Genomic DNA, 60,948 nt, shown 5'->3' with positions numbered 1-60,948 from the left:
CAGTTTAAAGCCCTTTGGAGCTTTGGCTGAGTCTTTTTGAGGTTTTTTGCGGGGTGTAATGACCCAGAGGGGCCAGAGCAGCCCCAGCTCCTCAGGGGAAGGGTCTCCTACTGAACATTTGTTCATTTATCTTTAAAATCACCCTGGTGACTCCTTTGTTTGCATAGTGAGAGTCTCCTTCTTTGAGCATTCAAAACCTGCTGTGGAGAAAGTGATTACATTTCAAACCTTCTGTTCCTAAAAGCTCTAAATTGCATTTAAAGTCCTGCTCAGGCACCTGGCAAGGGATCAGATGGTTCTGGGGATGGACTTGAGCCATGTGAGGCTGCAAGGAACAACCCCAACAAGCTGTGCTGTGCTTGTGACAGGTCACACCACCCTGGCATGTTCTGGGGAGATAAAGGAAGAGGAAATACAAGCTCATGGAGTTCAAGAATGAGAAAATGTAGGCACCCAAAGGCCTGAAGGAAGGCAATTAGAAACAAAGCAGCTCTTCCCATTAAATATTTCCATTTGGATCAGCCAGTTCTTGCACCTTATCAGCCTTTCCTGGTTATGTTTCCAGAGATTTTGTTGGGATTTCAGAGCACACTCCCAATTATTAATGTGTGTTTCCCCACCCTCCCTTATTTTCCAGTCACAGCCCTGGGCCTGAAAAAGTTCTACTTGTCTGACAGGGGTGGCATGTTTGCATTTTTATTAAAAGAGCTTCATGTAATTCAATGGAATTCACTCTACACAAAAAGATAATTTTTTGCAATTATCAGAATCTCAAACATGGATATAAACCAGCTCTTGAAGTTCAACATTTTTGTTTAAAAAACACAGGAAAAACAAAGAAACACACCTGGCAGAACTGATGATGGAAATCTGAGCTCCAAAGAAACAGAGAATTCAATCATTACCTGAACAAACTGGCCCACAATTGTGATGGAGCAGGCCTGATCCCAAATTCCCCTACAAGCTTTCCATAGATTTTTAGGGGGAAATAGCAAGTGTTACAGAAATTAGTAGCTTTATTTAGATATATCCTGTGTTTCATGGCATTTCATTTTTTCATGGCTGCTTTGTAATTTTATCATCTGAGTATTTTCTTTTCCAATGACAAATTCCTTTGGTGTCTACATCCCATCACAGTTTTTAAAATCCCAGGACAGATAAGGGAAAAGCAACGCAGAGAAATAAAATTCTTCAAACTTAAGCAATTTGCAAATAAGTTCCTAATGCATTACATTAATGCATTTGTGCTTTTGACAAGAGATTTAAAAACTTTCCCCTGGAAAAGAAAGAGTTCAGCTGGAGACAACTAAAAACATGGAGTTTGAATCAAGTTCCTTTCCTGCCTTGAGCAAAAGAACCTGTTGAACCATGATAAATGGTTTGATTTCTAAACCAGCATTTTTAAACAGCACATCAGCCAAAGTGTCTCTGAACTCCCCAGCTGAGTGGGGTATGCACCAGGTGTGAGTGAAGCAACTGGATAAAATCAGCCCTTTAATGTGCACATTTCTGACTGACCTTCCAATATTCCAGCCTGAGCCCCTAACACAGAGTAAATCCATTAAAACCCTCTCATTTCATTTCCTCCCAGGGCATGAACAGACAGTGAACACACACGGGGTATCCTGGGAACCCAGCACTCCCCACTAGCTGACCAGTTTGGGGAGCACAGTACACAGAGGGATGCTGCCACTGGGCTCAGTGGCCAGACTGGCCCTCAGCTTGCTGGGGACTGCAGCCACAGGAGGCAGCTTGTTAGCAATTCCTTGGAAGGAACCTGAATAGCTGGAAATCCTCCTGCCGGAGCTTTTCTCCAAGGCGGCCGCTTTGGGCACCCGTTTGCAGATCCAGGGGTGCCGCAGGGCCTGGCTGGGAATCATGCGTGTGGAGGGATCCCAGCTGAGGCAGTCCTTGAGGAAACCAGTGAACAAGGGGTCATCACAGCCCTTCAGAGCTGTCACCCAGTCCTTGTTCCCCGGGGCACCCCTGACCTTGCCCCGGCGCGAGCGGCTCCCGCTCAGGGTCACCTTCCCGTCGGGCTGCGTCAGCACCGTGCAGTAACGGGGGTGACCCTTGGAGTTGATGAAGTTCTTGGCTCGTTTGGATTGATCCAAAAGCTTCTGAGGTGGCATTCCAAGAAGTTCCATGATACAGGCCAGCTGGTCTGCCTCGTCCTCTCCAGGGAAAAGAGGGTAGCCAGTCAAAAGTTCCACCAGAATGCAGCCAAAGCTCCACATGTCTATGGGCATCCCATAGCGGCTCCCCAGGATCACCTCTGGCGCCCGATAAAACCGGGACTGGATGTAGGTGTAGACTCTTTGGTGCTCAAAACAGCTGGACCCAAAATCTATAACCTTGATTCCACTCCTCCCTTGCTGTTTTAGGAGGATATTTTCTGGCTTCAAGTCACAGTGGATGATTCTGTTTCTATAAAGGGCATCCAAACACTGCAGGATGGAGTGAGCGAACTTTCGAACCAACTGGAGGCTAAACCCCTGAAATTTATTCCTTTTAATCAGCTCATACAGGTTCATGCTCAAGAGTTCAAAGGTCATGCAGATGTGGTTCCGAAAGGTGAAGCTCTCCAGCATGTGGATCACATTCATGCTGCCTGTTTTATCCTGCTTCTTCAGGTGCTCCAGGATCCTGATCTCCTCGGCAGCTTGCCGATGGAACCTCTTCTCATTGCGAACCATCTTTAAGGCCAGGTGTTGGTGGAGTTTGTGATCATAGACTTTAGCAACTTGTCCAAAACTGCCTTTTCCAATGATTTTGAGCACCTCATACCTGTAGGCCAGGTGGTCGTGGGGCACGTGGATGTAGCTGCCTTGATCGTCGTCGTAGCCGCCGTTGTTGGGGCCGCCGATCACCCCCTGCCTCTTTTTGGCAGACGGCCCCACAAAGTAAATCTCAGAGAAACTGAAGATCTCCTGCTGCTCATAAGGTGACAGCAGATGTTTGAATTGTTTGACAGCTTCCTCTGGAGCTTGGGAGATAGCTTTATGTGATTTCAAGGAGCTTCCATTGCCTCTGGCACCCAGGCTCTCTAGGCTTTTCTCTTTGGACAGAGAAGGGAGAGATCTTTCTGGAGTAAGGCCTGCAGAGTGAAGAGTGCTGCTCCTTCTGTTGCCAGAGTCCTCAAATAACTGCTCCACTTTGACCTGATTTGCAGCCAGAGGGTGATCCTTCATTATAAGTTTGTTGATAGAAACCTACAAGGGAAAAAGTAGTTTAGTTTATCTTTTAAAGCACAGATTAAAAATAAAATCACTACCAACAGAAAATCGGTAACACGGATGAGTTTGGCATTTATTAGGAACAAATATAAAATGCTGGGCTAAATTAAGTTACAAGCATAGTTATAGAAGGGTACACAAAGAGAAAGCAACTCCCTGAAACAGCACATGTGCTTTTAAATCCAGAAAGGGAAACCCTAGACAGCCAAAGACTCAAACAACCACAAAATACCCATCTCCAGCCTGTGCAGGGCCAGGGAACAGCTATGTTTAGCTTCAAACGTGGGTGCAGCAGCACAACCACCAACAGATGCAACTTGCACCTGTCTGGAGCAGGGAATGGAACGTGGATGTGCAGAGAAGTGGCAGGAGGATTGCACAGCCACGCTGCCAAAGGGACACAAAGCAACCCCAGCAGGTGACATATGGCTGCTGTGAGGCAGCTGCATGAGGAACAGCAGAAGGACAGGGCAAGGCAAGGTAAACCATCCTTTAGAATATAAAAATTAATTGTGGGGGGTTAATTTCAAGGGGAAAACATCATCATATCCACACCTCTCTTTGAAATCATGGTGGAATTGTAGAATATCCTGAGCTGGAAGGGACCCACAAAAATCATCAAGTCCAACAAAATCCCTCCCTGTCCCCACTGTTCTGGAGCTCTGGTAGCCTTAGGGCTGTGCCCATGCCCTGGGCAGCCTGTTCTGTGCCCCACCACTCTTTGGGGAAGAACTTTTATCCAACCAACAGATGCAACTTGCACCTGTCTGGAGCAGTGAATGGGACATGGATGTGCAGAGAAGTGGCAGGAGGATTGCACAGCCACGCTGCCAAAGGGACACAAAGCAACCCCAGCAGGTGACATATGGCTGCTGTGAGGCAGCTGCATGAGGAACAGCAGAAAGACAGGGCAGGGCAAGGTAAACCAACCTTTAGAATCTAAAAAATAATTGTGGGGGGTTAATTTCAAGGGGAAAACATCATCATATCCACACCTCTCTTTGAAATCATGGTGGAATTGTAGAATATCCTGAGCTGGAAGGGACCCACAAAAATCCCTCCCAGCCCCTGAGAGCGTTTCTCTGGAGCTCTGGCAGCCTTGGGGCTGTGCCCATGCCCTGGGCAGCCTGTTCTATGCCCCACCATCCTTTGGGGAGGAACTTTTATCCAACCTAAACCCCCCCTGACACAGCTCCAGCCGTTCTCTTGGGTCCTGGCACTGTCACAGAGGGAAGACAGAGCTGCACAACTCTCTTAACACCGACTTGAATAACCAGGAACAACTCCCACTCCAACTCAGCTGAGAGCAGTCTGCAAGCACTCCCTCTTAGCACCATGTGCTAAAATATTTACATCTGAAACAAACCCATAGAAGGTGAGAAGAACACTGTGAAATTTTCCAGGCTTGTCAATTTTACTATTTAGTAAATGCTGAACACCCCGGAGGTCAGTTCCCCACCAGCACTGCAGTTTTTCCTTTTCCTGCTTGCTGAGAGGCAGCACAGAGGTGTTGTCCCATCCCAGGCAGAACGGAAGAAGCCCTGACTGAAGCAGCAACATCTGTTTTCCATTTTGTCCTTTAATCTAAAAATAAAGATCTCAGACACATGCCAAACCAAATCCCTGAAAACCAAAATAACTACATAGGAATCAAACAAAAAAATATAAATAAACCTGCAGCCCCACGGCCATAAAACCAAATTCCTTTTTAGTTACATCCAGTCCAACATCTCAGCAGGGTCAGCAAATAAGGGAAGTGAATGTTCTCCCCAAAGCCAACTACACACAGCTCATAAAAGACTCTGTTTGTTGGTGCTGCCCTGAAATGTTAGTTCTTGCTCATAAGCACCAAAAAATGGGTATTTCCCTGCAGAAATCAGCTCTTATCAACATGGAGAGATCCTACCAAGCTCCACTCCTCCTATCAAGCCCAAAATGCAGTGTACTGGGAGGGACATGCCTAGCCAGAGGCTGCAATGAAAACAACAGAGCCCAGCCCTGCTAACTCGGGATAAACGCCTTTTTCTTGGAGCCTGCCTGAACCTCTGAGATAAGAATGACATTTTTTCAGAGCTGGCTCAAAGTCTCTTCAGTTAGCAGACCCAAACAGAAAGTTTACAAATAAACAGAAGATATAAACACAGAACTAGGGTCACACTTGTTTAAATATTCTCCACCCAAGAGTAGCAGCAGCTCTGCTTGTGTTGCTGTTCATAGCAAACATTTTGTACCTTTGAATCCCTAAATAAACCAGGAATCCATGATTCCATTTATCCTGGAACGATTTCTTAATGAAGGAATTATGGCTTTGGATTTCAAACCTGACTCAACGGTAGTAAGGTCTCAATTTTCATTCTTAGAGGACTCCCAAAATCAGTTGCCACATGATGGTGAGACACAAATATAGCTCCATCTTCACTTGAACTCAGGAGAGCTGCACTCAGATGACTCCTGGGTAACACCAGCTTTCTTTCAACAGCTTTATTTTACAAATCCCAGCCTCCACAAGTTTTTTGTTTAATTGCTGAAGTGCAGGCGAGAAATGAGGCTGACAACACCAGTGGCACCCTGTTGAAAACTCTCCCTGATAAAACTTCATTTTCACTGACAAGGAAACAGTTGCTGCAATTCCTACACAAACTGGTTTGCAGAGATGCTCTGAATTAAACAGACTGAATCCAGCCCATGTGTTCTCAAAGCAGAGAGATTTTGTGTTCTCTGCAGGCTCAGATGAAGGAATGGGGAGCTGCAGTCAGCACAACTCCTCAATTCTCATGTAACATTACATTATAATAAAACATCTTGCAAGAAAACTAAAATTGTCATTAATGGGTATTTTAAATATTTTTAAATACCCATTTAATGGGTATTTTCCCATTAAAACTCAGCCCCACCATTTTCAGCCTCAGCTCCTGCTTGCCTGATACAACTGAGGATGGATTTTATTGATACGTCACCACACAAACTGGGCATGCTATAAACCCTTAAGCTTGCCCTAAAAAGTTAACAGGCTTCAAGGAAAAAAACACAGATGAAGACAAATCAAACAAAATATTCATGGGTTTATATTTGTATTTCATTGGATAGTTCCACTCTACTGACTTGTACTCAGTTATGAACAAGTGAAGTCACACTACAGCTTGAAACACTGCAGCTGAAATGTTTCCATATCCCTGCACACAAAAAACCCCAACCCACCACTCTTCAAACCCTGCTGCTCCACAGAACTCCAAATACCTTCTGTTCCCCCTCAACATTTCCAAAAAGGGAAAAAAAAAACCAGACTCATGCCCCTGAGTTTGCACAGACCAAATTTGTTACAACAAAATCCCACAAGGTGATGATTTCCAAATGCATTCCCCACTCAGGGCAATGTCTATTTTCACTTTTTAGAAAGTGAGAGGTTTTTTTTTAAGCTTAAGCTCCTTCCCTTCTGCCAGAACTCAACAAGAGCCAGAACACATTTAAAACCCATCTAAAGGACAGATCAGTGTACAAAAGTACAGCTGAACACGAGCACTACTGAGCCAATTAAAGGGAAAAAAAATCTCCCAGCTCCATATCTGCTGAGGGAACAGAGCCCTGATGAAAGAGCCCGGCAACACCTTCACCTCATAAGGACTATTTTGGTAGCAAAAGAAGTGACAGATAATGCCCAAGTTTTCAGAGCAGAAAGGTACTTTTGTGAGGTGGTTGGCAGCCACACAGACTCACACTGCTCCTATGTTACTTACCCGTCAGAATTTTCATGAGGGAAAACTAAAATGGGAACGTGCAGGAGGAGGCAGAGCAAAGCATGTGTGGATTGACTTATCAGAGTACAAGGTGACACGGCACAACGCTTCAAGCCTTTGTAAAGTAACTTTTTTTTAATTAAAACACGAGCTGAGGGCAGTAAAATGGGGTTCCTGAGGCTGCCAGCAAGTTCTGCACTGAATACAGCACATCATTTTTGTGCTCAAAAAACCCAATAATTTTAAGAAGCCTCTACAAAGCTGCAAAATGCCAGTTTTAAAATCTATTCTCTGTAGGGAGGTATGAGACCCCCACACAGCTCTCACTCCCACACAGCACAACGTGAAGACACAGATGACTTAAAAATACTCACATGAGGTCTTGAAAGGGAAGGAATTCCCGAGGGGCTCCGTTCTTCATTTGTAGGCTCTGGGTATCTACACTCATCTATCCTCATATAGGAGTCGTATAATCCATCTCCAATCCTGGCTGGAACGGTCCCACACACAAACCAGTTATTCACCACAATTCACACCGACAGAGCCAAACGCTTAAATGCACATTTAGTCTGTAAAATCATCGATTCTCCTTCATTCATTAAATGATCTTTGGAATTTAACTGAATTTTCAAACCGCAGGAGTGCGATGCTTCTGGGAAATCTTAATTCGAGATACTTTTAATTTAGAGGTTCTTTTTTGTTAATCAACTTCTGCAGAGCAAAAAAATACATCCCTAAGAATCACTGACCACCATTCCCCCGCTTCCCCTTAATCAGGATAATCCCAAACGAGCAGAAAACGAGCAAATACTTAAACGCTTGATAGGACTATCCTTTAAAGCAGGTTATCCCTTAAAAATGAGATGTGAGAATTACAGCTGCAAAAGCGTGGGGAAGGAAAAAAAAAATAAGGCGGCGTCTCTCGCTGTCGACTGCTCAAAAACTTAAAATCGCGACGCCTATCGCGACAGACCCGACGGACGGCTGGGACCACGCGGGGGGCTCGGCGGCCACCGACCCAAACCGCATCCCGCCCTTTCCCCCAACCCCGCGGGACCCCCGGCCGCCCCCTCCTCCTCCTCACCCGCGGCGAGAGGCCCGTCCGGCTTCCTGCCGAGCAGCATCGTGTCGGGGGGGCCCCGGCGCGGGCCCCATTCCCGGCGGGTGCCGCTGCCCAGCGCGGCCGCTCGGCCCCGGCCCGGCCCGGCCGTTGCCCCGGGAACGGCCCCCGCCCGCCCGCCCGCGCCTGCGCAGCGCTGCCGGGGCGGGATCGCGCCCGGGGCTGCGGAGCTCCAGCGCTGGCTTCGGTTTTCCCCTCAGCTAAACCCGCCCCATGAGACCCCCGCTGGCGGGGCTGCGCCTTCTCCCCTGAGCTAAACCCGCCCTACGGGACCCCCACTCCCGGGGGCTGCGGAGCTCCGGCGCTCAGCTCGGTTCTCCCCTGAGCTAAACCCGCCTCGCAGGACACCCGGGGCTGCGGAGCTCCAGCGCTGGCTTCGGTTCTCCCCTCAGCTAAACCCGCCCCGTGAGACCCCCGCTGGCGGGGCTGCGCCTTCTCCCCTGAGCTAAACCCGCCCTACGGGACCCCAGCAACCGGGGCTGCGCCTTCTCCCCTGAGCTAAACCCGCCCTACGGGACCCCAGCAACCGGGGCTGCGCTTCTCCCCTGAGCTAAACCGCCCTACGGGACCCCCACTCCCGGGGGCTGCGGAGCTCCGGCGCTCAGCTCGGTTCTCCCCTGAGCTAAACCCGCCTCGCAGGACACCCGGGGCTGCGGCGCTCCAGCGCTCGCCTCTCTTCTCCCCTGAGCTAAACCCGCCCTACAGGATCCCGCACCCGGGGCTGCGGTGCTCCAGCGCTCCCTCGCTTGTCCCCTCAGCCGAACCCGCCCTACGGGACCGCCGCACACCGCGGAGTGCTCGGCCTGGGGGAGAGGAGGCCGCCGGGGCGGGATCGTGCCAGGGGCTGTGGAGCTCCCGCTCTGGCCCCGCTTCTCCCCTCAGCCAAACTCCGCACCGGGGCTGCGGAGCTCCAGCGCTCGCCTCCCTTCTCCCCTCAGCCGAACTCGCTCCGCGAGGCCCCCACAGGCCGCGGGGTGCTCGGCATGGAGGAAAGGAACCTCCTCACACCGAGGTGTAGAAGGAACGCTCAGTAGTAACGTGGCTGGGAAGAGATGGATGGAGGCAAAATGCTGAGTGCTGCAGGAAGGGGGCTCTGGGACAGCACAGGCTGCCCAACCCTGCCAGCCGCTTTGCAGGAATTGGTTTGGAGTAAAAAGTCCAGGACAACGCTCAGGTCCCCACGAGCAGCCATGGATTTCTCCTGGTACAGAGGGGGTTACAGAGCTGGAGGCGTCGGTGGTGTTTTGGAACATGACAGCTCTCTAATGAGATGTAGGAGGTGTATTTATTTCCACAAACTGCCCTTAAATTAATGAAAAAAATTTTAAAAATCAAGTGGAGTTTGACTTTCTGGTTCTGCACAACTCCTGCCAGGAGGGGACAGCTGGAGGGGATTTGGGATCTTATCCCAGGGAACAGGACAGGAGGAGAGGGAATGGCCTCAGGCTGGGCTGGGGAGGCTCAGGTTGGACATGAGCAGGAATTTCCTCATGGAAAGGGCTGGAAGGGGCTGCCCAGGGGGGTTTGGAGTGCCCATCCCTGGAGGTGTCCAAGGGAGGATAGATGTGGCACTCAGTGCTCTGGGCTGGGGACAACGTGGGCATCGGGCACTGATTTGACTCGATGATCTTAGAGGGATTTTCCAATCTTCGTAACTCCGTGATCCTGGGAAGGCTCCAATCACTACAACACTCCTGTAATACTCCTACCCATTCCATACTCTCGATTTCCAGCTAGAAATCGATCAGGAACACGCAAGCAAATGTATAAATCACAGTAAGAATGCCCAGCTGCCAGGGTACATTAACCAGAAGACAGCTCAGAAGTTTAAGCACAAAAGAACCCCCACATTTCTGAGAACCCCTCGTGTGGAGGAACCTGGGGGGGTGCCGTGGGGGGGACCCCAGATCCTGGCGGGGAGACCAAGACCCCCTCAGGGAGCCGGGGTGGGGAGACCGAGACCCCTCAAGGCACTGGGGCAGGGGGACCAGGACCCCATCAAGGACCCGGGGTGGGGAGACTGGGACCCCTCAAGGAGCCGGGATGGGGAGTCCGGGACTCCCTCAGGGAGCTGGGGCGGGGTGACAGGGACCATTCAGGGAACCGGCCTTGGGGGGAGCGAGACCCCCTTAAGGAGCTGGAGTGGGGAGACCAAGACCCCCTCAAGGAGCTGGGGCGGGAGTCTCCAACGCGGGCGAGGGGGACCGGGAACCCCTCAAGGAGTCGGGGCAGGGGAGACCGAGACCCCTCAAGGAGCTGGGACGGGGGGACCGGGACCCCCTCAAGGAGTCCGGGCAGGGGGACTGGCGCCCCTCAGGGAGCTGGGGCGGGGGTCCCCAACGCGGGCGAGGGGGCCCGGGAGCCCTGAAGGCGGCGGGACGGGGGGTCGCGGGGGCTCGGCGCGGCCGGGCGCCGTTTCCAGCCGGACGCTTTATGGGCGCGGACGGCGCTATGGCGGCCGCCGCGGGCTGAGGGGACGGCGCGGGCCCGCCATGTTCGCCAGGGCGTTCCGCGTGAGGGCCAACACCAGCATCAAGGGCTCGGACCGGTGAGTGCCGCGCCGGGACCCCGCAGGGATCCCCGCCGGGCCGGGGGGACGCGCGGGGCCCGGCCTCGGGGTCGCGGTGGCGGGCGGCGATGCCCCCGAGTAGCTGCTTTCACCCCTTGCTTGTGATACACTCCCGGCCTGAGCACGGAGTGTGCGTTTCGCTGGAAGATGTTGCCATAATTAAGCCAGGTTTAATTGAAATATTATGCCAAGGACTGGATGAAGCCTTCTGTGCTTATTTATAGCAGCGCTCAGTGTCTAATGGGGCTGTGAGATGAAGAGGGGGTTTGCATAAGGACGTGGAGTGACAGGATTAGAGGGAATGGCTTTAAACTGGAGGAGGTGGGTTTATATTGGATATTAGGAAGAAATTATTCCTTGTGAGGGTGGGGAGGTGCTGGCACAGGTGCCCAGAGCAGCTGTGGCTGCCCCTGGATCTCTGGCAGTGCCCAAGGCCAGGCTGGATGGGGCTGGGAGCCACCTGGGATAGTGGAAGGTGTCCCTGCCATGATAGGGGTGGGACTGGATGGGATTTAAAGTCTCTTTTAACCCAAACCATCTGTAATTCTTTAATTCTTTATGTTCCTGAGCAGCACTGCTGGGCTGACCTCCTGATTGTTCAGGTTCACTGAACACTGCTGTGAATGACCACAAACATCCCTGTGCTGGTCACTGGGGCTTAAACTTCAAATAAAACTGGGGGACAGGGAAATCTGGCTGTCCCCTGCTCCAGCTGTGGGTGACAGGCTGGGCAGAGCCAGTGTGAAATCACAGCACAAAACAGAGGCAGGGGCAGCAAACAGAAGCTGAAAGCAGATGTTTAAAGAAGATAAGAGCAGGGCAAGTGTATTCAGACTTTTCATGGTTTGTAAACCCAGACACAAATGCTCCAAATTATCTCCTGTGAAGAGGTGGGAATCTCAGGAACAGCCAACAAAACAGAACAGCAGATGTAGGAATTAGTCTGAGGGATGGCCTAGGCAGCTTTGTAACACATTTGGGATTTTGTCATTGCAGGAGGAAGCTACGAAGTGATGTGGCAGCAGCTTTTCCCAGCCTGAGCACTGAACAAGTGGCTGAGTTGGTTCCAAGCAAGGAAGAGCTCAATGTCATCAAAATATACTCTCACAAAGGGGAGGCCATCACTGTTTACATGAACCACAGGAACCCAATCCTGTTTGAAGTTGAGAAAGTTCTGTATCCAACAGGTAGGGGGAAGGGATTGGAGCAATCCTCCCTCTTTGCTTACCTTTCCAATTAATAATTAATTATTGTGGCATCGTTTGGATTTCACATTCCTTTATTATCCAATTAAGTGTTTTATTGTCTAATTAAATTTAATCTCCTTGATTATCCAATAAGAGTTTAGTCTTAAAGATGAAAAGAAACAGCATCTAGAAATGTTCTTAATTATGCATTTTTATATTTGCTTCTGTTTTGGGACAGTGTACACTCTGTGGGTCTACCCAGACCTTCTCCCTGCCTTTACAACATGGCCCCCAGTGCTACAGAAACTTGCAGGAGGTGCAGGTAAGAGCACCAGAACTTTGCCCCTTTGCACTGCAAAAAGGAATTGCCTTCAGGGCTTTTTAGGTGTTTTCCTTCACAGTGGCAAAAATGTACCTGAAACAAGTAGAAGGAATGAGTACTCAAAAAAAATTGTGGTAGTGGTGTCCTAAAAAGGAAATAAATTAGCTGTAAAAAGAGTTTGTGAACGAAGGAAAGTAGGTGAAGGTGTTTAAAGCAGTAACCTGCTCAGTGTGGGAGGCTGAGATTTGGAAATCCCTTCTCAGGGTGATGAGCAGCCCTGAACTGGGACACAGAGCTGCCTGTGCCATTGGTCTGTCCCTTTGAAAGCTCCTCTGCTGCCACCCTGCTTCCTGCCAGAGCCCGGGGGAACAAGCTCATCCTGTGGATAGGAAGGAAATTTATTTTGGAAGCTGCAATCACTGTCAGGCAGCCTGTGGATTGTGCAGGTGGGGTTGGAGCTGAATTCCTGGGTTACTGGCTCTACCAGCTCATTATGTATCAAGACTAACAGGAAAGGATTCTGTTCTCTGGAACCTGCTTTGGATGCAGTTCAGACTCAGGAAAATCAGCCCATTATAAACTTTAAATTGCTGAACTGCTCAAGCAGAAGAAGATTAAATTCGAGCTGCTGCAGCCTTGATATCTACCTGGAGGTGCTCACGAAGGAAGGGATGTCTTTTTCCATGACACAGCATCCAGTGTGGAACTCAGGTCTCGCTGCTTTGTTTGCTTTTGGGGAAAAGGAAGTGCTGTGATAGACATCTGAGAGAGCCTCGCTGCTGGCTTGTAATGCCCCAGATTCTGGGCAGAAAGACTCGCTAATGGGGCAGGACATTGATGAAAGAGCCCTGCGGGTCATTCATCGCCCCTGGCAACCAGGCTACCTCTGTGCAGGATCCAAAGATAAGGAGCTGGCCAGGGACAATGGCCACAAAGGCAGGGGAGAGGTAGAGCCGGTCCTCAGGAGGGAGAGGAAAGGCACCACTTCAGACTGGAGCACTGCAGGAGATTCGGTTCCCAAACGCAGCATGTTTTGGGATATCTCTTCCATAAATTCAAATACTTGCTGTCTGCCCTGGTAATTTGCATAATTAATGCTGCTTATGTGGTCACATTAAGGCCTTGATGTGGTTTCTGTCCCCAGCCATGTGGAGCTCTGGTGGCATTTGCAGAGTTCATTCTAGACCTGATAAAAATACTTGTGACAATGAGCAGAGGGAAAAATCTTGGCTTCTTCAGGCTCCACATTAAATCAGGGATGCTGAGAAAAATCTGAATGAGATGTCTGCAAAACCAATCCATGGAACAGCTCAGGAGTCTGCGGAGAGCGGCAGTGAGGGGAAGCAGCTGCTGTTGCCACCCTTTGGTGAGGACATCATGCCACAGCTGCAGCATGGAAAGCTCTGCTTTGTGATCATCCCATTATTCAGTCTCATCTGTGGGGTAATCTCTGTTCCCCCTCTCTGTTGATCTAATATGTGTTTTAGGGTTTGATGTGTTCTTTCAATGATTGCTTGGCTTGTGGAAGAGTGGGGAATACTAAAAATGTGTCGAACACTTCATTCATTTAAAAATGTGGCTAATTTTTGAGATATGTATGCGGGACCATTGTCAGTTTTTACTTCTTGGGGTACACCTAAGGAAGCAAAAGCTTGCAGGAAAGGATGACAGGCATGGCTGCCAGTTTCACCTGTGTGAAGGGAAGTAAAAACTGCACTAGAGAACGTGTCTACGGAAACATGAATACTCTAATGTGAGAAAGAAAATATGGATTAGTTATATATTGCAAAGTTGTAAAAAGACAGGAAAGCTAACGATGTAAAGTTTCATTACTAACATCTTTTAAAATTGAACTTTCTATTCATTAAATTAAATTAAAAGATTGAGAGAAAAGCTGAAAAACTCGAACCACAGTCAGAGTCTAGTGATGAGGTTGTCTTCTTTGAAGAGTTGATGATCTTCTTTGAAGAATTGATGTCTCAGTCTTGAATCTTTGTTGCATCCTTGGAATTTAGTTGTAGAAATGTTAAGTCTAGCACTTTTGGATTTCAGTTGCAACACCAGCACAGGTTTGCTGTATCTGTCTGTGTTGAGATGATCCTCCAAGCTGTGGGAAGCAGAAGGAAGCAGGGCTGTGATTTCTGTCCAAAACAGCAAAGAGGCTGTTTCTCATCTCCCCAGCTGGCTGCAGCTGATGTGGCACATTGAGGAGGGATGGGGCAGCAGTGACAGCTTTGAGGCAATTCTGTCTCCAGGGAAAAAGCTGCTGGGGTAACCTTCCCTTGGGAAGGGTAAATGGGTTATTCCTGATACTTCTTCTCGTTCCTTTCCCTTTCCATGCCATCAATGAAGAGCTTTGCTGGGAGCCGGTTAAAAACAGCCCTCGGGTCTGACAGGGCTGTGCAAGCTTCACTCTCTGCAGTTTTTTGGGATGTGCCCAGCAGCCTTATGGATCGGATCCCGCACTCCACGGGGAAAAGCGGTGCTTTGGGAGGAGAAACAGAATCCTGCTCTCCCTGGCGTGTGCTCAGCTCGTGGTTTTGCTGAGTAGCGGGAGGGAGGGGGGCGGAGGAGGCGGTGCCTGAGCGTTTCATTGAGAAATGGATGCGCTTCATTCTTCCCGCAGACCTGATGCTGCCAGGCGTTGTGGTGCCACCTTCCGGCCTCCCTCAAGTGACACGGGGCACGCTCTGTGCTGTCACCCTGCAGGGAAACAGGTACAGAGCATTCTCCAATCCACAGCCCGGTCCAGAAACTAAAAATGAAGTGAAGGTTTTGAGGAAATCACATCAGAAGTGTTGTCTTCGAGGAGCCTTAGCAGTGAAAGATACAGCAGGAAAAAAAAATCTTAATTTTATGAGTTAGGAAATGTTTGAGCTGAGGTGGGAAGCTTTGTAAATTGTTTATTTTGGACCAATGTTTTTAACAAAATACTGTATTCTGCACAATTGCCTTTGTGTCTGTGTGAAAATTCTGAGTGAGGGAGTGCTAAAATTGGTTTTCCCTCACTGCTGGTCTCTTCTGGCAGTGCATGTGCTTCTTGTAATTTATTAAAAGCAAGAATGTGTCACTGCACAACCTTCAGTTCATCCAGGCTCAGGATTCTTTGGAAAACCTTACATACCAGAAGGATACTAGAAAATATGAAGTTGCTTGAAAACTTGTAAAGAGCAGGGTGGTTGTAAAATAGATTCAGTCTGACACATTAGCACAGGGTGTTTGTGTTGTCCTGCTCCAACATTCCCTTTTTCCCCAGAGCTCCCGTGGCAGTTGGAGTTGCCACCATGTCCACAGAGGAGATGCTGGCTGCTGGCATGAAGGGGAAGGGCGTTGCTGTGCTGCACACCCACCTGGATCACCTCTGGTGGGTAACTGCCAGCACTGGGGACAATGGGCAACACGTTCATGTGTTTACTGAAAGCCAAATCTAAGGTTAATCTGTCAGGCCAATTTAGTGAATTATTTGGGTACAGCTTAGATAGGAACTTTATTTAGAGTTTATGGAGGAAGATGAGTTCAAAGTAAATTTTACAGTTCAGAGATTGCAGTAAAAGACCCATGCAGGTGCCACTTCCTTTATTCAGGGTGACATCTGTTCACTGTCCTGTGGTTGAAAGCAGCAAAAGGAAAGCTGTGTTCTGCTTTTTCTTCCTTTTGTAGGGAATATGGTGACAAATCTTCTCCTCCTACCTTAGCTCCCTTGGGAACAGATTGTGCTGCAGTGGAGAGTGCTGGAGACCAGGAGGAGCTGCAGGGGAAGGAGCCTGGCAGCAGCTGCTCCCCTGAGCCAGAGCAGCACGTGGACATCAGGGATTTGAGCCTGAGGGACAGAGACACTTGTGCAGAGCTGCTGGGGCAGGAGGAGCTCCATGAGAACAGAGCTGCAGAACCAGCTGAGGATGCCAGCACACAGGACCAGCAGGAGGCTGAGGACAGCAGGACCCCACAAGGTATTTTTGTATCCCACTGAAACCAAACCATGCTCTTTGGTTTGCTGAATCTCACAGACAACTCATGGTACCTGTTCTTTTTTCTCCCTGCAGAGCAAATGGATGCTTTGTTTAATCAGTGCTTTTTCCATGCCTTAAAATGCAGAGTAAAGAAGTCAGATCTCCCTCTGCTCACCAGCACATTTCTAGGCAGCCACATGGTCTCCTGCTGGTACGTGGGAAGGAGATGGAATTGGGATTTGCATGCTGGGATTTGGTCTTTAAAATGTGGAGATTGTGTGGGATATTTAGGAAGAAGGTTTTGAGTAAAAAATAAAATCCAGCTCTTAAATAAGGTTATGCTCAATTCTGCCATCAAATACTTTGATCAGATAGAATCCTTATATTAAATACTTGCATGTAAGGATTGCCATCAAGTACTTTGATGAAATACAATCCTTCTATTAAATATTTGAATGGAAGAATTGTCCAGACCTGGATTTGCTCTTGGGAGCCAACTTGACTTGGCTGGCATTGGTTTCACCATGCTTTAGTGACCTGAGTGGCTGCTTGCCTGCCCACAGGAACATCAGCACTAATTTCACTCATCACATTCTATTTATCAACTTCTTTGGACTAACTCTTTCTCTATGTTAATTATATTTACTGTGTTATTTATATTCTTAAATCTTGCTACTTCTAGCATAAGTAGCAAGATTTAAGAAGAAATGAAGGGTGACTTATAACTAAAGAACTTTTAAAAAATCCCTTTATAGCCCTGCTGGAAAACAACTGGACATAAAGAAATCAAGCTATAAGAAGGTGAGATTTTTTTTTTTTTGTTTGGGTGTTGTTTCTTTTTTTAAATTAATTTTAATAAGTAACAGAAGAAGAGAAAAAGTTTTAAACACAAGAGCAGGAGTTTAAAATGCTTGACTCCACATTTCTGATTGCAGTTCTCTAAATTCCTGCAATGCATGCAGCACCAGAGGATCTTACAGGTGAAGGAGCTGAGCAAAGGTGTGGAGAGCATCGTGGACGTGGACTGGAAACACCCAGAGTACGTAGAATAATATCACAGTCTTTAAAAGAATTTGGAATCTCTGAAAGAGGGAGTGGAATCTGCTGCCTCCAGCTCTGTTCCATCCCTTTCACTCACACCAAACAATTCTTGTGGCAGCATTAAAGCATTTGCAGTGCCTGAAGGGTTTTCCTCAGCCTCTGCTGCCCAAGACAGCAAAAGCGAAGAGAGAGAACAAGTGTACCATGCTCCTGAAATCATTCCACTCTATGGGGTGTCCACAAAAATGATCCCACTCTTTCAGGAATCTGGACACAGGTAAGCCCAAAAATAGAAAGAAAGTAAGAGAGCAACAAAATTGTAGTTGCTGTTTTTCTCTTACTGCCAGAACCCAACTCCCAAATACTTTGATTCAAAAATTCTCTTTGTCTTCAGAAAAGGCAGCATCCTGTCAAGCAGTGAGGTGAGAAACATCATCATTAGCTATGTGAAGAGTAATGAGTTGGTTGATGAAACAAACAAGAAGTGAGTACAGGTGGAAGTTTTCCTCCCTTGCTTCCATAGGAGAGGCTGAAATTAGAGGAAAAAAAAATGACCTGGTTTGTTCCTCTGTGTGCTTTTGTTTTGCAGCTTTGTAAAGGTGAATGCCATCCTGTGTGACTGCCTGTTGGATAAATCAGAACAGGATGAGATCTCACACCTCAAATGGGATGAACTCTTGAGCAGGTGATTGTTCCCTCAATATCCCTTCCCAGAACTGCACAGATTGATTGGCTGCAACTCAAACCCCGTGCTGGGAGCTGCCTGATTTGTAATTTCCTGGAGAATTTCCTGGAGATAAATAGGAACAAGATGAGATCTCACACCTTAAATGGGACAGCCTTTTGAGCAGGTGCTTGTTCTCAATCTCCCCAGAATGACACAGATTATTGCTCTGTGCAGGTGCCTGGAACGACTGCAGCCCTTGCACCAGGTGACATTTTCTGGCCAAGAACCCGTGGTGAGGAAAGGAAACATCGAGCCCATCGACATCAGCATAGCACAGAGATCATCGAACAAGAAGGTGAAAAAACACAATTAAATGAGGGGGTTGAGCAGATGAAATCCCAGATCCTGGGGCAGCTTTGGCAATCATTATTAACCCCTCAGCAGTGATAAGTCCAATTATCATTTAACCCTTCAGCAGTGATGTTTCCAATCCTTATTAACCACTCAGCAGTGATGTTTCCAATTATTATTTAATTCCTCATCAGTGATGATGCAAATATTATTTAACCCTTCAGCAGTGATGTTTCCAATCATTATTAACCCTCAGCACTGATATTTCTTCTCCTTATTAGTCCTTACTAGCTTCCAATAATTTTTAACCCTTCAGCAGTAATATTTCCAATCATTATTAACTCTTTAGCACTGATGTTTCCAATCTTCAGCAGTGATATTTCCAATTATTATTTAACCCTTCAGCAGTGATGTTTCCAATCATAATTAACCCTTCAGCAGTGATGAGTCCAATTATCATTTAACCCTTCAGCAGTGATGTGTTCAATCATTATTAACCCCTCAGCAGTGATATTTCTAGTCCTTACTAGTCCTTACTAGCTTCCAATCATTTTTAACCCTTCAGCAGTGATGCTTCCAATCATTTTAACCCTTCAGCAATGATGTTTCTAATTATTTTTTAACCCTAAGCAGTGATGTTTCAAATAATTTTTTAACCCTTCAGCAGTGATGTTTCCAATAATTATTTAACCCCTCAGCAGTGATGTTTCCAATCATTATTTTCCCTTCAGCAATGTTGTTTCTAATTATTATTTAATCCTTCAGCAGTGATGTTTCCAATCATTATTAACTCTTTAGCACTGATGTTTCCAAATCAGTGATATTTCCAATTTTTAACCCTTCAGCAGTGATGCTTCTAATTATTATTTAACCCTTCAGCAGTGATGTTTCCAATTCACCATTTAACCCTCCAGCAGTGATGTTTCCAATCATTATTAATCCTTCAGCAGTGATGTTTCCAATAACTTTTAACCCTTCAGCAATGATGTTTGCAATCATTATTAATGTTTCAGCATGAGGTTTCCAATTTTCATTTAACCCTTCAGCAATGATGTTTCCAATCATTATTTAACCCTTCAGCAGTGATTTTTCCAATATTTTTTTAACCCCTCAGCAGTGATGTTTCCAAGCATTATTATGTTTCCAATCACTATTAACCCCTCAACAGTTATATTTCCAATCATTATTAACCCTTCAGCAATGATGTTTGCAATTATTATTTAACCCCTCAGCAGAGATGTTTCCAATCATTATCTCTTGACCAATGATGTTTTTAATTATTATTTAACCCTTCAGCAGTGATGTTTCCAGTCCTTACTAGCTTCCAATCATTATTAACCCCTCTCAGCACTGATCTTTCCAATCATTATTAACCCTTCAGCAGTGATGTTTCCAATTATTATTAACCCATCAGCAGTGATATTTCTAGTCCTAACTAGTTTTCAATCATTTTTAACCCATCAGCAGTGATATTTCTAGTCCTAACTAGTTTTCAATCATTTTTAACCCTTCAGTAGTGATGTTTGCAATCATTATTAACACTCAGCAGTGACGTTTCCAATCATTTTTAACCCTTCCCCAGTGATGTTTCTAATCATTATTAACGCCTCAGCAATGATGTTTCCAATAATTTTTACCTCTTCACCTCTAATCCAATCAGTATTAATCCCCACAGGTGACAATTATCAAGAACCTTGAGCTGTATGGTCTGGACCCACAGTGTGTGGCCAACACCCTCCAACAGAAGGTCCAAGCCAGTGCCACCATCAGCCCAGCACCAGGAACAAAGGACAGAGTCCAGGTCCAGATCCAAGGCAACCAAATCCATCATCTGGCCAAGATGCTGCTTGGTAAGAAGATTCTGGGAGTGGGCTGCTTGCAGCAAAACTGAGATTTTTTTAATTCTTTAAGTCTTCCTTAGCTGAAGTGAGCTCTTGGTTGTGTTGCAGAAGAATATCAGCTACCTCGGAAATACATCCAGGGCCTGGACAAGGCTCCAAAGCTTGGCCGCAAGAAGTAGGAGAAAAATCGACTGCAAGGATTGCTCAGCTCTCATTGTTTTCATTATTTATACAAGGGTTTGCTGCCAGCAAATCAAGGATCATGCACAGGCCCTGCTCATTCCACAATGAGTCCTGGATGTTTACAAGGTCTGGAATTCACCCAAATAATAATAGTGCTCCAGGTGTTCCTTTTTCATAAAAATAAAAAGCTCAATAAACTCCTTGGCATTATCTTGTTGTGTTTTTTTTTGATGGAAATTGATACTGAAGCACTGGATGCTACAGTGGTTTTTGGGTGGTTTAACATTCTTGCTTTGCATCTTTGATCAAGGATGTGGAATAAACCTCCTCTGAAATATGAGAAAAATACATTCCAACACAATCCTGGGACAGTGCAGTGTGTTCTGCCATGGAGTAAAACCCCTCTGGCTTAGATTTTATCTTTTTAAACATTTCCAGGTATTGAATTCAGACATTTCAGCACTGAGAATTAACTGCATTAGCTGGATTTCTGTAGTTTATATTCTTTTTATATATAAAAATACAGTTTAATGTATGACCTGAGCTGTAATTTATTACAGATAACAGTTCTGTCAGCCCCAGCTACAAGATTAAATTAATGGAACACTTTGGTCAGGTCTTACAGGTGTGAATGTTCTTGAGCTCTTTACCAGTAAGTTAGGAAATTAAATTCACTTCTGGGAAGGATTCCTGTATTTCCCTTTAGACTAAATCCATTAAAGTTCCATAGGAGGGCACCAGAAAAAGAAAGTCAAGAGATTTCTTTAATTACTGACAGCTTTATTATCATTGTCTCTTACACTGTCTGCATATGAACAAATAGTTCCAGAACCTTCAAAAAAAGCTGAGAGTGAGACATTTTGTAAAAATGCCATAGAATCACTAGGGAGTAGTAAAAATAAATTACAGCATTGCAAAAATGCATTTCACTTTGCCATAGAAGCTCTACTATTCCATCCTATACACATTATTTTACAGGTTTTACAGTAGCCATGGAAAAGAAACTCACACGACCTAGGCGAGACACTTGCTAACCAAAGGCACTGCCAACAGGATTTGCGCTTAAAGAAGGGGCAAATACTTCTAAAACCAGCTCAGCTGACCCTTGAGGATTTGAGTTTCAACACCCACCAACTCTTCAAATGCCCCTCATATTGAAAAAAAGAAACAAAACCCAAAAGAATGAGCCCTGCTGGTGGCAGGAGGTTTTCAGCAGCATCCACAGTGATTGCATACGAAGCCATGCCTTCTACAAACTGTCAAAGACATGCTGGGGCCAGGAAGGGACAGGGGACACTCACCAAAATAAAAATTAGAAATAAACCTGCACAACTTTCAGCCAGAAAGAAAAGGGATTTCAAACCAAGCATGTGGCTCTTCCCTCCGAGAGCCACCGGGCAGTTTTTACAGCGCTCTTCCCCACGGTGGAACTGAAGTATTTATACGGTGCTGTCAAGGCTCAAAGCACCAGATAAACGGTATTTAAATGACTCCACAAGTGAATAGTGAAGTGCTGAGTCTGCTTATAGCTGGACAAACAGCCCCAGAGCACGGCAAGCGCTGCTCCGGGGCTGCCAGCAGTTGTTAAAGGTCGTTGGGTGTAGAGTACAGTACAGCTGGAGGCTCCTCTGCACCAGAGCCCTGCGAGCAAACCCTCACTGCTGACCACAACAGGAGCTGCAACTGAGCTTGGCAGAAAGTGGCTTTCACACCAAGTAATGCAGTTACTCTCGTAAGGTTTAGAAACATACTCAAAATCTGGACACAAAAAAAAATAAAATCCCAAGCAATCACCTTCCAGAAAGAAACAAAGCAGTTCCTCATCCCTCCCCGGACATGAGGGCCTCGTCACACCAGTGCTGTGGGGACAGGAGGGACAAGGCTCTGCACAGCTTCCTCCTTAGCCCAAATGCAAAGTTTTCACACTTAAGGGAAAAAAAAGGCACTGAGGTAAATTTGAACTCCTCCCTGTTTCCCAATAACCCGCTGCCTCCCCTCCCAAGGGATGCAGGTGGGCTCCATGAGCCCACACCGACCCTGTCCCTGCTCCATCCCCATCCAGCACTGACATTCCCTGGGCTGTGAGCAGAGGGAGGGCTGGCCCTGGCTGTGTGCAGTGTGCTCAGAATGGAGCACTGAGGGTAAACATGGGGCCCATCCTCTCCCCCAGGATCATTCCAGCCCAGCAGTGATCCCTGCACCCCTCAGCAGCAGCAGTGAGGGCAGGGACCCAGCCTGCACCTCCAGGACTTTGCTGAGGGATGCTCAGCATGGCGTGGTGGCAGCCCTGAGACAGGCAGAGAGAGACTTGCTGTCCTCTCCTGGCTCCACAGAGAGAGCAAACCCTGGGAAGCCTCCTGGACAGGCAGGACAGCACCAGTTGAGAGTGGGGACAGAGAACAGGGCACAGGGACAGCAGGAGCAGGAGGAAGCCCAGGTGAGGTGAGCAGAGAGCATCCAAGGACAGCAATTTCCTTCCTTGGTGCCACCTCCACACCCCAGCCCTGGATGGGGCTCCTCTCCCTCGGGGCCAGGCACGTTCACAGCTCAAAATCTGATTTGTGAGGGGATTTTGAGCTTTCCTGGGTTCCTCTGATGGACACATATTGCTAAACCTTCAACACTGAACCCTCAGCCTGTGCCCCAACCATCACCTTTACACTTTTCAAACAGAATTTCTGGAAACAAAGGTCCCAATTCCTACAGAGTAGAGAACTGGTGAAACCCTGGCTAACTTGGCTAAGCATCAGGGACAGTTACTGTAATTCAGCTCTTTCCAAAATCAGAAGTCAAATAGAATCAAAATGAATGATTTTCCTGGGAATTACTATCACCAAGCTGCAATAATATTTACTAACAGACTGTTGGGGTGTTGCAGCTGCCTTGGTGTCCTAACCTGGCATTTCCCTGGCTGCCTTAGCCCTGAACAAGTGCAGGGCTTGGCTAGAGCTGCAACACCCACGTGGTTTGGTGCAACAACCTCCTCCCCTTTTCCTGCTGCTTCCTGTGCTCTCTTTACGAAACCACAACTGGGCCACGAGGGCACTGTGGGCCACAGCACCTCCAAACAGGAACAAGCAGGTCACTGGGAGGAGCAGGAACAGCAAGAGCTGCCCTGCTCCAAAATTCAGCCAGCACAGGGGTCCTGTTGGGTGTCACACCGAGGATTTTCCACGCAGCCTCTCCAGCGGATGGCACGGCTGGAAATCCAACCAGCAGCTGTGTTTGCTTTGTTGAAGCTGTTTCATAAACAGGCTTCCCATTCTTGGACTGGCTCTGGTCCTGGGAGAAGAGGTTTCAGAAGAAGAAAACGCAAGAGGATAATTTTAAGGGTGCTGGGAGCCACTCCTTATGGAAGGTTGAAGAGGGAGAATGTCCTGAGAAGTCTTTTCATTTAAAACAGTCTCTAGCTTAGTCTGATGCCCAGTGCCTCCTGAAGGTTATCCAGGTTTGCCTCTGGCCTCTTTCAGGGTCTGTTGCAGTCTCTGTTTGAACCTCTCATACTTCTTGTGCACTTGCTGGATTTTGTCCTTCTCCTCTTTGTCCAGGATCATCAGGAAGTTCTGCAGCTCCGGGATGGAGAAGGCGTCCCACTGCAAAACCAGCAGAGAGGCAAAGTGAGCACACACCTGCTGGCCTTTGTGGGGTCTTACCTCTCAATCTGTGAGGAGCAGCAAAATACATTTAAATGGATCTGATCTCCAGGGATTTAACCTCGAGTGGTGACAGGGATGGCATAAGGGGCTACAGCATGAAGGACAATCCCAATCCTCCCACCCCACATGGGAAGCAGAATCCTCCAGGATGCAGCAGCCCCCACTGTGGTGGGGAGCAAGATTTCAACCAAAAACTGGCTGTGAATTTATTACCTGAGTGTCCCTGGCTTTTACTTAAATTAGTGGATTACTTATAACAGTGCTCAGCTAATCTAATTAGAGAGGATTAACCCTGGGGCAGCACTGCCGGGTTCCATAAACAGATTATGGGGTGGCCATCAAAACTGGCCTCAGCATTTCCACAGCTCAAGTTTGCGTTGTTTTAAAAACCCAGATCATTCAGGAGCAATAAAAAACTCAAGTTTGAATGGTTTTAAAAAACCCAGTTCAAGTTTGAATTGTTTTAAAAACCCAGATCAATCAGGAGCAATAAAAGACCTCTTACATGGAAACAGCCCTTTTTGTGCTGCCTCTGTCACACATCTCCCAGCTCTGCCATGTGCTCCATATTTGTGTAAAACCAAGGAAAAGTCACCAATGTACCTCAACTTCCCCCGTTTCGTTTTCCTTCAGCACAAAGCTCAGCGCGTCGGTGTCAGGGCCCGCCAGCAGCCGCAGGTACAGCGGGTACTCGGTCAGAGGAAGCTTCTGGAAGAGCACTGCAAGGACAGCAGACACCCCCAGTGAGATCAGGGCTGCTCAGGGGATCAGCTGGAGCATGGAAAAGGATGCTCAGGATCACAGGGCTGAGTCTCAGATCCCTGTAAGGTCTCAGGTGTTTTCAGCCCTTCTGAAATCATAATTCCCTGTTAACCTAAGCACCATCACCTCCTGTGGGGGTCTGGCCATTGATTCACCTGGATTTAGGTCAATCAGTGACCAGACACCATTTTTCCGGCCTGACACCCCAGTGAGTCCCAAGCACACCAACCAGAAGCCAAACTCGCCACCCCAGGCAGAGCAGCCAGGCCCTGAACTCACCTTGCCCATCTTTCCTCATCTCCTTGAAAAGTGCAAACTTCTGCGGGTTATCCACCACCATGAACTTCTTCAGCAGCCCCTGGATCACCTCGCTCACCGTGGTGGTGCTGCTGATGTGCAGCTGCTTGATGGCATCCAGGGGCAGGTAGAAGGAGGTCCTCTTGTCCGTCATCTCAGCCAGGTTCACCTCCTTGAGGGCATCGTAGATGGACTGGGGCCGGATCCCGGCCGGCACCGTCACCGGCCGCCGCAGCTTCAGGTGCACCTTGATGAACCCTGTGTAGGTCCCATCATCGTTCTGGGGCAAAGCACACAAGGATCAGGCTCCAGGAAGCTTTTCCAGCCCCTTCTCCACCACAAGTGTGGGGTGACAGCAGGAGCTGCCCCCGCTCTCCAGGAGTTCCGGTGTTTCTCATTAATCATGTCAAAAGTACCCAGTAATTTCGGGACAGTCACTGCTGATTTTCTCTTGGTAGTGACTCATCCCTTCCTCTCTCGCCTGTGGGATCTTGTTTTATTTCAAACCGGCCCTGCTGAGAGGCAGTTATAGAAATTCCATTGCATGGAATTTGTAGTTGCACTTAATATGGATTTGAAACTCCTGGTTCAGCAGGATCTCTCAAATTTATTCCTTATGTTTTATTTCCCATTTAAGAGATTCTCCATGTAACAAATTATCTCTGATCCCACCACAGGTCTCTTAACCTCACCCTCAGCTCCACAAAAATGCAGGAATCAGGAGAAAAGCCTGGTTCTGCCCAGTGCACCCAGGAAGCTGAGGGCAGAGCTCCTCTCTCTAGAAAGGTTTTGTGTTCCTAAAGCCACTTCCAACAGCTCACAGCCCTGGTTCCACCCCGACTCATCCCCACTGGGGCTCACCCATCTGGGACAAGGCTTTGAGGCAGCTCCTTGCCAGAGATCAGTGCCAGCAGGAAGGGATGGAGGCAGGGAAGGTGTGATTGGCGAAGTTCAAAAGATGACTCTCAGCCATCATTGGGCCACCCAGGTGTCATTTGTCCCCTGAGACTTCCCCCCCTCACCTAGTTGGTGGGATCCCCTTTCCTCCCCCTCTCCCTGGGGTTAACAGACACAGTAACCACAGGGTTTGGCTGTTCTGTTGGAGCTGTTGCTGCATTCAGAGGCCTGTGGGCCAGAATAAAGCCCTGGATCCAAACCCTCCAGCAGAACCCAACTCCTTTTCCTTCACCTCCCCTTGAAGCTTCTCCACCAGAGGTAAACCTGAGTTCCTTCATGCCTGGAGTGTCCCAAGCACCCAGCTGCAGCATCCAGCTAGCCAAAGGGGTCTCTGGGGTGAAACCACCACACATCCAGCCAGCCAAAGGTGTCTCTGAGGTGAAAACACCACACATCCAGCAGCCAAAGGTGTCTCTGGGGTGAAACCACCACACATCCAGCCAGCCAAAGGTGTCTCTGGGGTGAAAACACCACAGCTGCCCCCTTTAGTCAAGCAGCAAGGGCCAGATGAGCCCAGGCACGTTCCATCCGGCAATATTGGTATTTAATTGCAATATATTGGCGCCCAACGTGGGGCTCAAACCCATGAGATTAAGAGTCTGATGCTCTACTGACTGAGCTAGCTGTCACCTGGAGTGTCATTGCCACTGGAAAGCCCAGCAGGAGGAAAAGCAGCTTGCCAGCCACCCTCACCCCAGAGACACCTTCCCCACAGGCTGGCCCCATTCAGGGCCCAAAAGAACCAGCCCCAGTCTGTGTGTGCGAGGGGAAACCAGCCCAGTACGTACCAGTTTCATCAGCAGGCAGTTGGTGACCTTTGCATTGTACTTTTCAATCTTCTGTTTGATCTCCTGGACGGTTGGAGGCTCAGGTTTTTCTTCTTCTACGGTTTGTGTCACATTCTGCAATCAGAAGAGTGGGGCTTTAGCTGCTTTGTGTGTTGGGTAATGCTCCATCTGCTCAGCTCCTGAAAGCAGGAACAGATCCTGAGCACTGATGACGCAGGTGGGGACTGTCCCCAAATGGACAGGATGCCACATCCCAACCCCAAACCACCTCTGACACCAGTCACAGGCAGTGGAGGCAACACAAAATGCACTAATTGGTGGCACAGAGCAGTAAAGCATCCCACAACAACCCAAAGCAAAAAATCCAACCTTTAAACCCCACTCTCAAAGCAAAGCCACCTCCAGCTGCAAGCATTTATTTCCTTTTTGTAATGCAAGAAAAAAAAAATCCCATCCTATTTCCAGTATTCACAGCTCTGACTCCCCAAAACTCAAGCAGCTTCCAGTGGGCTCACCCAGGCAGAACCTGCAGTTAAATCTCTCACTGCTCTTGGGAAGCATGGGAAGCTGCTCACCCAGGTTTGGGGGAATTTCCTTGCCCAAATTTGGGGGAATTTCCTCCAAAACCAACAGATCTGACCTGTAGGTGGGCTCAGCCATGGAAATGTCACTCATGAATAATCACAGAATCATTAAGGTCACAAAAGGTCTCCGAGATCGAGCCCAGCTGTCAACACAGCACCATGAAACCACGTCCCCAAGTGTCACATCCACAGCCTTTTGAACACTTCCAGGGATGGTGATTCCACCATTTCTCCTTTTCATGAAGAAATTTTCACTCCTCTCCTGTCCAAACCTCCCCTGGCTCCCCTGCAGCCAGGAGGGCAGGTCTGCCTGCTTTATCTGCTCAATCTGCAGCAAACAGCTCTCTGTGTGTCTTGGGCAATGCTCAGTGGGCTGGGTCTCCCTGCTCAGAGCTCACCACCCTCTCTGGTGACAGCCTGGAAATGCATTTTGCCCAGATTTTATGTGGGCTTGCTCAGAGGCTGGCATTAGCAGGGAGCAGGAAGCGTGAAGCGATGTGCCATCGAGGCTGGGAAGGCTCAGAGTGAAAACTGTAACCTCTGAGAAGGGAAAAAAAGGGAAAAAAAGGGAAAAAAAGGGGAAAAAAAGGGGAAAAAAAAGGGAAAAAAGGAGAAAAAAAGTATCTTGGGGAGCAGAGTTTGTGTCTTCCCAGGTAGCCCCAGAGCACAGAGGACAAGGACATTGTAAATAAGCAGTGACACTGGGGTGGCACCCAGGGGACAGCAGGGACACTGGGGTCACTCCAAGAGAGGGAGAGGGGCTTTAAACAGTGACAGGACAAGGGGTGATGCCTTTGAACCAAAAGAGGGGAGATTTACATGAAATATTGGGGAGAAATCCTTCCCTGTGAGCGTGGGCAGGCCCTGGCACAGGTGCCCAGAGCAGCTGGGGCTGTGCCATCCCTGGCAGTGCCCAAGGCCAGGCTGGACACACTGGGACAGTGGAAGGTGTCCCTGCCCATGGCAGGGGTGGCACTGGATGAGGTGCCTTCCCCCTAAACATTTAAGGTTCTTTCCAAGCCAAAGCATTTTATGACAATAAAAGCAAAGCCTTCCTGGGTTATTTGAGATCTGCACATAAAGTTTTTTACAGAAAGGGTGATGAAGTTCTGGAATGGCTGCCCAGGGAGGTGGTGGAGTCCCCATCCCTGGGGGTGTTTAACAAAGGCTGGATGTGGCACTGGGTGCCAGGGGTGAGTTGAGGGGTTGGGGCTGGGTTGGACTCGATGATCTCTAAGGTCTCTTCCAACCAATAATTCTGTCAATTGTGTGAAATATCCCTTTATCAGAACTCCCCAATCTGTCAGAGTCCTTTGGCTCATGCTGCACCAACTCTTGGCCACACAAAGGTGCTGGGCTGGCAGAGGAGTCTTTAAAAATCATCTTTAGAAACCATGCTGAAGGTTGAGGTTTTGAAAGTAGCATGATGGAAAAGGAGAAAAAAAAAAAAAAAAGAAAAGCAACAAAAACCCCACACCCCTTCCCTATGAGTTAACAGAAGATGAACTCTCAGAAAGGCTGCACTTCCTCATGTCACCCATGTCACAGCACTGACACAGGCACAGCTGTGCTGCCCCTCACCACCCCAACCACGCAGGGAGGGAGGGCAGGGACCCTGGGACTGTCCCCTCCTGCACAGAGAGAGCTGGAGGTGCAGAGCTGAGGGCACCACAGCACCAGCCATGGCACAAACACAGCCCAGCACAGAAAGAGTCCGTCCATCCATCCATCCATCCATCCATGGATCCATCCATCCATCCATGGATCCATCATCCATCCATCCATCCATCCATCCATCCATCCATCCATCCATCCATCCATCCATCCATCCATCCATCATCCATCCATCCATGGATCCATCATCCATCTATCCATCATCCATCCACCATCCATCCATCCATCCATCCATCATCCATCCATCCATCCATCCATCCATCCATCCATCCATCCATCCATCATCCATCCATCCATCATCCATTCATCCATCATCCATTCATCCATCCATCCATCCATCATCCATCCATCCATCCATCCATCCATCCATCCATCCATCCATCCATGGATCCATCATCCATCCCTCCATCCCTCCATGGCAGAAGCAAGCCCAGCAGCTCTGTGTGTCCCTGCAGTTTTTCTCTCCCGGGTCCCTCCCCTGGTGACGTTCCCAGCGCAGGGACAGTGCCAGCAGCTCAGAGCAGCTGGGTTTCCATGGAGGGACACGGCACAGCAGGGCAGCAGAGTGCCAGGCCCTCACAGCAGGCACACAGCACATCAGGAGGGCTTTGGCTGCCAAGAAACCCCAAGCACTCCCAGCAGGAGGGGGTTGGCTCAGGAGCACGTCACTGTCACCAGTGTCACACCATGTCACCAATGTCACCGCACACTCCAGCTCTGCCCAGCTGTGCCATCCTGCCTTCCCCACCCTGGGCAGCCCAGGGGTACCTGCAGCCTGCCCAGCTCCTCTTCCTCCCACACTTCCCACCCCAGGGAAAGAAATTCTGGTAATTTCTGTCATGCATCCATCCCCCCATGGGCACAGTGTCCTGATGACACCTGGGGACACACATGGGAAATAAAAGAAAGCAAACTCCAGCCAGCTGTCCCAGAGGATCCAGAGTGGGGCCAGCCCAGCTCCAGGAGCTGTTTAGGGATGGGGGAGCCCTTAAGGGCACTGGGGATCCAAGGGCTCAACCCTTCACCTCTGCTTGCCACTCATGTGATGCTCAGGCCAGGCAACACCACAAGCCCCCTAAGCAGGAACCACCCATACATCCCAATCCTGCACACCTAAATATTCTGCTTTTCTGCTTCCACACCCAAACCAGCCCAGCAGCACCAGTCCTGTGGTGCAGGAGCCCTGGGAAGAGCAGCCACAGCCTGGGAATTGAAGCACTGCAGTGCATGACCAGATCAGCCACTTGCTGCTCCTCACAAATCACCCCCAACCTCCGGTTGTGCAAAGTTTCTGCTGCAGAATCTGCAATTCTGCCCAAAGGAAGAAAAACAGAAGCTTTAACCATAAACCGTTGCCACATTTCCTGTTGTACAGGGACAGGATGGAACGAGCTGGTAACAAAAACCTCATCTCTGATCTGCATCTCAGCCCTGCTGGGGGGGCCTGCAGCTGTCCTGCATGGAAAACAGGGATGGGCCAGCTCAGGCGGCCTTGGAGACACCTGGGCAGTGGGACAGACACAGGACATTGGTGTGGCAGCCAGAGGATGGGCACAGGACATTGGTGTGGCAAAGAGAGGGGCAGGACAGTGGTGTGGCAGAGGATGGGCACAGGACATTGGTGTGGCAGCCAGAACAGGCACAGGACACTGGTGTGGCAGAGAGAGGGACCAGCACAGGAATTGATGTGGCAGCCAGAGAAAAGGACACAGGACATTGGTGTGGCAGAGAGAGGGACAGGACATTGGCGCGGCAGCCAAAGGAACCAGCACAGGACATTGGTGTGCATGGACACAGGACACTGGTGTGACAGCCAGAGGAAAGGGGACAGGACATTGGTGTGGATGGGCACAGGACATTGGTGTGGCAGCCAGAATGGGCGCAGAATATTGGTGTGGCAGAGAGAGGGACAGGACATTGGTGTGACAGCAAGAATGGACACAGGACATTGGTGTGGCAGCCAGAGGTAAGGGGACAGGACATTGGTGTAGCAGCCAGAATGGACACGGGACATTGGTGTGGTAGCCAGAGGACGGGCACAGGGGTGTTCAACAAAGCCTGGATGTGGCACATGGTGCCAGGTGTCACTCTCTCTGCCATTGGTGTGGCAGAGAGAGTGACAGGATATTGGTGGGGCAGCCAAAGGAACCAGCACAGGACATTGGTGTGGATGGGCACAGGACACTGGTGTGACAGCCAGAGGAAAGGGGACAGGACATTGGTGTGGATGGGCACAGGACATTGGTGTGGCACCCAGAGGGATGGGCACAGGACAGTGGTGTGACAGCCAGAGGAAAGGGGACAGGACATTGGTGTGGATGGGCACAGGACAGTGGTGTGGCAGCCAGAGGAAAGGGGATCCCGAGCAGCACAGGACCCGCTGGGCCCTCCCCTGCCCTCCACAGCCCACATTGCTGCTCAGCTGTAAGAAATCCCCATTGTCAGGAGCGATGCAGCCGCAGCTGCACTCGGGCTGACGCTCCACAGGACAAACGCTGCCCGGGATGGGGACAGCACCGTGGCACACAAAGCCCATGGCCCGGGGCTGGGCAGGATTCACCACTCAGCCCCCTCTGTGCAGCCAGCACTCAGATAATGGGCTGCAAACTCCTGCCAGGCTTTCATGGACAGCCCAGGGGCCACGGAGATGATGTGACAGCTCTCAAAGGAGTTCTGGGCCAAGAGAGGCAACAAGGAAACCTCCTGAGACAGATATTGCCATTTACAAGGATGCCAGGGGAAACACACCCCACATTTAAAGAGCACCCTCCCTGCAGCCTCTCACCTTCTGGAGTCAACTCCCAACATAAAAACCTTTTACAAGCAGTTTAGGCAGCAGCTCTGCACCTCACTGAGCTCCTGGTTTTGGGGATAACAGCTCCAGGTGGGACCCAGGAGCTGTCCCACCACAGCCCCACTGCAGGAGCTGCTGTGGGGTCACAGCCTGGAGGACCAGCAGCTCAGGAACTGGGGCTTCACCAGCAAACCAGGCATGGGCAAGCAGCAGAGGCAGAAAATCTGAGTGGACAGACAAAGGTGGACCATCCCTGGAGCCAGGGCCACCTCCCTGGATCCAGGGCCACCATCCCTGCTGCTCCAGGGCCACTCTCCCTGCAGCCCCAGAGCCACCATCCTTGCAGCCCCAACGACACCATCCCTGCAGCCCAAGGGACATCATCCTTAGAGCCCCGGGGCCATCTCCTTGCAGCTCCAGGGCCACCATCCCTGCAGCCCCAGGAACTTCTCTCTTCAGCCCAAAGGACACCATCCCTGGAGCCCCAAGACCATCATCCTGCAGCCCCAGGGCCACTATCCCTGGACTGCAAAGGACACCATCCCTGCAGCCCCAGGGCCACCATCCCTGCAGCCCCAGAGCCACCATCCCTGCAGCTCCAGGGCCACCATCCTTAGAGCCCCAGGGCCACCATCCCTGGAGCCCCAGAGCCACCATCCCTGCAGCTCCAGGAACACTATCCCTGGACTCCAAGAGACACCTCCCAGCAGCCCCCTGGCCACCATCCCTGCAGCCCCAGGAACACCATCCTTAGAGCCCCAGGGCCATCATCCCTGCTGCTCCAGGGCCACCATCCTTAGAGGCCCTGGGTTCCCATCCCTGCCCTTCACCCCCAGCCATTCCTCCCCAGCTCTCTCATTAATGAATTTGCAGAGCAGAGCTCTGGGGATGGCTCTGGCCCAGCCTCACCACATTCTTGGCACTCTGGTCTCAGGCAGGGGTGGCCAAGTCCTCCCTGGTGTGCTCGGGCACAGCTCCATCCTCCTTTCCACCAGCCAGGCTGGGACAAACCAGAGCGTTCCCAAAGCCAAGCTCTCCCTTTGGCTCCTTGTTCAGAGATCTCCTCTGAAGGGATTTTATGAGCTGGGCCATCAATCCTCAACTTTTCTGCTTATTAAGGAAAGTTTTGTCTTAAAAACACCAGAAAACAAAGCCTGGAGAAGAACATCTGAGTGTCCCTGGCTGTGGAGCTGCAGCTCAGAGCAGCATCACCTGTGACCACAAACACTGGAAATAAATGTGAATGCTCCAGATTTGAGTCAGAATCGTGAGAACCAACAGTCAGATCTGCAAATCCAGCTGCAGCAGGGAGTGGTGGCAGCTCAGGGACACTGGGGACAGGGCTGTCACCAGAGCTGGGACATCTCTGCTCTCACAGAGCTCTCCATTCACCCAACACTTCCCCTTCAACACCCACTCCCAGGGTTCACAGCACTCAATTGGAGAAGGATCCACTGCTCCAGCACAGACAGGCAGGGGGGAGAATCACACAGGAGATCTGGACTGAAAACATCCCCCAAAAAACTTAAATATCCCAAACATTTCTCTCCCTTTGAGAAATCCAGATGAGGGGCTGCGGTTTGCTTTGGGGTTCAGAGGAAAAGGCAGCAGAGAGGGGAGAGGGATGGCTGCTGCATTTCAGAGAGGTTACAGCCAGTGAAGATGGGCTCAGTGTTTTGATTGCCATGGAGATTTCACTTAGAAACCGATTTTTTCCTGCCACATCTCAGCTCAGCACTGAGAGCTGACAAGGTCCTCCCAGGGAGCTGCAGCATCTCAGGGGGCTCCAGGCTGGAGCTGCTCTGCATTGCAGCAGGCTGGCCATGCCCAGGCTGCCCACCCTGCACCCCACAAACCCGCCCTGAGCTCTGGGAATGTGGGGCAAGGCTGGCTGGGATCTTGGAGATGCCTTCATCCAACCTTCGCTTGGGTTCTGCCCTTCCTGTGCTTCCCATTCCCTCATTCCTTCCCTCTCTCTCATCAGGCACTGATGCAGAGCTCCAGGAGGGATTTTGCAGAGTTTTAAGCAATCAGGATTCAGGCAGAAGCCACTGAAGCCATTCAGCTGGAGAGGCCCAAAAAATGCAAACTAATGGATCTGCAGGGATGGGGTCACACATGTGAGATCTGAACCAGCTCTCTGCTAATGAAGAGTGATTTCGCTGATGGTTCTGGAAATAAAAAGGGAATTACAGCATTCCTAGAAAGAGGCTCTTCAGACTAATGCAGTTGTTTCAATCACAAAAATGGTTTCTGTAATCCTACAGAACAAATCCCCCTCCCTTAAGTGCCCTGCAGTGGCCTGATGTCCCCTCCTGCCCACCCACACCTCATTTCCTCCCCAGAGATGTTTCCTGTGTCTTTCAGGACAAGTGTCCCTAAGTTATCCAGATTTATCTCCCTGCTGCCCCCCTGCCAGCCCTGCCCTGGGCTCAGGAATCCCTCCTGGCACACAGGAGGCACAATCAGCACCATTCCCAAACACATCCACCAGGATAACTCACTCTGGGCTCTCAGCTGAGGTTTCCACCCTGTGGCCAGGAGCAGGTGGTGAAAAACAGAAGAGCTGATGTCACACACAGCTCTTGCAGGGGTGGAAATGTTCCACATTCAGTAATTAAAGGTGCCAAGTTGAAAAGAGAGGACAGGGAGTGAATCAAACCCCAAGAGAGACGTCAGCCACCACCACCTCTTCCTCCTGCAGGACCTGCACCCCCACCAACCCCAAACCAGCCACGAGCCCCCCCCAAAATCACCCTCCACCGTGGCCTGAGCGTGGTTTCCACCTCTGTGAGAATCCACCTCCTCACAGAGCCCCATTACACAACACCAGCTGGGCTCAGCTCGGTGTGGGGTTGTCTTCTTCATGCACAGGAACCATTTCCTCCCCACACCACCAAAGCCCTGCGAGGCTCCATCTTCTGTGGCAGCTTGAGCTCTGCCACCCACGCTGCTCTCAGCCAGGTGAGGAGCTGGGCACAAAGGGGCTGCAGCAGCCCCTGACCCCTCTGAGAGAGAGAAATCCCAGTCAACAACAGCCCCAGGCTGATTTCCAGAGCTCCCCCAGGATCTGCAGTGCCCTGGCTCCAACAGAGCAGCTCTGGCTGCACCAGCACCCCAATCTCCTCCATCTCCTCCACAAATGAATCATCGAATGACATTTAGAAACCAGCAGTACGTGTCTGTTAATCATAGCGAGAGGGAGCTGCTGGCTAGCGGGGAATATCCCGTCTTAAACCATTTCTGCAGAGAAATTCAATAAAATTCCCAGCTGACTGAAGCTCCCTGTGCAGAGCAGCCCCTCCTGCCCAAGCAGAGCCCTTGGAGCTGCTGCAGGGACCCCAAAGCCCCTGCTGGGGGTTGCAGCTCTGCAGGTGCAAAAACAGCAGAGGCTGGACAGGAGCAGTCGGTGCTGGTGGTTTGCAGGAGGATTTCAAGTGAAAAAGCTTCTCCCTGGGTCAGATTTGATCTCTGTGTGCTGCAGGGCTCCTGTTCCTGTGTGAAACTCCCACTTCTGCTGCAGCACCTTCTCCTTTTATGCTCAGCTCTAGCTGGGGCCCCAAAGTTCACAGCAAGGATTTTTAATTTTATTTATTTTTTTTTTAAGTAGACGTTTAAAAACTGTGAAGCAGCACCGTGAACGTTGCCGAGACACAAATCTCATCCTGGGTGCAACGCTGCCCAGCCAAACCCTCCGTCCTTCTCCAAGGCAGGCACACACAGCCCCAAGCTCCCAGGAAAGAACCACATTCACCACCGTGCTGATCAGCTCACAGATTAATCCTGCCCTGAACTTTCCTATCCACCCCACAGGTGCAATTTTCAACCCTTCTGCAAGGACACACCACAGGTCCCTAAAAAAGCTGAAAAACCACCCCTAGAGCAGCGTGGATCCCCGGGGAACGGGGAAACCCGGCCTGGAAAAGGCAGAAAACCTTTAGAGGAGAGGGCAGAATCCCTCCTGTGCCTGACCCCTGTCCCAGCTCATTTTTGGTGCGGCATCCCCGGCATCCCCGCGTTACCTTGGCAGGGACCTTGCTGTTGGCGCTGCGGAAGAAGGAGGTTTTGGCCGTGAAAAAGCAATCCTCGAGGTCTTCATCCAAGCTGCAGTAGCCGCTGCTCATGGTCACGGGAGCCGGGCAGAGCCGGGGGGGAGCGATGCGAGCCCCGCGCTCACATCCCCGGCTCGCCGCTCATCTGCGGCAGCTCCTTCTGCTCATCCTGCCCAGCTCTTGCTGCTCGCCGGGGAACCCTTCCCTCGCCTCGCCTCGCCTCCTGCACCCGCCTCCCTGCGCAGCATGGAAGGGGCAGAGCTCCCGCTTCGCTCCCGGTTCGGTTCGGTTCGCTCCGCTCGCCGCTCCCGCGGTGCCCGCGCAGCACCGGCAGCAGCACCGGCAGCAGCACCGGCAGCAGCACCGGCAGCGGCGGCAGCATCGCCTCCCCTTCCTGCCCTCGCCTCGCACTGCCGCAGCCCGGCCACTTCCTCTTGCACAATTCGTGGCCCCGCTCGCAGTTTTGGCCCCGGCTCGCCTGGGAGCTCTGGCGGCACCGTGGAGAGGCAAAACGCGGGGCCACGGGGGGATGCGGGTGCTCCGTGCCTGCTACAGCATCCCTGAGAACTGCCGAGGCTCCAGCGAGGGAATTGGGGTGGTGGGGATGCAGCTCAGACCCCCTCGGGGTGCCAGGACATCACAAGTGGGTGTCTGTCCGTCCTGCAGCTGATTTCAGAGCAGTGGGAGAAATTTCAGCACCCAGGCTGAGACAGCTTTGACGGCAGCCCAGAAAAAAAGCTTCAGCCCCTGGGCGCTGCTTTTACAGCAGCTGTGACCTTCGTGCTTGGGGGAAATCACTGGGGTTTGTGGGGCTGGGCAGGGGAAGGGCTCTGCTCCCCACAGGGACACCTTTCACTGTGCCAGGTGCTCCCAGCAATGCCCAACCTGGCCTTGGGCACTGCCAGGGATCCAGGGGCAGCCACAGCTGTGCCAGGGCCTGCCACCCTCACAGGGAGGAATTCCTCCCCAGTATCTCATCCTGCCCCTCCAGGGCTCCATCCTGCAGCAGATTTCAGAGCAGCAGGAGAAATTTCAGCACCCAGCCCGAGGCAGCTTTGACTGGAAAAAAGCTTCTGCCCCTGGGTGCTGCTTTTCCAGCAGCTGTGACCTTCCTGCTTGGTGGAGATCACTGGAATTTGTGGGGCTGTCACGTTCATATTTTCTAGAAAAATCCCTTTGCCCAGGATTCTGCTCCTGGGAAGATGGGAAGCCTCAGAGAAAAAGGAAAACAATAATTATCTGATTTGCTTCTCCTGTGTTTTGCTGCTTTGGAATGTGGCTGGATATTGTTTACCCACAGGTGATTGTTCGATTGGTTTCATGTGAATTGTTTTGATTTATTGGCCAATTGTTTTGATTTATTGGGCAGGGGAAGGGCTCTGCTCCCCACAGGGACAATTTCACTGTGCCAGGTGCTCCCAGCCATGCCCAACCTGGCCTTGGGCACTGCCAGGGATCCAGGGGCAGCCACAGCTGTGCCAGGGCCTGCCACCCTCACAGGAAGGAATTCCTCCCCAATATCTCATCTTATCTTACTCCTCCAGGGCTCCAAGACCTTCCCACAAGCCAGGGAAGCAGCAAGGTTTTGGCTTCCCACCCAGCATCCAAACCTCTCCTCCTGACACATTGCAGATGTTGCTCCAAACCCTTCCAGCTGCATCTGCTGAAGAACTTCAATTGCTCCAAAGCTTTGAGGGCTCCGTGCCCACCCCAGCAGCACCCCCTGAATGCCAATGGGGATGGAAAGGCTGGCAACATCTGCATCCCAGGGAGAGGAAGGCAAGGATCCAAGTGCTTTATTTACAGAGGGAATAAATAAGCCACGTTCTTATGGCAGCAGCGTGTCCCTGCAGCAGCACAGCCCCCTCTGCTCCGCAGGGATGAATTTAGAGGAGAAAGAGGCTTAAATTGAGCATGTGCAACTCCAGCAGAAAGTGAGGCTTGGGAGCAGCAGCACTGGGGTGTTCCATGAAGCATCAGCCCAAAAGTTTCCCAGTGGAGCCAGGGTGGAACCTCTGGATTCTCCAAGAATCCCTCATTTATTCCCTGTAGACATCAGCTCCATCAAAAATCCAACAAAGCCAAATAAACCAAATGTCTTTGACCTCTTTGTTCAGCAGCAGCTCCATGCAATGGTTCCTGCACATCAGCCCCCCCAGACCCAGGGATCAGAGTCCTGGTGCTCCTGGGACATCAGCTCCATCAAAAATACAACAAAGCCAAATAAACCCAAGAATTTTGACCCCTTTGTTCAGCAGCAGCTCCATGAAATGGTTCCCTGCACATCACCCCCCCAGACCCACAGAGCAGACCCTGGTGCTCCTTTGCAGAGGATTTTGGCACCTTCAGCAGAGTCTGGATGTCACCCTGGGAGGGACCCAAATGTAAAACACTCCTAAATACTGAACTGGATCAAAGCCCAAATTATTAATGCCTGGAATTACCTGGTAACAGTCTTTAAATAGACGATATTAAAATAGTTATTTCTGTGGTGCTTCCACTTTGCTTAATTTTGATAATATGATTTAATGACTTCCAATTATGCCAGCTATTTAATTTTTTAATGTGTTTTCAGGCCTCTTCCCCTCCTGCCAGTGTAATCAGGCATCCTGTTAGTCTCCTACTGGAATATTGACATTATTTTCCCTCCATCCTCCTCCTTTCCAGCAGCAAAGCCTGCCTGACCAACAGAAACCCTCCAGGAGCTGGAGCTGCCTGCTCAGATCAAGCAAAGCTGGCAATGGTTTTTTGCCTGATTATCCATAATGAATGATGGAGCTTTACTGCAGCCATTTACCCTCATTAACCCCCAAATCAGCCCCCACAGCCCAGGGACCCCTGAGCATCCCTGCAATCCCCAGGCAGGCCTTTGGGATGGGCTGATGGATTTCTGGCTGCTGCTGCTGGGATTGCAGAGACATTTTTGTCCCCTTGCCCAGGATGGCTCTGCCTCCCCAGGGTGACACCTGGCAGGGTGATGGATGGCCACCAAGCACAGGATCCCTGTTTGTTATTGGGGCCATCAATAACCCTGAATGGGGTGATGGCCCTGAGGATGAAATGAGAATTTCTCATTTTTCCAAGAGCCCAGCATTGCTGGGGGAAGCCCAGTGACATCCAAAGGAGGTGGGACCACACACAAATTTAACTTCAGACACCTGGAGAACCTACTCTGAGCCCTTTTATAATGTATAATTTAGGAATATCAATCCCATCCCACTTCAGATCCCTCCTGATCATTTTATTCTGATGGATGAAAACGAAACCCCACACACCAAACAGAAACCCTACATTTGCCTTTGGAAAAGTGCAAATCTCCATTTCTGCATGAGTGCATCAGGGTCTTCCACAGAGAGGGGCATAAACAGGGGGTTGGAATGAGGGAGAGAACACAGAAACACAGAACACCTTCATCAGAACGAGGAGAAGGAGAACATCTTCATCAAGGCTGGAAAAGCCCTTTGACTGGATCCCACCACACCCACCAAGCCAGGTCACACAGAGCCACATCCACTCGTGTTCTGAACCCTTGGAGGCTCCACCATGTCCCTGCAGAGCTGCTCCAAACGTTTCCCAAAGCACACAGAGCCTGCAAAGGCTCCATCCCAGCCACCTCCACTCCAGGGAGGTCTCCTGAAGCTTCTCCCCTCCCATCCTCCCTGATCATTTTATTCTGAGCATCCAGCAAAGGATGGATGAGAACCAAACCCTATACACCACACAGAAACCCTACATTTGCATTTGGAAAAGTGCAAATTTCCATCTCCATTTCTGCACGAGTGCATCAGGGTCCTCCACAGAGAGGGGCATAAACAGAGGGTTGGAATGAGGGAGAGGACACAGAACACCTTCATCAAGAGATGAAGAAAAAGGAGGAGGAGGAGAAGCTGGAAAAGCCCTTTGAGTGAATCCCACCACACCCACCAAGCCAGGTCACAAAGAGCCACATCCACTCGTGTTCTGCACCCTTGGTGACTCCAGCCAGGTCACAAAGAGCCAAATCCACATCCTCATGGTGACTCCAGACAGGTCTCAAAGAGCCACATCCACATCCTCATGATCTGAACCCTTGGTGACTCCAGCAGGTCACACAGGGCCACATCCACTCATGTTCTGAACCCTTGGTGACCCCACCACGTCCCTGCAGAGCTGCTCCAAACGTTTCCCAAAGCACACAGAGCCTGCAAAGACTCCATCCCAGTACTGATCCACTTCAGGAAGGCCTCCTGAACTTCTCCCATCCCATCCTCCCTGGTGAGAGCCTCCCTGGCCCTGCAGCCCGTGCCACCCACGCAGCAGCCCCAGACAGTGCAGGATTAAAGCCAAGCTGAGCCTTCCGGAGTTAAGCCTGGGATTAGTGCACGTCCTAACAGGGATTGAAGAGTCTCCATCCCCCAGGACGACTGAAACTCTCAAAACAGGGCTGGCAGCCAGAACCCCTTGGAGATCCACCCTCCTGCCCTGGAAATGCAGCAGATAACCATTGTTTACATTTTGTTCCTGAGGCCCCGCAGCTTCTCAGGAGGAAAAAATCTTAAAGAAAAGATTTTTCATAAAAGATGTCCGTGACAATTCTTCTCCTGGGAAGCTGAGAAGCCTCAGAGAAAAAGGAAAAGAATAATTATCTCTTTTGCTTCTCCTGTGTTTTGCTGCTTTGGAATGTGTTTGGAGATTGTTTATCCAACAGGTGCTTGTTTCATTGGTTTAATGAGAATTGTTTTGATTTATTGGTCAATTATGGTCAAGTTGTGTCGAGGCTCTGGAAAGAGTCACAAGTTTTCATTATTATCTTTATAGCCTTCTGTTTGTATCCTTTCTGTATTCTTTAGTACAGTTTAGTTTAGTATTCTTTGGTTTAGTATTCTGGAAAGAGTCATAGAGTTTTCATTATTATCTTTTTAGCCTTCTGTAAGTATCCTAAAGTAAGAATAGTTTAGTATTCTTTATTATAATACAGTTTAGTATAGTTTAATTTAATATAATTTAGTTTAATATTCTATAATATAATATCATATAATATAATACCATAATTATAATCAATATAATTATGATACTGTATTACCATAAAATAATACTATACTTGTGAGCAAGAGATCAGCTCTGTGCGGGTCACCCCAGGCTGTGCCCCCCCCAGAGACCCCTCCCCACGTACCTGGCTGCAGGGTGGCACCCTGAGGGTGCTCTCTGGGGACAGCTGGCTCTGGCACTGGCCCGGCCGGCGGCAATCCAGCTGGATGAGGCTGCGGCACTCCTGGTGACACGTGTACCTGCAGTCTGCAGGGACAGAGGGACAGCGTCAGGCACCCGGGGGGCTGCCCTGGGGCTGGGGACAGCGGGGAGGGAATGGGGGGCAGCACAGGGATTGCAGCACGGGCAGAGATGGGGCGGGCACTGGTCAGGCACAGGTCCCCTTTAACACACATGTCCCTTCTAATACACCTGTCCCTGTTCAGGCACACATGTCCCTTTTAACACATGTTCTTTTTAACACATGTCCCTTCTAACACACGTGCCATTTAACACACATGTTCCTTTTCAGGCATGTGTCCTTTTAACACACATGTCCCCTTTAACACACATTTCCCTGTTCAGACACACATGTCCCATTTAACACATATGTTCTTTTTTAACACATGTCCCTTTTAACTCACATGTCCTCTTTTAACACACCTGTCCCCGTTCAGCCACATGTCCTTTCTAACATACATGTCCCTTTTAACACAGGTCCCCATTCAGCCACATGTCCCTTTTAACACATGTCCCTCTTCAGGTACACATTCCTTCTAATACACATGTCCTTTCTAACACACATGTTCAGGCACATGTTCACCAATCACCCCTGCAGAGGGCAGGCACACGGTGCCACCACGGCCCCGAATCACCCCTGGACAGGGCAGGGACATGGTGCCATCAGCAGCTCCAGAGAGGGCAGGGCCAGGTGCCAGGAGTGGCTGAGCTCCTGCCCCAGGTGCAGCAGGGCATTCCTGTGCCCGTTTTCTTTGGATGCTGCCCCAATGGCACACATTAACCCATTCACACCCGGGTGACCTGCACAGAGCAGCTTTAACCCCTTCAGGCACAGGGCCCTGCTCACCCCCAGCTGCAGAGGGGCACGTTTGGCACAGGCAGCTCCAGTTATCCCAAATTCATGCTGTGCCCACCACTCCTGCAAGCCCCAGCTCCTCCAAACCCTCCTGACTGCAGTGCCCAACCTGCTGCCACTTTAATGGCCCACCTGAGCCTTTTAATTTTTAACTGCCAGGCAAACAGCCTCACATTTACTTTCTACACTGCCCAAAATTCCAGAGCGGTCACCAACCTGGAAAAAAATAATTCTATCCTAAAAACAAGGCAAGAGATTTGATTCCACAGGGGGATGTGAGTGCCTGTCCCTGCAGCAGCCCCATAACCACTGAACTTTTATTTTAAATACACATCTTCTTTCTTTTTCCTTTTTTAAAAATTTTTTTTCCCCTTTAGCATTTGGGTCATTGGTTTTTCATGTCTGGGGCTTGCAGGAAAGCAAAGGAATATCCCATGTTTATATCCCATGTTTGCTCTGGAAACTGATTTCTGCTCAACTTTTATTTTAAATATGTATCTTCTTTTTCCTTTTTCTTCCTTTTTTTTTATTTAATTTTTTTCCCTTTAGCATTTGGGTCATTGGTTTCGCATGTCTGGGGCTTGCAGGAAAGCAAAGGAATATCCCATGTTTGCTCTGGAAACTGATTTCTGCTCAACTTTTATTTTAAATATTTATCTTCTTTATTTTTCCTTTTTCTTCCTTTTTTTTTTTCTTTCCCTTTAGCATTTGGGTCATTGGTTTTGCATGTCTGGGGCTTGCAGGAAAAGCAAAGGAATATCCCATGTTTGCTCTGGAGACTGATTTCTGCTCAGCTCTGGTGAATTCTGCAGTGCCTGAGGATGAGAATGAATGAGAGGAGCTGGGAGCTGCTGCCTGAGGGGGGAAACATCAATCTCCAGGGAAAACAGGGAAATCATTTATCATTTAACATTCATCTGGCATGAGCTGTCTGTCATTCTCCCATTCCAAGCCAGTTGTCTCAAGTCAGCCTGGGGGAAAAGCAGGGAGATTTGGCTTTTATTTTATTTTTTTTTTTTAATTAGAGATAAGCTGCAGTTCCACAGTAATTTAATGCATGACCTTTCCAGCAACTGGAACAGCTTTGCAATGGGGGGCATTGGCCAAGTCTTTGCTGGAGCTGCCAGCTGGAGAATGCTCCAGCTGTGGCTTCACCTGAGCATCTGCCACCACCACAACGTCCCCTCTGTCCCCTGTGCCCATTTGGGACCAGATTTTCACATTTTGGCAGCTCCAGCACGAGGAGCAAAGGTGTCACACAGGAAATCTGCACCACAGAAATGCCAAATTGCCAGGCACTCCTGGATCAGCCCCATCGTGGCCTTTCTCTGTGGGATTAAAGGGTGACACCTCCTTAGTCACCATCCCCTATTAACAGACCCTAATCACCGAGGATCCGGTGGGGAACACTAATTTTAGAAACCCTGCACAGCTTTAGGAAGCAGCCACGTGAGCAGTTTGCCAAGAGGAGCAGGATGCCTCCACTCAGGCTTGGAGATAATTTCCATTCCAGTCAAACAATGGAACACTTGGAAATGCAGTTTAAAAAAAAAAAAAAAAAAAAAAAAAGAAGAGGGAGAAAAAGGTCATGATACTGTGAAAAGCTTTGGTGGGAAAGGAATTTCCCTTTTTTCACAGGTAAAGTCACTCGGGGTGGGGGGTAAAATGGGCAATATAAACGCCCATTAAATGCCCACCTCAGTGCCTAAACATAGTCACAGAATGGTTTGGGTGGGGAGGGACCCTAAAGCTCCTCTGCGAAGGGTAACCCTTCACCTGCCCCAGCTGAAAGCTTTGGGTCGGGGATCTTTCAAAAATTGGGAGCAGCATTTAGCAAAGGCCACCTGGTTAGTTAACACCCGAGGTTCCACCAACGGAGCAGGTCCTGCCCAGGGATGGGGCAGCCACAGCTGCTCTGTCCCATCCTTCCAGGGAAGAATTTCTCCATTTTTCCCACCCCAATCCCCCCATTCCCACCCCCAGACCCCACAGGGCACCTTCCAGCTCCACCTGACCCAGGTGGGAATGGGGACAGAAGGACAAGGAGGCTCCACAGGTGCTCCACAGGTGTCTGAGAGCTGGCACAACGTGGCAGGAGGGAGATTTCCCCCAGCCAAGCTCTGGAATCCTGCAGGGGCTCACCCAGCTCCACGTGCAGGGTGGGTTTTGGGTTTTGCAAGCCTGAGCTGCTCCTGTGTGCCTGATGTCACTGTGGGGTGACCTCAGGGGTGGCAGCAGGATGTGGCCCTGTGGCACCCACAGAGCAAACCCAGGGAAGGTTTCAATCCTCCTGAAACACTGCCCCAACCCTGCAGCTCCATCCCTGCAGGCTCACCTGGGCACTTTTAGGTCTGAATCAGATGGTTTGGACTTAAAAAGAAACTTTCATAATCATGTTGTTTATTACTTGTGTTTTGTAGCTTTAACACACATGTCCCCTGTAACACATGTCCCTGTTCAAGCATGTGTCCCTTTTAACATACATGTCCCTTTTAACACAGGTTCCTGTTCAGGCACATATGTCCCATTTAACACACATCCCTTTTAAGGCACACATGTCCCTTTTAATACACATGCCACCATCCAGCCACATGTCCCTTTTAATGTGTCCCTGTTCAGGCACATGTCCCTGTTCAGGCATACATGTCCCTTTTAACGCATCCCCTTTAACACATGTCCTTTAACACATGTCCTTTTTAACACATCCCATTTAAAACATATATCCCTGTTCAGGCACGTGTCCCTTTTAACACACATGTCCTTTTAACACATGTCCCTGCTCAGGTACATAGGCCAAGAAATGCTAATAGTGCTCTGTAATCAGGAAATAGTTGGCTTCTGGCTGTGCTGGTGTGAATTATAACAACTGTGTTGTCTCACCCTTCAAATGAAAAATGGAATAAAAGTTTTTAACACACCTCTCAGTTGCCCCATCTCTGGCTCAGCAAAGGGCACAGTCATATTTCTGTTTGTTACTTACTTAAAGCATTCTTTTGCTTGCACTAAGCATTGCTGTATCACAACACAGCAATTTAATGCTGTGAAATTCTAGTTAGTTCAAAGGGCATAAATTATGTTTGATAATAGTTACAAGTTATTGTTTGAAAAAGTCTTGGCAATTCTAAGGTCTTAATTAAAACTTTCTTCTTTGTCTATACTTTCATCTATTATCTCTGTGAGATGTCGAGAACTCTCTGTGAATTTGTTTTTTACCTCTCTCTTGTATGATAAAAACTTCTTAGATAGTTTTGTTCATCATTCATTGCACACACTGAAGTATGCAAGGTATTACCACTAATATAGCTACTAAAACAATACATAGAGACTTATCTTGCCAAGTTTTTTTTTAGCTAAGGTGCAAAGCTTCATTTTTGGAACAAATCATTTAACTAGGACCTACTATCTTCTTTAATTTGAGCTGTCAAATCTTTTAGCTTTTGCATGTTTTCATGGATGGATTTAGTATGATCTGACAGGCTCATCCAACACAATCTGCGAGGTCCCTGTGCCACTGCAGCCTCTGGCAGTGACAGAGCTGTCACCACAGCTGCTGGCATGATTTAACCAACCCCAAATTCCCCTTTGGGGTAGCAGCTGGCACAGCAGTCATGCCCTGAGGAGCCAGAGGGGAAGGTGAAGCCACCTGGTGCCACAGGTGTGGTGCCAGCTCTGTGCCCACCCAGGCAGGGTCCCTGTGACATCAACAAGGGTCTGAGGGTGAGGGAAGAGAGGAGGATCTGACTCCATGTTATAGAAGGCTTGATTTATTATTTTATGATATATATTACATTAAAACTATACTAAAAGAATAGAAGAAAAAGATCTCATCAGAAGGCTAACTAAGCTAAGAATAGAAAGGAATGATAACAAAGATTTGTGGCTCAGAGAGAGAGCCCAAGCCAGCTGACTGTGATTGGCCATTAATTAGAAATAACTCTATGAGACCAATCACAGATGCACCTGTTGCATTCCAGAGCAGCAGATAACCATTGTTTACATTTTGTTCCTGAGGTCTCTCAGCTTCTCAGGAGGAAAAAATCTTAAAGAAAAGATTTTTCATTAAAGATGTCTGTGACAATTCTTCTCCTGGGAAGCTGAGAAGCCTCAGAGAAAAAGGAAAAGAATAATTATCTCTTTTGCTTCTCCTGTGTTTTGCTGCTTTGGAATGTGTTTGGAGATTGTTTATCCAACAGGTGATTGTTTCATTGAATTCCTGTGAATTGTTTTGATTTATTGGCCAATTATGGTCAAGCTGTGTTGAGGCTGGAAAGAGTCACCAGTTTTCATTATTATATTTTTAGCATTCTGTCTGTATCCTTTCTGTATTCTTTAGTATAGTTTAGTTAGTATTCTGGAAAGAGTCAGGAGTTTTCATTATTATCTTTTTAGCCTTCTGCAAATATCTTTTCTGTATTCTTTAGTATAGTTTAGCATTCCTCAATATAATATAGCTTAGCTCTCAGGAGGAAAAATCCTAAGGAAAGGATTTTTCATAAAAAGACATCTGCAACAGATCCCCATGTCCAGGTTGGGCTCAGCAGTGCCAAGGCAAAGCCCACACCCCAAAAATCAGCAGCAAACCCACCCAAAAACCCTGAAATGCCACCAGCACCTACCTGGGAGCAGCAGCACCTCCCTGCTGGGCCTCCGGGGCGGGCACAGTCCCCTGGAGCAGGCCTTGCCTCGGGGGAAATGCCTGAAGATTTCACGGATTCTCTTTGTTACAAGCCCAAAACACGAGGCTGCTCCCTCCTCCCCCTCTGGCATCCTCCAGGAGCTCTCCCCAACCCCAAATGCTCTGGGATAAAACTTGTTCCAGTGCCTGCTGTGTCTGCCCCCACCAGAGGCCTTTTCCCTCACGGAGATAAAGCCCTGACATTGGCCATTTACAACCTGCTGCCATCTGAAGGGTTATTTATTTATTTTTTTGAGCAGCTCAGGGCTTGTGCATCTCCTGTAAGCCATGGAAAACTTTCTATTTCTGGGGCTTTTTGCTTGATAAGATAAAATAACCCAACAGAAGAGATTAGGGAGAGAAAGCGCAGGACTCAGCCGTGCGCTGGGAGGTCTCTTTCCGCCATCCTCCCTTCTCTCTGTGCTGCTTTTCAGCACTTTTAAACACTGCTTTTTCAGCCTTTTAAAGTCTGAGGGGAAAAAAAATCCCCAGTGTTTAATCAGAGGTTAAAGAGATACACTGAGATTAATTATATTTGTAATATTGATTTAAACTCTGCACATAGTTAAGAGAGGCTCGTAGAGCCATCCATGAAAATCAGGATCAGGGCTTTAAGTGACTTTTTAGTGATAGAACAAGGGTGATGGCTTTAAAATAAAATAGATTTAGATGAGATATTGGGAAGGAATTGTTCCCAGTGAGGGTGGGCAGGCCCTGACACAGCTGTGGATGCCCCTGGATCCCTGGAAATGTTCCAGGCCAGGTTGTGCAGGGCTGGGAGCACCTGGGACAGTGGAACATGTCCCTGCCATGGCAGGGGTGGGGTGGGATGAGTTTTGAGCTCCTTCCCACCCAAACCATCCCATGGTGGATCAGTTACAGCTGCACCGGGTATCCCGTGATGGGGTGGGACACAAACACCAGTTCAACCATGCCCCTGAAATCTGCCACTTTGTACCCAGTCCCCGTGCCCTCCCTGCTCAGGACAAACAGCCCCCAGCACCCTGCACCACACAGGGGGTGAAAAAGATGGAATTCAGCCATTCCAACCCTGTCCTGAGCAGCAAAAGCACTGAGATCTCTCAGGGGGCTTTTCAGTCACCTCCCTCCTTCCCAGAGCCACAACAGCAAACTCCACTGAGCCTCACTGGGATAAAACAGAGAGAGAAACCCAAAAGCCAACCTGCAAAGTAGGGAGAAGCCCAAAAACCAAGCTGTAAGGTGGGAGCTGGAGACCAGCAAACTCCACTGGGATAAAGCAGAGGGAGAAACCCAAAAACCAACCTGCAAGGAGGCAGCTGGAGACCAGCAAACTCCACTGGGTTAAAACAGAGAGAGAAGCCCAAAGACCAACCTGCAAGGCGGGGGCTGGAGCCTGGGCTGGCGTCTCTCTCCATAACCCCTTCCCAAGGCACCCAGGTGGAAGGCAGCAGGAAACATCACCCTGGCAGAGCCGAGGCAGCCCAGGAGCCGGTCCCACAGCTCTGGGCAGGTCGCTGTCCCTGCCCACAGCCCCTCTCTTCGCGGGGAGGAGCAGGAGGAGCACACCCTGCCTGCAATGGGTGGAGACACCCCCGGACCCACCCTGGACCCCACCCTGTCCACACCCATCCCCACCTGGCAGCAGGAAAAGCTGCAGGATCTGCCTGGATCAGCTGAACGGGACAGAAATGCAAAGTGCTGTCGGCGATTGTTGTTTACAGGGGTGAGGCTGAGTGTGGGAGGAGAGACACAGAAGCCACAGGAGCAGCAAAGTGGGAGCAGAGCCTGGTGCAGGTAAAGGACTCGGTAAAGAGCTCCTTATCTTAAACAAACGGCTCCCTGAGAACCAGCAGCCTTAGACATGAAGTTTGCTCTACAAATCAGAAAGAGAAATGGTGTTTTACCAGCTTAAGGAAACAGGGGCGGATTCAGCACAGGGCCTGAACACAGAGGGAGCTGCTCAGGGAGATCAGGGTGGCTCCAGGGCTGAGGCACAAACCCCATTTGGGTGCTGACGTCTCAGCTTTGCTGGGCTGAGCAGAGGCACAAGCTCCATTTGGATGCTGAGCTGAGTAGAGCAGAGCAAGGGAACAAACCCCATTTGGATGCTCAGGGGCTTTGCTGAGCAGAGCAGAGGCAAAAACCTCATTTGGATGTTGATGTTCTTTGCTGAGCTGAGGCACAAACCCCATTTGGATGCTGAGTTTTGCTGAGCTGAGGCACAAACCCCATTTGGGTGTTCAGGGGCTTTGACCTGAGCTGAGCAGAGGCGCAAACCCCATTTGGATGCTGAGTTTTGCTGAGAAGAGGCACAAAACCCATTTGGATGTTGAGGTGCTTTGCTGAGCTGGGCTGAGGCACAAACCCCATTTGGATGCTGAGGTCTCAGCTTTGTTGGGCTGAGCTGAGGCACAAACCCCATTTGGATGCTGAGAGGCTTTGCTGAGCAGAACAAGAGGTCCAAACCCCATTTGGATGCTCATGTTTTTGCTGAGCAGAGTCACAAATCCCATTTGGATGTTGAGAGACTTTGATGAGCTGAGGCCCAAACCCCATTTGGAAGCTGAGCTGAACAGAGCAGAGTCACAAACCCCATTTGGATGCTCAGGTTTTTGCTGAGCAGAGGCACAAACCCCATTTGGATGCTCAGGTGATTTGCTGAGCTGGCTCTGTGTGTCGAGGGCTGCAGATCAAAGCTGGCTCCAGCTCTGCAGAGGTGCTGGGCACGCTCTGAGGTTTCCCTGCAGGGCTGCCCCACGCCAGCCCTGCCCACAGGGAAGCAGCCAGGGCTGGTTTCCTTGCAAAGAAACCCTTCATTTTATCAACACAAATATCAAAATCTTTGATTTTTGGCTATCAGAGACACCAAGCCATTCTCACCCAACCCTCCCCAGCTCCGAGCCCAGCCTGGTTTCTGTGCTGTCCCAGAGGCCAGGGGAACACACAGAGGGCTTTGAAGCTGCCGTGAGTCACCAGGACACCCAAGAACTGCACCCAAACAGCCCAGAGCACCTCTGCACCCTGCTCCTCCCTGCTGGCAGGAAAAGCTGTCTGTCCCCCAGCAGCAGGACAGACATTCACACCCACACAGAGGTGATTTGTTTTACTACAGACAGCTCTGGGAGCTGACAACACAAAGCCATGCGCATGAGACAGGAGCTATTTAAGGCACAGCTCCTCCTCCTGCCCAAACCATTCCCTCCAAGGCTGGAAATGAGGATTTTCAGGGAATTCCAGTAGGATTTGCTCCCACCTCCCCACCCTCTCACGCTGACACCAGTTGGGAGCAGGATGCTGGATGTCTGTCCTGCACAGAGCCTGGAAAATTCCAAATAAAAGCAGGGAAAAAAAAGGCTCCCAAATGTCTCAGGAAACATCTGCAATAGCCCCAGGTGCAGCACCCATGGGCAGAACTTGGGTTAAAATCAGAAAAGTCTTCCTGAGACTCCTTTTCTCTAGAATGAACTGTAAATAATCAAATAAATAAATAAATAAATGAACAAACATTATACATTTATTTATTGATAATATTATTATATATAATATTTATTATTATATATAATATTTATTCATTTAGTTATTTAAATAACTAAAATTATAAATGTAAATAAATAAATGTCACCTTCCCATTTTAATATTACAATTTAATATTTTATATTAATGTATTAATTTACTATAAAATATTTTAATATATTTAATATATCAAGTGAATATTAATTTTAATTTTAATGTAATAATATAATTAAATTATTAAATTTGATTATTAAGTTCAATTATTAATTTTAATATTACCGTATTAATATACTTAATTTAATAATTAATAATGATGAAGCTAATATTAATATATATTTACTATTACTTTTCCATCACTAAATACAGCCAGATCTGACATAAATAAAAATAGGCCAGAAGTGCACAAACAAAAAACCTGAGTATCCTCAGGCTGCAAGTCAAAAAGCAAACAAGCAGCAACTCTGCATCAGAAAGAAAAAAAATAAATGTTCACTGAAGGGGGAGAGCACGCCCCGTCTGCAGCTCTCAGGCATTTTTAATGGGAATCACTATTGGGATGACAGGGAATGCAGATATGAGTGTCCCTCCCCCCCAGCCCGGTTGTTTGGGGAGTTTTTGAGGCAGAACTACTCCCACAGTCTGCATAATTCTCTGAAATGAAAAGGGAAATGGAGTTATTTAAAATCGGTTTCAATATAAGTATGGAAAACATCCTGCCAGAGGAGAAGTCCCTGAAAACAGCTCTTTATGCAGCATTTCGCAACACCACAAAATTCTGTGAATTTCTACTTCAAGTCAGGATTTCAAAGCACAAAAACCTCACCTCACACCTCATCCCAGCTTCAGGGGCTGGTGAAAAAGCCTCAACAATTATTTTTCCCTCAAATAATCCTTATTTCTCCTAAACTAGATATTTCTTTAAGCACACTCATTCATGCCAGGAGCTCCCAGCCCCGGGGAATCTCCTGGCCCTCAGCAGCTTTTGAGGGAATGAACCAGGAATGCCAACAGAAAGCAAAGGTGCACCCTATAAATCAGATTTACATCAGATTTACACCCCGCTCCTGCCACCAGGGTGCAGCCCCGCCGTGTCACGTTGTGGTGGCGGCTGGGTGACATTTAATTAACAGCAGTCATTAGGGCTAAGCCCTAATTCGCTGCAGCAGGGCCAGATGGTGCTGCTGCCTCCCCCGGCCGCCCTTCATCCCAAACGACACCGCAGAGAGCCCTGTCCGCCCCACAGATCCCAAAAAAACATTGAATGGGTTTGTGAGCTGAGGAAAGCCAAGCTGGGCACCAGGAATGCCTGAGCCAGGCACTGATTACCCCGGTGCCCTCTAAACAACCCCAAAAATGAGCAGCGACCATTCCCCCACCCCAGTGGGATGGGTCAGTCCCAAATTATCACCGGCACCGCCTCCCTGCCCTCCACACCCATCACAGGTACAGGTGATGCTGTGGGCACAGAGCTGCAGGGAATGGCATCAGCATTGCCAAAAATCCAGAGGCTCAGCTGACCCCACCAGGAAATTTTGCCAAAAGTCCAGAGGCTCAGCTGACCCCCACCAGGGGAAATTTTCAAGTGCCTCAAGGCCCAGCAGCTGCATCCCAAAAAAGTTTCCCCGACTGAGCGGGGCAGGAGAGGTTTCACAGCCAGCGGGGCTCAGATCCCAAAGTTATCAGTGACACAGCTTTGATAAAACCTCTTATTTTCCCTTCCAACCACCCCTAACACGGGTCACTCCCAGCCAGGGGAAGGATGAATCTCCTGCAGAGCACCAGCAGCATCAGGAGCACTGGCACAAGCCATCACTGGCACAAACCATCACTGGCACAGGCCACCATTGGCAAAGCCATCACTGGCACAAGGCACCCAGGTGGAATGCATCAGGAAACATCACCCATCATTGGCACAAGCCACCACTGGCACGAGCCATCCCTGGCACAAACCATAATTGGCAAAGCCATCACTGGCACAAACCATAATTGGCAAAGCCATCACTGGCACAAATTCCCTCACCCGGGGTTCGGGCAGAGCTTCAGGCACAAATTCCCGAGGACTTTACCCCTCGCTGTAACGCTTTACATAGGCCAACCCTCCCTGCTCACCGCTGATGCCAACCCCGCCCAGCAGCGATCATCATCTCTTTCCTGGAAAAGCTGCGTTTTCCAAACCCGCCCGGCGGCCCCGCACCCGCACCCGGAGACCCCGGCCCGTCACAAACCGGACCTGAGGGGTGCAGAGTGGGGCGAGGGGAGGGAGAGGGGCCGGGGCAGAGTCCGGGCAGGGTGAGGGATGCGGGGAGGGCAGGGGTGCGCGACAGCGAGGGACAGGCAGGGGACAGAGAGGGAACAGCGAGGGGCAGACAGGGGATAGCGAGGGGCAGGCGGGGGACAGAAAGGGGCAGGAAGGGGACAGCGAGGGACAGGAAAGGGACAGTGAGGGGCAGGTAGGGGACAGGCAGGGGACAGCGAGGAGCAGGTAGGAACAAGCAGGGGACAGTGAGGGGACAGAGAGGGGCAGGCAGGGGGCAGGCAGGACACAGCGAGACGCAGGCAGGGGACAGCGAGACGCAGGCAGGGGACAGCGAGGGGCAAGCAGGGGATAAGCAGGGGACAGCATGGGGCAGGCAGGGGACAGCACTCACAGTCGCAGCGCAGCGCTCGCTCCCGCACCGCCTCCCCGCACAGGTCGCACCATCCCCGGCGCGGCAGGCGCGGGGCAAAGCGGTGCCCGCGGCCGCGCTCGGGGGGCTCTCGGGGCGCCCCGAAGATGCTCCGCACGTCGGGCAGCAGCCGCGGGGCTCCCCCGCGCCGCCGCAGCCGCCGCGCAGCCCTGGCCCCGCCGGGGCTCCCCTCGGGGCGGGCGGGGGTCGCGGCGGGGCCCGGCGGGCGGCGCATGGAGCCGGGCACGGGGGGCGGCAGCGGGCGGGGGCACGGCGCCACGGCCGGCGATGCCATGGGCTCGGAGCGGCGGCGGCGGCGCGGGGCGGGCGCTCGGCCCGGCCGGAGGGAGGAGACACGGCGGGGAGGGCGGGGGAGGCACCGGCAGCGGGCGCCCCTCCCGTGGGACCCGCCCAGGGTCAGGGTCGGGGTCGGGGTCGGGGCGCTCCGCGCTCGCTGCCCCCGCGGTGTTGGCGCTGCTCGCCCCGGCATTCCCCGGCCGCGCACGGAATGTCCCCGCGCTCTGTCGCTGGGAATCCCCGCTCCGATGGGTGTCCCTGCCGAACAGTCACCCCCGTGCGGCTGGGATTGGGGTTCACCGGGGGGCTCTCCCTGCCCGACAGTCACCCCCGTGGAGCTGGAGTTGGGGTTCCCCAGGGGCATCTGTGCATCCCCCGGGGGGCTCTCCCCGCGGGGCTGGGGTTCCCCGGGAAGGGGGTCCCTGAATCCCCCAGGGGGCTCTCCCCACCGGACACTCACCCCATGGGGCTGGGGTTCCCCGGGGTGTCCGTGCATTCCCAGGGGTGCTTTCCCTGCCTGACACTCACCCCATGGGGCTGGGGTTCCCCGGGTAGGGGTTCCGTGCATCCCCCGGGGGGCTCTCCCTGCCCGACAGTCACCACTGCGTTGGGATTTGTCACCCTGCCCTGCTGCTCCCTGGAATGGGGAGGTGAGATGGGAAGATGGGATGGGGATGTGGGATGGGCCCAGCAGGGTGGGATTTGTGACCCTGCTGCTCCTGGGATGGGGCTGTGGATGTGGGCACAGCCCATAAATCACTCTGGGGACAGGCAGAGGGGGTGGCTGAGGGGCAGCGTGGCTGAGCCTTCCCACAAACATCTCCTGCTCCCATCTCCCATTCCCAGCCCATTCCTCAGGGATGTCCCTGCAGGACAGTGACCCCCGTGGGGCTGGGTGAATGTCCGGCACAGGTTAAAATATTTTGGGGGGAAAAAGAAAACCCCAAGTAATTAACATTGGCGGGAAAACTCTTGTTTCATTTGGATTCCAGAAGTCCCCTCTGCACCATTCTGGACTTTCATTTTCCCAATACTATCCCATGGGAGACAGCTCCATAAAAATCAGGATTTTAAAGAGGGAGAGTGACTTTTTAGTGATAGGACAAGGGGGATGGCTTTAAACTAAAAGAGATTTAGATGAGATATTGGGAAGGAATTGTTCATATTCCCATTGTCCATTTGCATTCAGGTTTTTGGGAGAGAAGGGAGGGAGAGGCAGAGCTGGGCTGGGTGAATCCAGGCTTAGGGGAAGCTGAATTTGACGTCTCCCGTGTGCTCCTGAGGACAGGATAAGCTGAGAATATCCAAATCCTTTTCAAGGATTTTAATTTGAAGGGTGGATTAAAACACTGGCTCTGAATCACAGCAGCCCAGTGCCATAAGCAGCCCCTAATAACAGCTTCAAACCAAAGGAGGAATAATGCAGCTGGGAAAATTGGGGTTTTGCTCTGTGCTAAGCCGCAAGATTAATTTTTTGGAAGGTATTTTCCTTCCCAATTCAGGATTTGCTTTCATATCTCCTCTGCTTCTGCTTGAAAACAGCAGCAGATTTATCCCTCAGTAAATTCCACAAAAGTTTGTTGGTTTATCCTATGTCCTCCAAACTGTTCATTGTATCAGGAATCACCTACAATAAAGGAAATTTCTGAGAGTGAAGGTCTACTTGGCACCTGGCTGGGAACCTCCTAAAACCATTCTGGACTTTCATTTTCCCAGAAATATCCCAGGAGACATCTCCAGTCTCTGTTCTGCAGCCTCTGGGCATAAAAACACTAAATAAATGTAATATTTTCTGTCCCCACAGCAAGCACAGGCTGCAGAAGAGACTCGTGACACTCATTATCCTTCCCAGCTGTCCCTTCAGGTATTCAGGTTAAAATATATTTTAGGCCACAGGTTAAAATATTCTTTGGGGGGGAAAAGAAAACCCCAAGTAATTAACATTGGCAGGAAAACTCTTGTTTCATTTGGATTCCAGAAGTCCCCTCTGCAGCTGCTGTGTTACAGCAGTTAAAGCACGACAAGGGCTATTAGGAAAAGTTCTTTTTTCTGTTTGCCAAGAAATAAATCCCTTTTAGCTGAAGCCAAACATGTTTCAGGTCAAATGCTCAGCTGGTGCGAGTCAGTGCAGCTCCACTGAGTGCCAGGAGGTGCAGCAGGGACCCTGCTCCTTTATGAAAATCAGAAAATTCTGCCTGGATTCGAAATAACATCCATTAGAAAGCCCAGAAAATAATTCTTGGGAGAGAAGCTCTGAAGGGATGGATTAGCTCCACCTCAGCACAGCAAACAGTTGGGTTTGCCATTCAGGATGTTGGTTTTTATAATTAAAATGAATGGGGAGCTCTGGTGCCAAATTCCAGCGGGGAAATGTTTCCTGGGCGGGGGAGGCTCCTGGGCGCCCTTGGCATGTTCCTGCAAGAAACTCAGGCTGGGCACAGCCCTGCAGCTGCTGCTGCTTCTGCTTCTCCTTCCTGCTGCTGCCTTGGCACGGGGGGAGGGATGGGATGTGCCAGGGTGGGTGGGGTGGGCACAGCAGGGTGGGATTTGTGACCCTGCCCAGCTTTGGATGCTGCTCCCCGGGATGGGGATGTGGGATGTGCCAGGATGGGTGGGGTGGGCACAGCAGGGTGGGATTTGTCACCCTGCCCAGCTTTGGATGCTGCTCCCCGGGATGGGGATGTGGGATAAACCCAACAGGGTGGGATTTGTCATCCTGCTTCTCCCTGGGATGTGCCAGGATGGGTGGGGTGGGCACAGCAGGGTGGGATTTGTCACCCTGCCCAACTTTGGATGCTGCTCCCTGGGATCGAGATGTGGGATGTGCCAGGATGGGTGGGGTGGGCACAGCAGGGTGGGATTTGTCACCCTGCCCAGCTTTGGATGCTGCTCCCCAGGATGGGATGTGGGATAAACCCAACAGGGTGGGATTTGTCACCCTGCTTCTCCCTGGGATGTGCCAGGATGGGTGGAGTGGGCACAGCAGGGTGGGATCTGTCACCCTGCCCGGCTTTGGATGCTGCTCCCTGGGATGGGGGTGTGGGATAAACCCAGCAGGGTGGGATCAGTCACCCTGTCCTGCTCCTGCCTGGGATGGGGATGTGGGATGTGCCAGGATGGGTGGGATTTGCCACCCTGCTGCTCCCTGGGATGGGGCTGTGGGATGGGTCCAGCAGGGTGGCATTTGTCACCCTGCTGCTCTCTGGAATGTGCCAGGATGGGTGGGATGGGTCCAGCTGTGTGGGATCTGTCACCCTGACCCGCTGCTCCCTGGGATGGGGTGGTGGGATAAACCCAAAAGGGTGGGATTTGTCATCCTGCTGCTCCTGGGATGTGCCAGGATGGTGGGATGAGCCCAGCAGGGTGGGATTTGTCACCCTGTCCTGCTCCTGCCTGGGATAGGGAGGTAGGATAGGGATGTGGGATGGGGAGACGAGATGGGGATGTGAGATGAGCACAGCAGTGTCGGATTTGTCACCCTGCCCAGCTCTGGATGCTGCTCCCTGGGATGGAGATGTGGGGACAGCAGGGTGGGATCTGTCACCCTGTCACCCTGCTGCTCCTGGGCTGTGGATGTGGGCACAGCCCCTAAACCACTCTGGGGACAGGCAGGGGGGTGGCTGAACCTTCTCACAAACATCTCCTGCTCCTGCTCCTGCTCCCACCTCAGCTCCTGACAATCCCTATGGCTGCTCCACACCTGCCCTGGCTCATCATCAGGGAATTTTGGCTCCTCATCAGCCCCCAGGTCACAGAACAGCCGGGAAAGGAGCAGAACCATTGTCCCCAGCAAAGGGCTGGGCCAGCAGGGCCCTCTCTGTGCCATTCCCGAGGGACAGCGAGGTGGCAGGGATGTGTTCCCCCTCCATCCTCTTCCTCTGGAGCAGGGAAAGGTTGGCAATGCCTTCCCACAGCCACCAGCACCACTCCAGCACATTTAAAGTGGGAGTCATTCCTGAATAAATAAGAGGATGAAAGATTAAAGCTCTTCTTCTCTTCATCTGACACAGTGATGCAGATAAACCATGAAAACCAAGTCCTTCAAGCGTTTTTTTTTTTTAAAAAAAAACCAAGAAAAATATAAAACCCCACTGGATTTTCTGGCCAAACTCGCTCAGGGCACTCGGGGCTGATGGGGGAGAAGGTGCAAAGTGCTGGGGCACAGAGGTAGGACACGGAGAGCTCCCAGGGCACGGGGATCCAGCAGCTCTGTGGCTCCAGGGGCTGTGAATTCCCTCTGCTGGGAAGGTTCGGCTCAGCAGCTGCACCTTCACCGCGTCCCTCAAACGCTGGGAGCAGGAGCAGCCCCACCCAACCTGCAGGGACAGAAGGGTTTGGGTCAGAGGTGGTCCTAAAAACAGGGCTGGATTCCCAATTTCTAGAGTTTTATCTTTTAAAACGGATGGATGTCTTTTAAAACAGGGCTGGATTCCCAGTTCCTTGGGTTTTGTCTTTTAAAAACTGCTGGATGTCTTTTAAAAGAGACTGGATTCCCAATTCCTTGGGTTTTGTCTTTTAAAAAATAATCACAGACTGTGGGTTTTGCAGAGGTTTTCGTGCAGAAAAATCTGTATTTAGTTCCCCGTGGCAGTGAGCAGCAGTGAGTGCTGGGGAAAAGGGAAAAGGCTGGAAAAGGGGGGATGAAATGATGGAGAAATTCTTGTCTAAAACGCCAAGAAAGAGAAATTCTGCTGCTGCCAGCCCACGATGCAAACAGGGGGCAGGTAAAAACCCCATGGAGAGTGAGTGTGGCTGTGCATGGTGGGAGACACAGGGAGCCCACCCAGAGCATCCAGCACAGCCTGGGTGGGGGGAACAGGGTGAGGAGCAGGGTGAGGAACAGGGATCCTGTGAGGAGCAGAGTGAGGAGCAAAGATCCTCCTGGGAGCAGGGTGAGCAGCTGGGGAGGAGCAGGGTGAGGATGAGGAGCAGGGTGAGGAGTTGGGATCCCATTGGGAGCAGGGTGAGGATCAGGATGAGGAGCAGGGATCCTGCTGGGAGCAGGGTGAGGAGCAAGGATCCCACGAGGAGCAGAGTGAGGAGATGGGTGAGGAGCAGGGATCCCGTAAGGAGCAGGGTGAGGAGCAGGGATGCTGCTGGGAGCAGCAGCCCAGGGTGCACGCACTCACTCACTCACTCACTCACTCACTCACTCACTCACTCACTCACTCACTCACTCACTCACTCACTCACACTCACCTCTCAATGATGCTGTTGTTGAGCTGCAGATCGCAGGCGACCGACCTCATCTGCTGCAGCAGCTCCTGCATCCTGCAGGGACACAGCCTTTAGGGGCAAATCCAACCCTATTTCCTGCAGGGGACACAGCCAGCCCCAATTCCTGCATCCTTTAGGGGAAAATCCAGCCCTAACTCCTGCAGGGACACAGCCAGCCCTCATTCCTGCATCTTTAGGGGAAAATCCAACCCTAATTCCTTCAGGGATACAGCCAGCCCTAATTCCTGCATCCTGCAGGGGTAAATCCAGCCCCAATTCCTGCATCCTTTAGGGGCAAATCCAGTCCCAATTCCTGCATCCTTTAGGGGCAAATCCAGCCCCAATTCCTGCATCCTTTAGGGGAAAATCCAGCTTTAATTCCTGTATCCTTTAGAGGCAAATCCAGCCCTAATTTCTGCATCCTGCGGGAGTAAATGCAGTCTTAATTCCTTCAGGGACACAGCCAGCCCTAATTCCTGCATCCTTTAGGGGAAAATCCAGCCCCAATTCCTGCATCCTTTAGGGGAAAATCCAGCCCCAATTCCTGCATCCTTTAGGGGCAAATCCAGCCCCAATTCCTGCATCCTTTAGGGGCACATCCAGCCCTAATTTCTGCAGGGGCAAATCCAGCCCTAATTCCTACAGGGGCAGATCCAGCCCCAGTCCTGCATCCTTCAGGGGCAAATCCAGCCCTCGTTCCTGCACTGCTCATCCCCTGTTTCCCATGGGAGCAGCTCCTGCTGAAGGGCTGGGATGCCCCATAGGACACTGAGCAGGGATCACACCCAGCAGGATCAGACACAGAACCCTCACCCCATTCCCAAGATGAGCAGCAGGAGGATCTGTCCCGCCCTGAGGAGCTGGGCTGTCCCCAGACCCCTGTTCCTAAGGGTGGGAAATGGATTTGTAGAGAATTCTTAGGGTCTGACAGAAAGCCCACACAGTATGCAAGCTTTGAGATAAGAAATATTGATTTAGCAATGTTATGGAATAAGATAGATGTTGTTGAGAGAGAAATGGAGCTAGAAAAAAGTTTCAAAAATGGCCTTACAAATAAAACTAAATACTTTGGAGAAACAGAATTATGAAAGATGTGTTATAGTGGGACCCACGAGGGGCAGTTTTAGATGATTGGTTTTAAGGCATTTGCATCATGGTGTGACAAAAAGTTAACAAGCTAAGAAATGCTTATGGTGTTGTGTAATCAGGAAATAGCTTCTGATTGTGCTGGTGTGAATTGTAACACCTGCATTGTCTCACCCTTCTCACAAGACTGAAAATGCAATAAAAGGTTTTAACTCTCAGTTTCCCCATCCTTGAGTCACACAAAGGTGTTTTCCAAACCCAGGACTCACCTCAGAGCCATCTCCTGGCAGGCCTGGCTCAGGGGGACAGGGGCAGGCACAGGAGGGGCCAAATTCCATTGCTCCACCTGGAGAAGCCTGTCCAGAGCCTGTGGAGATGGAAATGGAGATGGAGATGGAGATGGAGATGGAGACAAAGACGGAGATGGAAATGGAAATGGAGATGGAGATGATGATGGAGATGGAGACGGAAATGGAAACGGAAACAGAGATGGAAATGGAGATGGAGATGGAGACGGGAAATGGAAATGGAAACGGAGGTGGAAATGGAAATGGAGATGGAGATGAAAATTATGGAGATGGAGATAGATGGAGATGGAGATGATGGAGATGATGGGGATGGAGATGGAAATGGAGATGGAGGTGGAGATGGAGATAAAAATGGAGATGAGATGGAGATGGAGGTGGAAATGGAGATGGAGATGAGATGGAGATGGAGATAAAAATGGAGATGGAAATGGAAATGGAGATGGAGGTGGAGATGGAAATGGAGATGCAGATGGAGATGGAAATTAAAATGGAGATGGAAATGGAGATGGAGATGGAAATGGAGATGGAGATAAAAATGGAGATGAGATGGAGATGGAAATGGAGATGGAAGTGGAGATGGAAATGGAGATGGAGATGGAAGTGGAGATGGAAATGGAGATGGAGATGGAAGTGGAGATGGAAATGGAGATGGAGGTGCAGATGGAGGTGGAGAGTGCTGGCAGTGCCACACCAGGGGCTGTCCATGGGGCTGACCCAGAGCCAAACAGCAGCACCCACAGAGTCACACCCAGCACTGCTGCAGGACAATTAAATAAATGAACCCAAGCCCCAGCACACTGCCAGGGAGCTGTGCCCCAGCTCAGCAGCTCTGCTGTGGCAGCTGGAGGTGGAGCAGCATTTTCCTCCCGCTGTAATTGCCATTTATTGGGCACACACTCCCTGTGCCAGGCAATCCTTGGCACCAGCACCACCTTTGCCAAAGGTTTCCCTGCTCACACAGCAGGACAAAACAACACCTCCAGCCTGGATCACCCATGGAAAGGGGTTCAGGAACCCTGCAGGGCTCCCCTGGTGAGCCCAGGTGCTGCTGGGGAGCAGCAGGAGGAGCTGCAGCCCTGTTCACCCACGCCCTGCAGGCAGTCCTGGCACTCCATCATCTCCACACCGCAGGCACTGATGTGGTTGCTGAGCCTCTTCAGCTGCTTCTTGATCTCACAAACTTTCCTGGAAAGAGGAGAAAATTATGTCAAAACTCCCAGGCAACACTTGGCATCGTTAATTTATTTTACTTTACTTTATTTTACTTTATTTTATTTTATTTTATTTTATTTTATTTTATTTTATTTTATTTTATTTTATGCATATTTTATGCATA

General features: G+C 50.2%; 3 protein-coding genes across 4 annotated transcripts; 1 reads left to right on the top strand and 2 right to left on the bottom strand.

Annotated features, from left to right (window-relative positions):
- Nucleotides 1-666: 666 nt before the first annotated feature.
- DYRK3 (dual specificity tyrosine phosphorylation regulated kinase 3) lies at nt 667-8,258 on the bottom strand. The gene is made up of 3 exons (XM_059487766.1): nt 8,055-8,258; nt 7,345-7,460; nt 667-3,212 (listed from the first exon to the last, which is right to left on the bottom strand). Exons 1-3 carry the CDS (start codon nt 8,092-8,094, stop codon nt 1,647-1,649), a joined length of 1,722 nt encoding a protein of 573 aa, XP_059343749.1. The 5' UTR covers nt 8,095-8,258; the 3' UTR covers nt 667-1,646.
- A 2,283-nt stretch (nt 8,259-10,541) lies between these two features.
- On the top strand, nt 10,542-20,411 carry EIF2D (eukaryotic translation initiation factor 2D). The gene is made up of 15 exons (XM_059487904.1): nt 10,542-10,638; nt 11,656-11,846; nt 12,085-12,168; nt 14,795-14,885; nt 15,425-15,532; nt 15,829-16,118; nt 16,212-16,329; nt 16,874-16,919; nt 17,054-17,157; nt 17,278-17,436; nt 17,554-17,643; nt 17,749-17,844; nt 18,061-18,181; nt 19,853-20,027; nt 20,127-20,411. The coding sequence occupies exons 1-15, from the start codon at nt 10,583-10,585 to the stop codon at nt 20,195-20,197; spliced, it is 1,800 nt and encodes a 599-aa protein (XP_059343887.1). The 5' UTR covers nt 10,542-10,582; the 3' UTR covers nt 20,198-20,411.
- A 549-nt stretch (nt 20,412-20,960) lies between these two features.
- RASSF5 (Ras association domain family member 5) lies at nt 20,961-52,999 on the bottom strand. Of its 2 annotated transcripts, XM_059488083.1 has the most exons (6): nt 52,687-52,999; nt 40,918-41,039; nt 26,662-26,775; nt 24,899-25,196; nt 24,461-24,576; nt 20,961-23,794 (listed from the first exon to the last, which is right to left on the bottom strand). In XM_059488083.1, exons 1-6 carry the CDS (start codon nt 52,997-52,999, stop codon nt 23,642-23,644), a joined length of 1,116 nt encoding a protein of 371 aa, XP_059344066.1. In that variant the 3' UTR covers nt 20,961-23,641. The 2 variants fall into 2 exon arrangements, with proteins under 2 accessions (XP_059344066.1, XP_059344067.1); XM_059488084.1 differs by lacking the exons at nt 40,918-41,039; nt 52,687-52,999 and adding an exon at nt 35,736-35,992.
- Between the last annotated feature and the right edge of the window lie 7,949 nt (nt 53,000-60,948).

Source organism: Ammospiza nelsoni, chromosome 23, assembly GCF_027579445.1.
Source record: "Ammospiza nelsoni isolate bAmmNel1 chromosome 23, bAmmNel1.pri, whole genome shotgun sequence".
NCBI classification, from domain to species: domain Eukaryota; kingdom Metazoa; phylum Chordata; class Aves; order Passeriformes; family Passerellidae; genus Ammospiza; species Ammospiza nelsoni.
This window is presented reverse-complemented; position numbering and strand designations above follow the sequence as displayed.

Excerpts from the sequence above, each read along its gene's own strand:
- EIF2D (XM_059487904.1), top strand. The coding sequence starts at position 10,583 with ATGTTCGCCAGGGCGTTCCGCGTGAGGGCCAACACCAGCATCAAGGGC. Across the intron at positions 15,533-15,828 it reads ACCCACCTGGATCACCTCTG|GGAATATGGTGACAAATCTT; the intron begins GTGGGTAACTGC and ends TTCCTTTTGTAG. Across the intron at positions 20,028-20,126 it reads TCTGGCCAAGATGCTGCTTG|AAGAATATCAGCTACCTCGG; the intron begins GTAAGAAGATTC and ends GTTGTGTTGCAG.
- RASSF5 (XM_059488083.1), bottom strand. The coding sequence starts at position 52,999 with ATGGCATCGCCGGCCGTGGCGCCGTGCCCCCGCCCGCTGCCGCCCCCC. Across the intron at positions 25,197-26,661 it reads ACTGCCTGCTGATGAAACTG|AACGATGATGGGACCTACAC; the intron begins GTACGTACTGGG and ends GCTTTGCCCCAG. Across the intron at positions 23,795-24,460 it reads ACGAAACGGGGGAAGTTGAG|TGGGACGCCTTCTCCATCCC; the intron begins GTACATTGGTGA and ends CTGGTTTTGCAG.
- DYRK3 (XM_059487766.1), bottom strand. The coding sequence starts at position 8,094 with ATGCTGCTCGGCAGGAAGCCGGACGGGCCTCTCGCCGCGG. Across the intron at positions 7,461-8,054 it reads GGACGGGCCTCTCGCCGCGG|CCAGGATTGGAGATGGATTA; the intron begins GTGAGGAGGAGG and ends GGACCGTTCCAG. Across the intron at positions 3,213-7,344 it reads CTTCCCTTTCAAGACCTCAT|GTTTCTATCAACAAACTTAT; the intron begins GTGAGTATTTTT and ends TTTCCCTTGTAG.